At 33.6% G+C, this 72,089-nt stretch overlaps 3 protein-coding genes and 1 pseudogene across 3 annotated transcripts; 2 read left to right on the forward strand and 2 right to left on the reverse strand.

Moving 5' to 3' along the window:
• Positions 1-30,205: 30,205 nt before the first annotated feature.
• Positions 30,206-31,105, forward strand: LOC130939985 (uncharacterized). Its single transcript, XM_057868046.1, has one exon. It carries the CDS (start codon positions 30,206-30,208, stop codon positions 31,103-31,105), a length of 900 nt encoding a protein of 299 aa, XP_057724029.1.
• Positions 31,106-36,832: 5,727 nt separating this feature from the next.
• LOC130941516 (transcription factor MYB58) lies at positions 36,833-42,195 on the forward strand. The gene is made up of 3 exons (XM_057870051.1): positions 36,833-37,096; positions 39,103-39,232; positions 41,040-42,195. The coding sequence occupies exons 1-3, from the start codon at positions 36,958-36,960 to the stop codon at positions 41,917-41,919; spliced, it is 1,149 nt and encodes a 382-aa protein (XP_057726034.1). The 5' UTR covers positions 36,833-36,957; the 3' UTR covers positions 41,920-42,195.
• Positions 42,196-44,616: 2,421 nt separating this feature from the next.
• LOC130939986 (uncharacterized) lies at positions 44,617-45,615 on the reverse strand (annotated as a pseudogene).
• An 18,164-nt stretch (positions 45,616-63,779) lies between these two features.
• On the reverse strand, positions 63,780-66,323 carry LOC130939987 (putative Peroxidase 48). Its single transcript, XM_057868047.1, has 4 exons — positions 65,961-66,323; positions 65,271-65,468; positions 64,547-64,712; positions 63,780-64,438 (listed from the first exon to the last, which is right to left on the reverse strand). The coding sequence occupies exons 1-4, from the start codon at positions 66,321-66,323 to the stop codon at positions 63,948-63,950; spliced, it is 1,218 nt and encodes a 405-aa protein (XP_057724030.1). The 3' UTR covers positions 63,780-63,947.
• Between the last annotated feature and the right edge of the window lie 5,766 nt (positions 66,324-72,089).

A 72,089-nucleotide genomic window follows, 5' to 3' on the forward strand; every position in this document is an offset into this window, starting at 1 on the left:
GTTGCAAATAACCAATTCATGTACACTTCTGAGAGGAATTCCGTGAATAATGGGACGCCTCAGAGGAAGGGAGTTCTTAAAATTGATGCTCTGAATGCCATATTGGCTCAGAACAAAGTGTTGACTCAGCAAGTCAACATGATTTCTCAAAGTCTGAATGGATGGCAAAATGCATCTAACAGTACTAAAGAGGCAGCTTCTGAAGAAGCTTACGATCCTGAGAACCCTGCAATAGCAGAGGTAAATTACATGGGTGAACCTTATGGAAACACCTATAATTTATCATGGAGAAATCATCCAAATTTCTCATGGAAGGATCAACAAAAGCTTCAACAAGGCTTTAATAATGGTGGAAGAAACAGGCTAAGCAATAACAAGCCTTTTCCATCATCTTCTCAGCAACAGACAGAGAATTCTGAGCAGAGCCCCTCTAATTTAGCAAATTTAGTCTCTGATCTGTCTAAGGCCACTTTAAGTTTCATGAGTGAAACAAGGTCCTCTATCAGAAATTTGGAGGCACAAGTGGGCCAGCTGAGTAAGAAAGTCACTGAAACTCCTCCCAGTATTCTCCCAAGCAATACAGAAGAAAATCCAAAAGGAGAGTGCAAGGCCATTGATGTAATCAATATGGCCGAATGCATAAGGGAGGAAAAGGACGAAAATTCTAGTGAGAAAGACCTCCTGGGACGTCTCTCAAACAAGAAGGAGTTCCCTATTGAGGACCTAAAGGAATCTGAGGCTCATATAGAGACCATAGAGATTCCACTAAATCTCCTTCTGCCATTCATGAGCTCTGAAAACTATTCTTCCTCAGAAGAGGATGAAGATGTGACTGGAGAGTAAGTTGCTCAATATCTAGTAGCCATCATGAAGTTGAATACCAAGTTGTTTGGTAATGAGACTTGGGAAGGTAAACCTCCCTTGCTCATTAGTGAACTAGATACATGGGTTCAGAAAACTTTATCTCAAAAGAGACAAGATCCTGGCAAATTCTTAATACCTTGTACCATAGGCACCATGACCTTTGAAAAAGCTCTTTGTGCCCTAGGGTCAGGCATAAATCTTATGCCACTCTCTATAATGGAGAAGCTGGGGATCATTGAGGTACAGCCTGCCTTATTCTCATTATAATTGGCAGACAAGTCATTAAGACAAGCTTATGGATTAGTAGAGGACGTGTTAGTAAAGGTTGAAGGCCTTTACATCCCTGCTGATTTCATAATCTTAGACACTAGGAAAGAGAAGGATGAATGCATCATCCTTGGAAGACCTTTCCTAGCCACAGCAGAAGCTGTGATAGATGTTAACAGAGGAGAATTAGTCCTTCAATTGAATAGGGACTACCTTATGTTTAAGGCACACGGCTATCCTTCTGTAACAAGGGAGAGTAAGCATGCAGAGCTTCTCTCAGTACAGAGTCAAACAGAGCTCCCACAATCAAACTCTAAGTTTGGTGTTGGGAGGCCACAACCAAACTCTAAGTTTGGTGTTGAACCCCTATATCCAAACTCTAAGTTTGGTGTTGGAAGTCCACAACATTGACCTGATCACCTTTGTGGCTCCAAGAGAGCCCACTGTCAAGCTAGTGACACTAAAAGAGTGCTTGTTGGGAGGCAATCCAGTTTTTATTTATCTAATTTTATTTTATTTTCATTGTTCTTTTATGTTTTATTAGGCTCATGATCATGTGGAGTCACGAAAAAAATATTAAAATTAAAAACAGAATCAAAAACAGCAGAAGAAAAATCACACCCTGGAGGAATGACTTACTGGCGTTTAAACGCCAGTAAGGAGCATCTGGCTGGCGTTCAACGCCAAAACAGAGCATGGATCTGGCGTTGAACGCCAGAAACAAGCAACATCCCGGCGTTCAAACGCTAGGAATGCACCCTAAGGAGAGCTGGCGCTAAACGCCAGAAACAAGCATGGACTTGGCGTTCAACGCCAGAAACATGCTGCACATGGGTGTTGAACGCCCAGAATGAGCATCACTTCGGCGTTTAAACGCCAGAATTGCTTGCAAAGGCATTTTACATGCCTAATTGGTGCAGGGATGTAAATCCTTGACACCTCAGGATCTGTGGACCCCACAGGATCATCTCAGGATCTGTGGACCCCACAGGATCCCCACCTACCATATTCTCCCCTCTTCTCAACATTCATCCTCTCTTCCCCATAAACACTCTTTCTCAATTACCCCCTTCACCACTCACATCCATCCACTCTTCTCCATAAACCCCACCTACCTTCGAATTCAAATTTCTTTCCCATCCAAACCTACCCTAAATAGCCGAACCCACTCCCTCTCCCCTCCCTATATAAACCCCTCCATTCTCCTTCCTTTTCACACAACACAACCCTCTCTTCTCCTTCTTGGCCGAATACACCTCTCCCCCCTCCTCCATATTTTCTTCTTCTTATTCTTCTTTTCTTTCTTCTCTTGCTCGAGGGCGAGCAATATTTTAAGTTTAGTGTGGTAAAAGCATAAGCTTTTTGTTTTTCCATTACCATTGATGGCACCTAAGGCCGGAGAATCCTCTAGAAAAGGGAAAGGGAAGACAAAAGCTTTCACCTCCGAGTCATGGGAGATGGAAAGATTCATCTCCAAATCCCATCAAAACCACTTCTATGATGTTGTGGCCAAGAAGAAGGTGATCCCCGAGGTCCCTTTCAAGCTCAAAAAAATGAGTACCCGGAGATCCGACATGAGATCCAAAGAAGAGGTTGGGAAGTTCTAACCAATCCCATCCAACAAGTCAGAATCTTAATGGTTCAAGAGTTCTATGCCAATGCATGGATCACTAGGAACCATGATCAAAGTAAGAACCCAAACCCAAAGAATTATCTTACAATGGTTCGGGGGAAATACTTAGATTTTAGTCCGGAAAATGTGAGGTTGGCGTTCAACTTACCCATGATGCAAGGAGATGCACGCCCCTACACTAGAAGGGTCAACTTTAATCAAAGGTTGGACCAAGTTCTTATGGACATATGTATGGAAGGAGCTCAATGGAAAAGAGACTCCAAAGACAAGCCGGTTCAACTAAGAAGACTGGACCTCAAGCCTGTGGCTAGAGGATGGTTGGAGTTCATTCAATGCTCCATCATCCCCACTAGCAACCGATCTGAAGTTACTGTGGATCGGGCCATCATGATTCATAGCATCATGATTGGAGAGGAAGTAGAAGTTCATGAAGTCATCTCCCATGAATTCTACAAAATAGCCGATAAGTCCACTACTTTGGCAAGGCTAGCTTTTCCTCATCTTATTTGCCATCTATGTTACTCAGCTGGAGTTATCATAGAAGGAGACATCCTCATTGAGGAGGACAAGTCCATCACTAAGAAAAGGATGGAGCAAACAAGAGAGCCCACTCATGGAATCCAAGAGACGCATGAGGAAGCTCATTACCAAGAAATCCCGGAGATGCCTCAAGGGATGCACTTTCCTCCTAACAACTATTGGGAACAACTCAACACTTCCTTAGAAGATTTGAGTTACAATGTGGATCAATTAAGGGTGGAACATCAAGAGCACTCCATCATTCTCCATGAAATTAGAGAAGATCAAAGAGCAATGAGGGAGGAGCAACAAAGGCAAGGAAGGGACATAGAAGAGCTTAAGGACATCATTGGTCCTTCAAGAAGAAGACGCCACTAAGGTGGATTCATTCCTTGTTCTTAATTTTTCTATTTTTATTTTTTATCTATGTTTTGTGTCTCTACTTCATGATCATTAGTATGTAGTAACTATGTCTTAAAGCTATGAATAAATTCCATAAATCCTTCACCTCTCTTAAATGAAAAATGTTTTTAATTCAAAAGAACAAAAAGTACATGAATTTCAAAAATTGTCCTTGAAATTAGTTTAATTATATTGATGTGGTGACAATACTTTTTTGTTTTCTGAATGAATGCTTAAACAGTGCATAATTTTGATCTTGTTGTTTATGAATGTTAAAGTTGTTGGCTCTTGAAAGAATGATGAACAAAGAGAAATGTTATTGATGATCTGAAAAATCATGAAATTGATTCTTGAAGCAAGAAAAAGCAGTGAAAAAGCAAAAGCTTGCGAAAAAAAATTTGGTGAAAAAAAATAGAAAGAAAAAGAAAAAGCAAGCAAAAAAAGCCAATAGCCCTTAAAACTAAAAGGCAAGGGTAAAAAGGATCCAAGGCTTTGAGCATCAATGGATAGGAGGGCCCAAGGAAATAAAATCCAGGCCTAAGCGGCTAAATCAAGCTGTCCCTAACCATGTGCTTGTGGCATGCAGGTCCAAGTGAAAAGCTTGAGACTGAGTGGTTAAAGTCGTGATCCAAAGCAAAAAGAGTGTGCTTAAGAGCTTTAGACACCTCTAACTGGGGACTTTAGCAAAGCTGAGTCACAATCTGAAAAGGTTCACCCAGTCATGTGTTTGTGGCATTTATGTATCCGGTGGTAATACTGGAAAACAAAATGCTTAGGGCCACGGCCAAGACTCATAAAAGTAGCTGTGTTCAAGAATCAAAAAACTTAACTAGGAGAATCAATAACACTATCTGAAATTCTAAGTTCCTATAGATGCCAATCATTCTAAACTTCAAAGGAAAAAGTAAGATGCCAAAACTGTTCAGAGGCAAAAAGCTACAAGTCCCGCTCATCTAATTAGGACTAATATTCATTGATATTCTGGAATTTATAGTATATTCTCTTCTTTTTATCCTAATTAATTTTCAGTTGCTTGGGGACAAGCAACAATTTAAGTTTGGTGTTGTGATGAGCGGATAATTTATACGCTTTTTGGCATTGTTTTTAGGTAGTTTTTAGTATGATCTAGTTATTTTTAGGGATGTTTTCATTAGTTTTTATGCTAAATTCACATTTCTGGACTTTACTATGAGTTTGTGTGTTTTTCTGTGATTTCAGATATTTTCTGGCTGAAATTGAGGGACCTGAGCAAAACTCTGATAAAAGGCTGACAAAGGACTGCTGATGCTGTTGGAATCTGACCTCCCTCGAAATGGATTTTCTGGAGCTACAAAACTCCAATTGGCGCGCTCTTAACGACGTTAGAAAGTAGACATTCAGAGCTTTCCAGCAATATATAATAGTCCATACTTTATTCGAGATTTGACGACGTAAACTGCCGCTCAACGCCAGTTCCATGCTGCATTCTGGAGTCAAACGCCAGAAACACGTCACGAACCAGAGTTGAACGCCCAAAACACGTTACAACTTGGCGTTCAACTCCAAGAGAAGCCTCAGCTCGTGGATAGATCAAGCTCAGCCCAAACACACACCAATTGGGCCCCGGAAGTGGATTTATGCATCAATTACTTACTTCTGTAAACCCTAGTAACTAGTTTAGTATAAATAGAACTTTTTACTAGTGTACTAGTCGTCTTTTGACCACATCCTGGATCCTGGATTGTATTTTGGATCCTGTGATCACGTTTTGGGGGCTGGCCATTCGGCCATGCCTGGACCTTTTACTTATGTATTTTCAACGGTGGAGTTTCTACACACCATAGATTAAGGGTGTGGAGCTCTGCTGTACCTCAAGTTTCAATGCAATTACTACTATTTTCTATTCAATTCGATTTATTCCTGTTCTAAGATATTCGTTGCACTTCAACTTGATGAATGTGATGATCCGTAACACTCATCATCATTCTCACCTATGAACGCGCGTGACTGACAACCACTTCCATTCTACTTTAGACCGGGCACATATCTCTTGGATTCCTTGATCAGAATCTTCATGGTATAAGCTAGAATTGATGGCAGCATTCATGGGAATCCGGAAAGTCTAACCTTGTCTGTGGTATTCCGAGTAGGATTCCGGGATTGGATGACTATGACGAGCTTCAAACTCTTGAAGGCTGGGCGTTAGTGACAGATGCAAAAGAATCACGGGATTCTATTCCAACCTGATTGAGAACCGACAGATGATTAGCCGTGTTATGACAGAGCATTTGGACCATTTTCACTGAGAGGATGGGATGTAGCCATTGACAACGGTGATGCCCTACATACAGCTTACCATTGAAAGGAGTAAGAATGATTGGATGAAAGTAGTAGGAAAGCAGAGATTCAGATGGAACAAGCATCTCTATACGCTTACCTGAAATTCTCACCATTAATTTACATAAGTATTTCTATCCTATTTTATTTATCTTTTAATTATCTAATCCAATCACATTTGAATCAGCCTGACTGAGATCTACAAGATGACCATAGCTTGCTTCATACCAACAATCTCTGTGGGATCGACCCTTACTCACGTAAGGTATTACTTGGACGACCCAGTACACTTGCTGGTTAGTTGTGGGGAGTTGTGACTAAGTGTAATTCATGTTTAAGAGCACCAAGTCTTTGGAGCCATTGTTAATGATCACAATTTCGTCCACCATTGTGCTTCTTCTTCCTTAGTCTCTATCTCTTGATCAACCTCTTCCAAGTCTTCAACCATGACATGCCTTGGAGGTTGTACACCCTCCTCAACATTAATTTCAAGCATCTTGGAAGGAGGCTTTATGAATTGAATTTCCAATGGAGGCTCAACATCTTCTAAGTCTTTGACCACTTCTTTTTCTTCAATGATTTCGGCTTCCTCCACTTGTTCCAGTACAAAGTCACGCTCCTTATTGTCCACTGGAGTTTCTAGTATCTCCTTCATGCTACGTTCTTCATTAGATTCTCCACATGAGGCCATGGGGGTTCCTTGAGTGTCCGAACGTCGGGAGCTAATTGATTTATCGCTTGATTCAATTGATGAAGGGTTGCGTGAAATTGATCCACTGTTTCCTTGAGACGATATGTTGATTCTTGTTGTGCTCGGCTATCATAAGTAGGATCATAGTGCTCTTGGATTGATGGATATGGAGATGGTGTATATTGAGGTGGTGGTTCTTGGGAGTAATTGGAGTGGAATTGGAGTGATTCTATGTATGGTTCATACGGTTCATAGGGTGGTTGGTATGGTGGATATGTGTTAGGGTCATATGGAGGTGAATGGCGGAAAGGGGCTTGTGAGTATGGTGGTCCAAAGTTATATTGAGGAGGAGGGGGTTCATAGGCATATGGTGGGTCTTGTTGGTAACTACAAGGGGGTCCACTATATCTATCATCTTGGTATGCATTGTAGAATGGTCTTTGTCCATGATATCCTGGAAGGTGTTGTTGCCTAAAGGGTTGATCAGATCCTCTTGGCTCCATCCATCTTTGGTTGCTTTGACCTTGATGCATGTACTCATTGTAATCTTCTCTTCCTGCAACATAATTGTAACCAGACTCATAGCCAAAGGGGTGAGAGTTCATAGTAGTAGGAGAAAATAAAAACAAAAACTAACAAAAAGAAAATATTTTTGAAAAAGATATAATTTTTGAAAAAAAAGATAAGATAAAATTTTCAAAAAAAAATATTTTTTTTGAAAAAGATTTGAAAATTGAAATTTGATTTTGAAATAAGATAAGATAAGATAAAAATTTTAAAATAAAAATCTGAAATTTTTTTTGAAAAATATTTACAATAACCAATAATAAGGCACACGTTTGCAATTTCCCAGCAACGGCGCCATTTTGACGTTAGGATTTTTGCTAGTAAAGAATTTTATAAAAATATAGTCGCGTTGTAAGTATAGATTCTAAACCAATAGAAAATCCCTTCGTACAAACGTTTTGGTTGTCACAAGTAACAAACCCCTAAATAAATTGATAACCGAAGTATTCAAACCTCAGGTCGTCTTCTCAAGGAATTACAGGGAGGTGTTCTTATTATTATTTATGAGTCTTGTAATTTGGGGTTTTGAAAGTAAGGAAGAAGTATGTTAAATGAAAAAAAAATTAAAATAGTAATAATAAAATAAACTTTTGGCAAGCTATTAGAACTGGAAGTCCTATCCTTATCAATTGTAATGCGAATTGGATTTTAATCCCACTTAGTTAACCTTTACAAAAGCAAGGGAAAGTCAAGTGGAATAATTAGTTTGATCCTCAAGTCCTAGTCAATCCCTGTGGGAAGACTAGCTTTAGAGCGATCTGCCAATTTCAACCACTGCTTTATTTGATAACTCAAGCGTCACCAATTACTTAACCAGAGCCAAAAGGGAAAATTCTAAATTAAATTGAAGACATCATAAATAGAATAAAGCAAGCATAAATCTGAAATACCTCAATTGCATTAATAAAAGCAGTCAAATCTAACATGGAAAAGTTCATAAGCCAATTGGGCAACATAAGTCAAATACAAATAAAAGCATTAAAGTATCTCAAAGTAGAAGAGAAGTCAAAATAAAGGAATATTGAACCTGGAGCTCAAAAGAATTGTAAGTTGAAATAATAATAAATCCTAAATTCTTTAAGAGGAATCCTAATCCTAAATCCTGAGAGAGAGGAGAGAGCCTCTCTCTCTCTCTGAAACTACATCTAAATTATGAAAAGTGAATTGTGAGTTATGATTCAATGATTCATTCTGCTCCACTCCCAGCCTCTAATCTGTGTTTTCTGGGCCGAGAACTGGGTCAAAAACATCCCAGAAATCACTCTCAGCGCTTTCTGGTCCGTACAGGTCGCGGCAAAGTGACGCGGAAGCGTCATCTACGCGTTTGCGTGGAATGAGATTCGCAGATGCAACGCGTCCGCGTGGAGCGCGCTTTGCGTTGCCTATCTGTACGGCCACTATGGCAAATTATATATCAAATCGAAGCCCCAGACGTTAGCTTTCCAACGCAACTAGAACCGCGTTATTTGGACCTCTGTAGCTCAAGTTATGATCGTTTTAGTGTGAGAGGGTCAGGCTGACAGCTTTTCAGTTCCTTCAACTTCTTGTATTCCTTCCACTTTTGCATGCTTCCTTTCCATCCTCTGAGCCATTCCTGCCCTGTAATCTCTGAAATCACTTAACACACATATCAAGGCATCTAATGGTAATAAGAGATGATTAATATTAGCAAATATAAGGCCAAAGAAGTATGTTTTCAATCATAGCACAAAATCAGGAAGAAGAATATAAAACCATGCAAATTATATGAATAAGTGGGCAAGGACTTGATAAAAACCACTCAATTGTGCACAAGATAAACCATGAAATAGGGGTTTATCAGGGAACCCGTGACGGGTGGTAAACTCTAATTTTTAGGAGAGGTGCTGTCAAAATTTTCCAAGAATTTGAAAGAGTGTTGGTTATAGTTTCGAGAATGACCTTTGATTTGAATAACTTTTACAAAAGAGATGTGTTTCAAATGCTTTTGTAGATTATTAAAGGAAGCCGGATTCTTATGATTTTGTTAGCTTTTTATTCCAAACTTATTTGATTTCTAGAAATGAAAGGGGTTTTTGATTGATGTGTTAGAGACTTTATAACAGCAAGTCATATAGAAATTCGAGGGTTTGAGAATAAGAGAGTAAGTTTGGAGGTTATGCTTGGAGTTAAACTGTGATTAGAGGAATTGGCTTGGCGGAGAGAGAGAATAGTGATGGAGTATGATTAAGGTGTGGGGATGATCTTTGAGTGATTATAGTGATGTGGGATGATGGCTATGATTAATAATGATGGCAATATTATTGATGACATGATTTTAGATTTAATAGGGTGAGAGTTGATGAGACGATAAAAGTAAGGAACGAGGCTATTGGTCGGTGTTGAACGAATGACTGAGACCCTCGAAGATAGAGAAATCAGAGTGCGGAAACAGAAGCGCACAGAGTAGAAGGACCTTGGAACTGTTATGCATTGGATATAAAGGCAGACTACGCTAGTGTACTCGCAGTGATGGATGGAATTTTTTAGGGCAAAAATTTCTGTTAGGGGGTAGAATGTAATTTCCGGTCTAACCAAAATTAATTAAATAATAAGTTAAATAGGAGCGAATATGGTTGGAAGATTTGGCAATTGAAATTTGATGATTTAAATATGATATTTGGATTCAGTGAATCTTTCCGAGTCGGAAAACATAGTTTTCTGCGTAAAAGCGCGCAGTAAAATTTTGACCGACAGTACCAGCTGAGATCTGTCTGGTACTGCAGCTGAAAAATTGATTATGAGTAAATATGACTAAGAAATGAGAAATTATAATTAGGGGAGGTAGAAATATTTAAAGTGCGGTTTAGAGCGCTAATCTTAAAGGGTTTTGGCCCAAAAATTGGGCCAACGGACAAAATAAGTGAACCGGGCTTAAGTGGGCCTAAGACTCAACATATATAAATATCAGTTATGAGCATTTCAGCTCATTTTACCCTAAAAATAAGAAGAGGGGTGCTGAATTGAGAAGAGAGAAGAGAAGAGAGGAAACATAACTCTCTTTGATCATCAAACCACCATAACTTGAGCTACGGAGCTCCGATTAACGAGCCGTTTGCAACCACGCATCGCTCTTCTCATCCTCTACAATTCTATCTAATTCTTGTGGTGAGTATTCTATTCATCTCTGTCCAGTTTTTGAAATTTCCTACTATTACATATTTTTGGGTAGTTAGTGTTGAAATCTTGTGATTTTGGGTGTTTAGGGATGCTCCAACATGGATTCTAAGCGGGTTCTATCCCTACTTCATATGGGCTGAGGTAAGAAGTGCTCAAACCCTTGTGATTTGTCATTTTTATGAGCCCTAGGTTGATGTATGTATGTGAAATTGGTTATGTTAGTGTATTTGGTGATTTTGATGCACAATTGGGAGGTTGGTGCTACTTGTGGAGCTTTGGTGAGGCTTGGAGCTAAGGGTTGGTGGAGACTTCCATAGAAGAGGCTCAATTAGTTTGGCTACAAGAGGTACAGTTTAAGTTTTATTTAAGTACCGTATGGTGTGATGAGAATTCCTAGGCTAGATGCCCCTAGGATTAAGTTTGGATTGTGTAAATGATTGGTGCTAATATGCATAGTTGGTATGTAATGTGAATTAATGATTGGGTTTAGAATTGTGTGGCCTTCTATGCTTGGTGTGTTGAGAAATTGATGTATTGGGTAATGAGTATTGATTTGTGGTGTATGCATTTAAATTGTGAAATTGGGCTAGAGGCTGTGAATCTTGGGCCGGAGGCCAGAAAGAGGTAAGGAAGGTAAGTTGATGTGTGTAGGGGTGGCAAGCGGAGAAGCCCGCCCCGCCCCGTCCCGCCCCGCCAGAAGTCCGCCTTTTGGCGGGCTAGCCCGCCCCGCCCCGCCTAGTGAGGCGGTCCTAGAATCCCACCCCGCGCTGCCTAACAGCGGGCTGGCGGGTTGGCAGGCTAAGCCCGCCTAAGCTCCTCTTTTTTTTTTACTATTAACTACTAAACAATATATATAATTTCACAACCATATTAATAAATTTATAATTTCTAAAAGTATAAAAAATTATTTTTTTTATTCATAAACATTAAAATCTTTGTAATTATAAATATCTAATAAACATAATTATAAACTAAGTTTTCATTCAAAATATAAGTATAAATATTCTCTCTAAAACAAAATAAACATAATTTAAATCATAATTATAAATATTATCTTCAAAGTAACATAAACATAATCCAAACCACTCAATTTTTATCTTCATACTCTTGTATGTTAGGTTGGAGGAAGTTAGGTTTTGGCCAAAAAATTGTAAAAATACCCCCTCATTAAAAAAACACTAAGCCCGGCGGGGAAGCCCGCCCCGCCCCGCCAAAGCCCGCCAAAACCCGCGGTTTAAGCGGTGCGGGTTAGGCGAGTTTTTGCTATTTGGCGGTCCTAATTTTCCAGCCCAGCCCACCTTTTTTGGCGGGTTACGCGGGCTGGCCCGGTGGGTTGAGGCCCGTTTGCCACCCCTAGATGTGTGCATTGTATGATGACACAAGTGATTCGATGGATTTCAGATAATGAATATATGAATGATTGGATTGGTTATGGAATAATAAGGTTTGAGGAGTTGAAGTGTGGAATTTGATAATTTTGGGTGAAATTATATAGATGAGGTATGTTTGGTTTTGGTTGAGATATATTATGTGGTCATATAGGTGATTATGATTATTGATGCCTTGATGGTATGATGATGCATGAGAGATATGTATGTTGTGATATATACTTGAGGAATGATTAAGGTTGATTTGTGGGTGAAACCATGTGATAGTGAGTATGATATTGATTATGTATAATGATGCTTGATTGGAAATAGTATTGTTAGAAATTGGGATGAGAAAGGATGTATGACATGTTAATGTGTTTGTAATTTAGTCATTTATTTGAGATGGGTAAAAATGGTTATACGGCAATTTTGTGAATTATGGTAAGGTGTTAATGCATGAGTTGAGGAGGCTTGATGTTGATTTTGGTATATTTTGATTGATTTCAAAAAGGATTGAAATTGGCATGCTTTGGTTGATTTTAAAAAGGGTTGAAAATGGCTTGTTTTGAAAATGGCACTTTGTGATTTTGTATGAAAATATAGTTTTTGGGCATACTTTGACGGAACATAACTTGGACTCCGGACCCTCGTTTTGTGCCAAACTTGTTTAGAAATAAAAATTTGATCCGGGGTGTCCATGCCGTTCGAAGAACAGGCGAAAAATGATTTAAAACGAGGAAGTTATGTCCATTGAAAGATTGGGGGTTTAATTTGTGAATTCTACAGCTTTTAACTTAGAAAATTTTTTAGCAGAATGCCCCCCACGCGTAGGCGTGTTTGACGCGTACGCGTAGGTGTGCTTTGTAAGACCCGGTTAATTAACGGCTAATTAACCCATAAATGAGAATTTATTCTAGAAAGCCTAAAATGTGATTTTTATGGCTAAATGTGATAGAGGAGACTGAGACGAGAATTTTGGTACCAATTTTATAGAATTCGGACAAAGATTGGACCGAACGGGCCAAACCGGGCCAACCGGACCCAAAGTGGGCCCTTGGCCCAACATAACTTAACCAAAACCCTAGTTTTCAGCACTCTCTCTCCTCATTTGTTACACATTCACGCTGAAATGGTGGAGAGGAAGGGAAGAACATTCTCTCAACTTCTCTCTCTCACTTGATCTTCAAACCACCATAACTTTTGATCTAGAGCTCCGATTGCCGCTCCGTTTGCGGCCACGCATTCACCGCGGAGAGCTCTACAAAACCCATACAATAAATCTTGAGGTAAGCCACGTGTTTCTGTTCGAAATTCCAGCCCTTATTTTCGAGTTTTGTGGGTAAAATGTTGAGATTTTGGGTTCTTTGATGTTATAGGACCCAACTCTCTTGAAGGAGAAGGTTAATCTTGTCTCCTTGGACCTTGGGTGTGGTAAGACTCTCAACCCTAGTGTAATTTGTGGTTTTATGATGTTTGGGTATTGAGATGTTGTGTATGGGTATGATGGTTGTGGCTTAGGTTGTGTATGTGTGGATATTGGAGCTTGATTGGTGACTTTGAAAAGCTTGGAAAGGGTTTGGTGGTGAAAAATCTGTTCTTGGAGGTTTTGAGGCCTTGAGAGCTTGTGGATAAGTGGTTTGGAAGTGCTCCGGGGGAGCTTGGGAAAATCGGCTAAGGTATGGTTTCGATTTCCCGTATCTAATATGTAATGTGGTAGGAAATACTTAGCCTAGAGGCCCTAAGATAGGCATTGAATTGTTGATGTTGTTGAATGATTGAGATATATGATGTGGTCATATATGTGATGATGATTATTGATGCCTTGGTGGTATGATGTATGAGAAATATGCATGTTGTGATATATCCTTGATGATTGGTTATGGTTGAATTGTGGGTTGAACCATGTTGATGGTGAGTATGATGTTGATTGTGTACAATAATGATTTATTGGAATTGGTGTTGGTGAGAATTGGCATGAGGAATAGTATATGATATGTCAATGTGTTTGAGTTTGAGCCACTTGGGTGAAGTGGGGTAAAATGATGAGATAGTGATTTTGGTAAATTGTGGTAAAGTGTCAATGTGTGAGTTGAGGAGGCTTGATGTTGAATTTGATATATTTTGATTGATTTCAAAGAAAAGGGATGAAATTGGCATGTTTTGATTGATTTTGAAAAGAGTTGAAAAAATGGCTTGTTTTGAAAATGGCACTTGGTGGTTTTGTATGAAAATATGGTTTTTGGGCATATTTTGACGGGACATAACTTGGACTACGGATCTCCGTTTTGTACCAAATCTGTTAAAAAATGAAATTGGATCCGGGATGTCCATGTCGTTCGAAGAACGGGTGAAAAACGATTTAAAATGAGGAAGTTATGTCCGTTGGAAGATTGGGGTTTATATCTGTGAATTCTGCAGCTTTTAACTTAGAAAATTTTTAGCAGAATGACCCCTTGCGCGTGGGCGCACCTGGCGCGTACGTGCCGATCTTCCAGAAAGCGCCATCCACGCGTGCGCGTGATGTGCGCGGGCGCGCCGATTGTGCTGCACCCAATGCCCAGCCATTTTCCAGAGAGTTATGCCAGAACTGTGCCAGTGTTGTGCCTGGGGCACGAGAACACCCGCGCGTACGCGTGGTTGGCGCGTGCGCGTCGATTGGCAAATCTTTAATCCACGCGTTAGCGTGCATGACGCTTGCGCGTCGATGAGTTTTTGAGGCCATCCACGCGTGCGCGTGGAGTGCGCGTACGCGTGGCCCTGTTTTCATCCCAAAGTTGATTTTTGAGTTTTAAAAGCCAAATCTCATACTTCTAAGCCTCCGATCTCACCATTTATGTCTTAAATTATTATGACATGCCTAGCTGTTAAAAAGGGGCTAGTGAATGAGGAGACTTGCGAGTGAAGCAAGGGAAAAATGAATGATCCATGAGGATCAAGATGATTATGTGAGATGCGGAGGATGGTGGTGGAAGTGCTTGTTATGCCATGGGCCGAAAGGCTATAATTGTTAATGAAACGGCTGGTTATGGATTTAACCGTGAGCCGGATGGCTGGTTATGGATTTAACCGTGAGTCGGAAAGGCTGTGTATGGTATGAATATTGGCTGGTTCTGGACTGAACCGTGAGCCGGATGGCTGATATGGATGTTGATCCATGGATGAGAATTCATGCATGTTTATGCTGAATTATTGATAATTGTGATTTGCACTTCCACTATCAGAGGCACGAGATCCCTGGGAGGAAGCAGTGGCTAGCCACCACGTGCTCTAGGTGGAGGCTCGAGACTCTGTTGACCCTATGTCGTAAGTGTGGCCGGGCACTGTGAAAGACCCGGATGAGCTCGCCCCCGAAATATTCACCAGTGAGGGTGATGGATATGGATCATGTTTATGATCAAGTTTATAACGAGTATAACTCGAGTTGGGGATGCGCGACAGAGGGACAGTCCAATGGTTAGCGACCAGGACTTGTCGGGTTGGCTCTATAACCGACAAGATGATATCATCGGCCACTAGGGATAGGCATTCATCATATGCATACTATGTGAATTGTTTGAGATTGCCTATTTGACTGCATATAACTTGCTAATTGTCTAAATGTCTTAACTGCTCCTATTTGTATATTCTCTGTCTGATATAACTGTGTTTGCTATAATATACTCCTGCTGGTGGTTGGGAGGTTTGAAGGAATTGGAAAGGGAAGTATTAGTTAGACTGAAGAATCTTTAGTCAGATGCCCTTATATGGTTTAGCTTGTTTATAAGCTTTGATATTATCTGGAGGAAGTTCTAGGATTGCCTTTGGCTTTCCTCTATTATTATGTATTATATATGTGGAAGCTGTTACCATGCTGGGGACCTCTGGTTCTCACCCATGCGGATTTTGTGATTTTCAGATGCAGGACGTGAGGTTTCCCGCTGAGGCATGCTGGAGACTTCTAGATTTGCGAAGATCCTTGTTCTCGGGATTAAGTTTTGGTTTATATGTTTTGCTTAGATACTTTTATCTCCATTAAATAATACAACTGTGATGACTCCTCTTATGGGAGATTTTGGAGAATAGGTTTTATGTATTTATGTCCCTTTGGGTTTCCTTTGGGGTTTTCCTTATTTTATCATATGTATATATTGCTATGCTCGGACCGGTTATCTTCGCAGCCGGATCTTGAGTCTTGATATCCCTGTTTTTGACACTCCTTTGTATATATATAATCTCGCGTTGGTTTATCCTTGTTCGTTACGTTAACGATCGGAGTGTTGCGCTTTTGAGTTGCGATTTTTCTTGTTTACCCCTTTTTCTACAAAGGCTCCTAGTTATAATCAATCATTCATACTACTATACGTACTAAATTTTTATTTTAGAGGTCGTAATACCTTGCCATCTCTGAATTATGACTTAAGCATAATACTCTGTATGGTAGGGTGTTACATTATGGTATCAGAGCAGTTCGTTCCTGTAGAGCCTGAGGGATGGACTGACTATGCTTCTGTGCATTCTCTGTGTGTGTGTTATGTGCTATTAGTATATCTGCTTGATATAATTGGCATAAACGTTCATGAGCATGCGTTTGGGACTTTGAAGTACTAGACTTCCGATATTGAGACTGATCAACTTAATATCGATTGTTTGGTATGTATAGGAACCAGATGGCGCCTCGTGGACGCGGTAGAGGTAGTGCGAGAGGTCGTACGAATGCTCGTGCACCGGAGAATAACCCTAATGACCCGGTGAACTTTATGGCTGCGTTGGAGAACATGGCTGCTGCTATGCAAGCCACTGCTGAGGCTCTTGGTCAACAGATGAACAACCATGGTAATGATGGAGGTGGAGTTCAAGGCCCGATGACACTGGCAAACTTTTTGAAGGTTAATCCGCCTAACAATCTTGTCCATAAACATTAGCTAAATATTTTCCTTTGTGAAGTGGTCTATTTTCCTTAATGGTCAAAGACTATTCAAGCGATTGAACACATGTGCCTTTCATAGTCCAACTTTGACATTATTCATGATATACATGTTTTGGTCTTCTTCCATCTCCCCCATTCTTTGTAGACTTCTGTCATTGCGTGTGGCCTTTCCTGTCTTGCCTACCGGAATCCTATTTTGAACCTGTCTGCAATTAGTTTGAGTGGCTGAAACAAATTTATCCCACACACCTAGCCCTTGGCAAACGGTTTGGCTGCCTGGATTCCATGGAACACGAAGCTAAGCTCGCACCACAACGACGGATGAAATTGCTTGGTCATAAGAGGCGCCGGCTTAGCCCATCTGCCCCGAGAATGGTTTCTTAGTCGTTCAGCCCTGCATAGTTTGCCGCATGCTTGGCGTCAATTTTTCGTTAAACTTCTTATTTTTCATCATTATCCATACTTTCCCCTGATAGGGGACATTTCATTTTTTGCTGGCAATCTTGCGTGCTCTTAACCTTGCTGCTCTTCTAGTCTGATTATGCATTATTTGTAAACTTTCATCTACGCTTTCCTGTTGTTGCAGTTAATCCTAATAGACAGGTGTCTGAGTCCCTCTAACAGGATATCGGCCTGCTTCAAAAATCACCCACCAATGTTGTTACTCGCCAAGGTTAGCTCTAACTTTTCAATATAAGTTGGGTCTCTTTGCCAATTTATTATTTGCTTATTGACTATCCATGGAACGGAATGATAATCCCCCATGTGCAATACTCATCACTGGTATTGGTTAGTTGTTGGGATCACTTGTGCTGCTCCATTTCATTTTTTACATTCTGATCCTTTTTTAAATGGTGCACCGCACCACGGGATTGCATCCGCCCTCCGCAGATAACACCCTTTTTTCCCTTGCATGTTATACATACACACACACATACATATATATATATATATATATATATTATAGAATAGTATATTATAAAAAAGCATACACTGATTATAAAGAATAGAGAACATGACATGTGTAACAACCCCGATTTTCGAGTACGCGGATCTTTCTACAGGCACGAATTTCTCCGGAAGATCAGTAAAGAGAACACCTCTGCTGTATCATCAAGCATCTCAATCCTCATTGTCATTATGACATCTTTAATCCAAAACCTCTTTTGAGGCAAGCTCGACAACGCGGCCACGGAGAACCTAGTTTTTGAACCGTATCGGTTAGGAGTTTTGATTCTAGTTTTCGTAAATAGGCTCAGTTTGACGAACCGGACTCGATTCATGAGAGAATAAAGATAATAGTATAATATTATCATTACATTAGTATTAGAAGTTGCTTGAAAGATATTATAAGGTTACCTGGTCTGTTTTAGTTAAAAACAGGAAATCGGTTTAACCAGGTTTACGGTTTACTGGTGCAGCTTAGCACCAGCACTCTCTGATGACTTTAGCAATGCTAAGGGCTCATCATACATATTTTATTCTCATAATAAATATGTTACTAGTGTCATTTATGCTAGTAGCTCAGAAAATAATTTTTAGAGATATTTTTACAAGTGTTCCGATACACCTAGTTTTAGTTGTTATACACCTGAGATATTTTAATATTATTTTAATCCACCCCCAAGCCAACCAATCACAACTCACCTTACACCCCCAAGACCCCCAAGGCTGCCCCATTTGCTCATTGTGGCCGAAAATCACCAAGAGAAAAAGGAGAGAAAGTTCTTGGTTCATAAATCTTCAAAGCTTGATTTCTTCTGAACTAAAACTCAAATCAAAACTCCGATTTCACCAAAATGATCCTCTCTTCTTTCTCTACATAACCATATAACATATCAAGGCTGGAAATAAGGTGAGATGGCTGTCTCCCTCCCTCTTCAATTTGGTTTTCAAGGAAAACCATGTAAACATGTGTTTTCTTGATGTTTTTCCTTAGGAATCATGCTTAACTTGACTTGAGGGCCAAGAAACGTGAATTTCCAGCAAGTCTAAGGTGAGATATCTCTTCCTAACATACTGAGTGAGATTTGGTCAGTTGAGAGTTTTTGGATTTAAAGTTGTTCTTGATGTGATTTAGGAGGAAAAAGTGCTTAAGGACCACCTGAAAGTTTGATTGAATTAGGAGCAGCAAAACCAGGTAGGGTGTCACGAAATTAATCTTGATTATTTGTGTTTGAGATGTGTGAATGTTGTATTATTTGGTTGTGCTAAAAATTGGTTGCATATATGAATTGATTATGAATGATTATGTTTTAAATCCAAACGTTTTCAAAAAAATATACCTCGCAATTTAACTACGCTTTTAACAACGAATCAGGCTCATATGATAAATAATAGATAATAATTAGGAGGACAAATTGGTAGCGCTCAGTTTCTGGTGTGTCCTAGGCGTACTGAAAATTGGGTCGTTACAATTTGATATCAGAGCAGTTCGTTCCCAGTAGAGCCTGGGGAGTGGACTGACTATGCTTCATTGCATACTCTGTTGTGTGTCTCATGCGTATAGGATATCCCAGTGATATATGTTGCATGATTGTTTCTGTGTTTTCATTCTAGGAATGTTCACACTTGACTTGAAGTGTTAAGACTGATCACCTTAATAATGATTGTTTGGTGTGAACGGGACCACGATGGGTTCACAGAGACAAGGCGTACGGGAAGGAATTCCTAATGTTAACTACGAGAGAGAACAGGAAACGTTTATAGCTACCATGAACAACGTAGCTGAAGTAGTGCGTGAAGCTGCTATAGCAGCGGCTAGGGCTGTTGGACGTCTTGGAGTGAGAAATGGGAATGATGAGAATAATTTAGGGCATCCTGAAAGACCTATGACCCTTGCAACCTTTCTGAAGGTTAATCCGCCTAAGTTCAAGGGTACACTCATTGCGACTGACGCTGATAACTGGTTTCGAGGTATTGAACGATCACTGAGAGCGCAGCATGTTCCGGAAGGACAACACGTGGAGTTTGCTACTTATATGCTCGAGGGAGAAGCTGAGTACTGGTGGCAGGGGATACAGCGACTGCTATAACAGAATGAAAATGACATTCCTTAGGATATCTTTAGGGACGAATTTTATAAAAAGTATTTTTCGGGAGCAACACGAGATGCTAAGGAGATGGAGCTTATGCAGTTGAAACAAGGGGATATGACTATTGCAGAATATGCCCGTGAGTTTGATGACTTGTGCCGTTTCTCCAAGATTTGTCAAGGGAATCCTGCTGACTTTGAAGAATGGAAGTGTTTGAAGTTCGAAGGGGGCCTTCGTGAGGATCTGATGAGTTCAGTAGTTCCATTAGAGATACAAAATTTTGCTGAACTGGTGAATAAAAGTAAACTAGTGGAAGAATGTTCGAAAAAGGTGGCGATAGCTCGAGCAGATCGTAGGGAAGCCTTAGGAAGAGACTTTATTCAATATCTAGCCCCTCAAGGTCGTAACTTTAAGTTCAATGGTCAGTTCGATCGCCAAAATAGGAGTCAACGAAATGGTAACTTTCTCGCTCGTAACAATGGCAACTACGACAACAATAATCTGGGAGAGGAAGAAGGAGGTCAATCTCAGCAAACTCAGGATATTTCAGTATGCTCAAGGTGTGGGAAGGATCATGGTAATAGAGCTTGTAGATATGGGACACACACTTGTTTCTCTTGCGGAGAGTATGGACATATATCGAGGAATTGCCCAAAAAGGTTTGTTCGAAATCCAGCTAGGCCACAACAACAAGGAAGGGTTTTTACCGTAACTGCTGGCAACACTAATGCATATAATTCTTCCACTCGAGGTGAGTACCACACTATGGTTTTGTTTGTGAAACTTCTTATGCGCATGTTAAATTTTGAGGGCAAAATTTTCTTTAAGGAGGGTAGAATGTAACAACCCCGATTTTCGAGTACGCGGATCTTTCTACAGGCACGAATTTCTCCGGAAGATCAGTAAAGGGAACACATCTGCTGTATCATCAAGCATCTCAATCCTCATTGTCATTATGACATCTTTAATCCAAAACCTCTTTTGAGGCAAGCTCGACAACGCGGCCACGGAGAACCTAGTTTTTGAACCGTATCGGTTAGGAGTTTTGATTCTAGTTTTCGTAAATAGGCTCAGTTTGACGAACCGGACTCGATTCATGAGAGAAGAAAGATAATAGTATAATATTATCATTACATTAGTATTAGAAGTTGCTTGAAAGATATTATAAGGTTACCTGGTCTGTTTTAGTTAAAAACAGGAAATCGGTTTAACCAGGTTTACGGTTTACTGGTGCAGCTTAGCACCAGCACTCTCTGATGACTTTAGCAATGCTAAGGGCTCATCATACATATTTTATTCTCATAATAAATATGTTACTAGTGTCATTTATGTTAGTAGCTCAGAAAATAATTTTTAGAGATATTTTTACAAGTGTTCCGATACACCTAGTTTTAGTTGTTATACACCTGAGATATTTTAATATTATTTTAATCCACCTCCAAGCCAACCAATCACAACTCACCTTACACCCCCAAGACCCCCAAGGCTGCCTCATTTGCTCATTGTGGCCGAAAATCACCAAGAGAAAAAGGAGAGAAAGTTCTTGGTTCATAAATCTTCAAAGCTTGATTTCTTCTTAACTAAAACTCAAATCAAAACTCCGATTTCACCAAAATGATCCTCTCTTCTTTCTGTACATAACCATATAACATATCAAGGCTGGAAATAAGGTGAGATGGCTGTCTCTCTCCCTCTTCAATTTGGTTTTCAAGGAAAACCATGTAAACATGTGTTTTCTTGATGTGTTTCCTTAGGAATCATGCTTAACTTGACTTGAGGGCCAAGAAACGTGAATTTCCAGCAAGTCTAAGGTGAGATATCTCTTTCTAACATACTGAGTGAGATTTGGTCAGTTGAGAGTTTTTGGATTTAAAGTTGTTCTTGATGTGATTTAGGAGGAAAAAGTGCTTAAGGACCACCTGAAAGTTTGATTGAATTAGGAGCAGCAAAACCAGGTAGGGTGTCACGAAATTAATCTTGATTATTTGTGTTTGATATGTGTGAATGTTGTATTATTTGGTTGTGCTAAAAATTGGTTGCATATATGAATTGATTATGAATGATTATGTTTTAAATCCAAACATTTTAAAAAAAATATACCTCGCAATTTAACTACGCTTTTAACAACGAATCAGGCTCATGTGATAAATAATAGATAATAATTAGGAGGACAAATTGGTAGCGCTCAGTTTCCGGTGTGTCCTAGTTGTACTGAAAATTGGGTCGTTACAACATGTATGATATATTCAATATTATATTATTTATATATTATATTATTTATATATTATATTATGGTCATTATCATGATTATTAATCATTGTATTACATGCTAAATATTGTTAACTTTTTAGATTTAGTTATTTTTCATGTGACCTTCTTCTAACTTTGAAAACATTATTTCTGATTTAAAATTATTTTATCCGGAATTCATCATTTCTTTTTAGAATCGCACATAAAGCAAGAATTAGGCAAGCATAGTCAATCATGAGAACTGAATTAGTTCCTGGTTAACAAAAAATTGACTTATAATAATAAGGACTTGTTTGGGTGAGCTTTTAAGAAAAGATCTTTTTTCGAGTTATCTTTTTTTAAAAGATCTTATAGAGAAGTAAAAGTAATTTTATGTTTGGATATCTCATGTAAAAAGGTCTTTTTATCTATCAATTATGTTTGGGTATAACAATATAAAAGTACTTTTTTGTTTATTTATTACATGAAAAACATCTTTTTTTAAGAAAAAAATATCTTTTAAAAAAAGATGTAAATTACAGCTTCTCAAAAAGATCTTTTTTTTTATTTTACTAGTGCTTTTATTTTTACTACTAGAAATTTGCCAAACACGTTAAAAAATTAAAAAAGATCTTTTTCATTGAGAAAAGATCTTTTTTTAACAAAATAATGGCGCCCAAACATGCACTAAATATGGCATTACTATATTATATTTTATTTAAGAATATTAAAATAGTTAATTTTAACTTTTAATATAATATAATAATAGTATCTCTCACGTTTAAAACACTTACAACAACTATTTTTTTTATTCTTTATTTTTGGGATCACCTGTGCTGCTCTGTTTTGTTTTTTACACCCTGTTCCTTTTTATAATTCTGCACCGCACCACGGTATTGCATCCTCCCTCCATGGATAACACCTCTTTTTTCCTTGCAGGTTCCTCACCATGCAATGTAGATACGTCCTGTGACAAACACCAGCATTATGTAACACCTACCACGTGAGTAATGCCTGAAAGTGCCATTTCACTTGAAACTCTGGAACCGGGGATTATGCTGGAATTAAATACTTAAGCAATTTTCTCGTATAAGTTGGTGTGGTGTTTTTCCTCCTTAGCATGGTACCTTTTTGTCGAGCCTCACCAGTTGCCACCGTTGAACATGGGTCTTTACCAGAATGTTCCTCCCCTTTAATCACAATCCTCTAAATTTTTTCAACTTATATTTGACATTTGATAACTTGTTCTCATCAAATATGCAGTCCGGTTGGCTATTTGCCAAATATCTTATCTTTTCTTCCCCAATCCTAATTTCTTCTATCTTTTCTTCTTTCTTCTTTCTTTCTTACTTTACTTTTTTCCCTTCTCATTCTTCTTATCTTTTATTTTATTTTACTTAATTTATTTACATATCTCATTCATCGCATCTTAATTTTGTGCATATTGTTTTTATTTTTCTGAATTTTTTTTGTTTTTCCATTGGTGTTAAAAAAAAATTTTATTCTACTGTTGCATCTTTTCTTGAATTTATTTTGGTAACTTGTTTTACACTGTGGGATGATATTAATTATCTGCCAATGCCAATCTTTTATGATACTTGCACTCCATTTGCATTGGCATGAACTTGTATTGATACTTCCATTACCCACTCTCCTCCCCTATGTTACAAATTTTATACTACTGGAATGCCATGGCTTCTATTATTTTCTCACGTACATGTTGAAGCTTCCATGTAAATGAGACCCTTATCATTTGGCATTAACCCACCCATACTTTATTTATTTTCTTATCTTTATTTCTGGGTTACTTTTCTTCCCTTTTTCTTTCAGGATGGCCACCCGGAAGGGAACCGGAAGACGTTTACATGGGGAGACTAACAAGTCCATCTGCACAATCCTTGAAGAAAGGCATCAGTTGGAACAACCCGTCCACCTGCACATCTCAGCATGCACCGAGGACGGTGCAATCTTTAAGTGTGGGGAGGTCGATACCGATCTCCATGGGTTAGTACTTTCTTGTCTCAAACACCAATGTTTAAATTTTCTTTGTAGATTAGTTATTGTATTTGCATACTTGTTTGATTTTTGCATATTTTACCACTTGGTTAAAGTAATATTTTCTTTTTCAAGAAACCTTTTAGAGCATTTCACTAATTTGAATAAAATTTAATGTTACACTTGTTTGAAGAAATATTATTTTGGAACATGGTTTAGAGTTCGGACACACAAAACCAGTGAGATTTTGAGCCTATTTGATTGGTTGCATTTTATCAACCAAAATTTTGTTTTAGTGTGTATTTTTCTCTCTAAAATTGTGATCTTTGTCTTGTTTGATTCTATATTTCCATTGTTTAATGTATGCATACACTTATATGATTGAGGCCTTGTTTCACTGATCTTACATACCCATATGGCCTTACCTTTCATTATCCCTTGCAAACCAATGTTGAGCCTATTATACCCCTTTATTCTTTACTATAGCACATCATTAACTCTAAGCGAAAAACAATAATGTCCTTAATTTGAATCCTTGGTTAGCTTAGACTAGTGAGAATGCTTATGAATTAAGTGTGGGGAAGAGTGGGTTTGGAAACATCTGGTTTGAGAATTGAGTATGTTAGAATTTTCTGAAAATGTGAAAGAAATGTTTAGGACATGTTCATGCATTCAATAAATTAATCATATGCATTGAGAAAAACAAAAGAAAAAATATATAAAAAAAAGAGCAAAATAAGTGAAAGGGGACAAAATGCCCCAAAGTAAGTGGTGAAAGCAATGCATATGAGTTGTACTTGAAATTAGAATGCATGAATATGTGAAAAACATAGTTAATGGAAAGTCAGATTTTATATTATGATTACATGGATTGTCCTAAGTTAGGTGGAATAGTTTATGTTAATTAAGGATTCAAATTTTAGTCCACTTGGCCAAATACAATCCTACCTTGACCCTAACCCCATTACAACCCTTAAAAGACCTCTTGATTTGTGTATTGGTGCATTAAATTTTTGTTGATTGTTAGATGAAGAGCAACCTATAGAAAGCAAGATTAGTAGAGAATTGAGAGAATTAACCCTAGACACTTGAGAGTTAGAATGATATACACTACCAGTAAGAGTTCAGTGCTCAAGTCTATGTTCCCTGCTTTCATGAGCTATCTTCTTCTTGCAAGTTATTTGTATTGTATTTTGTTATTTGAATTAGTGAAATCCAGTTCATATTTGTCTTGAAGAACTTATTTATTTTTAACCAAGTAGGTAGAAACATTTTGCATTTAGTTGCATTCATAGGTTGCATCTCATACATTCTATCATTCCTCTTCATTCCTTTATAACTTCTCTTGAGCTTAGCATGAGGACATGCTAATGTTTAAGTGTGGGGAGGTTGATAAACCCATATTTCATGGTTTATCTTGTGCTCAATTGAGTGATTTTTATCAACTCTTTACCCACTTATTCATACTATTTGCATGGTTTTACATTTGCCTTCCTAATTATGTGCTTTGATTGAAAACATGTTTCTTTGGACTTATATTTGCTTATTATTAATCCTCTCTTATTACCATTAGATGTCTTGATATGTGTGTTAAGTGTTTTCAGATATTATAAGGCAGGAATGGCTTGGAGGATGGGAAGGAAGCATGCAAAAGTGGAAGGAATACAATAAGTTGGAGAAATTGCTAAGTTGTCCAGCCTGACCTCTTCGCACTCAAATGGCTATAACTTTAACTATAGAAGTCCAAACGACGCGGTTCCAGTTGCGTTGGAAAGCTAACGTCCGGGGCTTCGATTTGATATATAATTTGTCATAGCTGCCCCGACGCCAGGCGACGCGAACGTGTGAGTCATGCGAACGCATGACCTGACAGGAATGCAACCCGCGCGGCCGCGTGAGCCATGCGGCCGCGTCACTTTTCCGCGACCTGTACGGACCAGAAAGCGCTGGAAGTGACTTCTGGACTGTTTCTGACCCAGTTTTCGGCCCAAAGAACACAGATTAGAGGCTATAAAGTGGGGGAATGCATCCATTCATTATCATGCTCTCATAATTCACTTTTCATATTTTTAGATGTAGTTTTTAGTGAGAGAGGTTCTCTCCTCTCTCTTAGGATTAGGATTTAGGACTTCTCTTAGTTTTAGGAGTGACTCTCAATCCCAAGTTCTTTATTTTTAATTATTTTCCCAATTTAATTTACGAACTCTGCCATGTTACAGATTACTCTTTTACATTAATGTTATTTGAGGTATTTCAGTTTATGATTATTTCTTTTTATTATTCCTAATCTGAGGATATTGTTACTCTAGTAGATTTAGTTTTTCCCCTTTTGGCCTTGGTTAAATAATTGGTAACTTTTGATTTATCAAACTCATTGTTGATTGAAAATTGGAATTAATTTATCCACTTAACTTACCTTCATAGTTAGAGGTTAACAAAGTGGGAGAAAAATCCAATTCTTATCACAATTGATAAGGATAACTAGGATAGGACTTCCAATTCCCATACCTTGCCAAGAGTTTATTTTATACTTATTTATTTATTCTTCTTATTATTTTTTTGTGCAACATACTGCCCCCTTACTTCCAAAACCCCAATTTTACCTTTTTCATAGCCAATAATAAGAACATACCTCCCTGCAATTCCTTGAGAAGACGACCCGAGGTTTAAATACTCGGTTATCAATTTTAAAGGGGTTTGTTACTTGTGACAACCAAAACGTTTGTACGAAGGAATTTCTGTCGGTTTAGAGACTATATCTACAACGCGATTGTTTTTATGAAATTCTTCACTGGCAAAAATCCTAAGGTCACCCCCCCATGTTTGTTATAAGTGGCCAAAATTACCATTCAATTGGAAGTTTGATGCCACAGCAGTCTAGCAAGCCCAAGTTTGCTCAGCTCTACTTTTATGATATAGAAAGTGAAGTCTAGAACCGGATTGATGCAATTGGGTAAGTATGTGGTACTTATGGTATGTTGATATTTTACTGTCTGTGTTATATGATTCTTGTGTGACCTGGATTTATGTTAATTTATTTTATTTTTGGGTTAATGTAGCCTGTCTAATCAACACCAAGCTATAGATCATACCATTGTAGCCGACCTAACCAGCATGCTTGATTCCCACAATTCTCTTGCTAAGTGCTTCTGATATGCTAGGCAAAGGTTCACTGAAGATTCAACGACTCTGCTGCAGTTTCGTCTTATCAAGAAGAGGAATACTGATGGTAGAAGATATAATCTACCATTAGCGTCTGAAGTTGCTGCTCTTATTGTAGGTGATTTTGATATCGACAACCTTTCGAGGGACGTTGTAATTCAGACGCATTCGAACCTTCTGAAATGGATTGATGTTAATCATCCGCAGTACCTTGCACTACAGTACCCCTTGCTTTTTTCGTACGGAGAAGATGGTTTTCGGAGTGATATCTTAATATCCAATGAAAGATCTAAGCAACAGTTACATAAGCAAGAAACAATTAGCATGAGGGAGTTTCTGTCTTTTCGAATCCAAATGAGATCGCATGAGTCGCAAGTGCTTCTCAAATCAAGACGTTTGTTCTAACAATTCTTGGTTGATAGTTACACTATGGTAGAAGCGGAAAGATTACAATATCACAGGTTCCACCCGAGCAAGTTTCGTTCCCATCAATTACAAGGCCTACACGAGTGTCTAATTCAGGGTAAAACACAGGCTGCAAGAACTGAAAAATGAGTTATCTTGCCATCTTCATTTATCGGTGGTCCCCGATACATGTACAACAATTGCAAAGATGCATTTGCTATTTGCAGGTATGCCGGATGCCCTAGCTATTTCATTACTATCACATGTAACCCAGATTGGACCGAGATTAAAGATTGCGTTGCGGACTATTCATTAAAGCCAAGTGACAGGCCTGATATCATATCAAGGGTTTTCAAGATCAAGTTAGATATCTTGCTGAAAGACTTAAAGGATGGGTCCATATTCGGAAAGCCTAAAGGAAGTAAGTTTTTTCATTCACTGTCTTCAACGTCACGCTAACACATTTGTTATTTTTCCATCAATGTCTACTTGTCCCCTAACATATTCTTTTGCTTTTTCCCATTTTCTTTGTTCCAGTTGTGTACACAGTTGAATTATAAAAGCGTGGTCTTCCCCACTGTCATATTTTATTATTTGTTCAACCACTGAGAAGCCTCGATCATCCGATGAAATTGACCATCATATATCGGCTAAGATACCCGACGAACACACCCAACCTAAGCTGTACAGCTTAGTCCAAAAATTCATGATTCACGGACCATGTGGGGTTTTGAACATGAGTAGTCCGTGTATGGTTAATGGGAGGTGTTCCAAGTTTTATCAAGTGCCTTTCAGTGAGAAAACATCCATAGACAGTGCAGGTTTTCCCAAGTATAAACGGTCGGATAATGGTCGTTCAACAACCAAGAGGAATGTTAATCTCGACAATAGGTTTATTGTCCCATACAATGCAACATTGCTCCTTAAGTATGGCTGCCACATAAATGTTGAGTATACTTGCCAGACATCTGCTATTAAGTATTTGTTCAAGTACGTTCACAAAGGTAATGATCGTGTCACAGCTTCGTTCTTCCGATCACATGATTCAGCTGATTCTGATGTCACTGTAGATGAAATCCAAAACTACTATGATTGTCGGTATATATCAGCTTGTGAGGCATCCTGGCAGCTATTCGGGTTTGAGATTTAGTACAAAGAGCCTAACGTCATCCGCCTTCCATTCCATCTTCCAAATGAACTGAATGTTTTGTACGAAGATCACCAACTTATTGAGAATGTTATCGACGCTACGATCTCAAAGGATAGTATGTTTATTGGCTGGTTTAAGGCTAACAAGAATTTTGATCTGGCTGGTACACTGACTTACGTGGAGATGCTGTCATTTTTTTGTTTGGGACAAGCAGGGGTATATGTGGAGGCCACGGAAGCAAGGGAATGTGATAGGTCGTCTCACACATATTCCTCACTCGCATGGAGAGGAGTACTACCTTCGTTTGTTATTGAATTATCAAAAAGGGTGCCAGACATTTGCTGATGTCCGTTCCGTTGGTGGCATTGTGTATGATACATTCAAAGAGGCCTGTTATGCGCTAGGGTTACTGCAGGATGATAGGGAATTTATTGATGCACTTAATGAATCCAGTGCGTGGGCATCACCGAATTATATCAGGAGGTTGTTTGCAATGCTTTTGATGTCGAACAACATTGTGCGTCCTGACATGGTGTGGGAGAAATGTTGGCAACATTGTGTAGACAACTCGATGCTTTCTGGAAAACATAACTTGGGTAAACTTTTTGGATTGTTTTTTCTATCCGGTTACTGTTTGGCCATAAATTCATACCACTCCACTCAAAAACTTCCGGTCTTCTCCACCTCTTGCAGTGTGTTATGCATTTATTTTATTTTCCCTTCGTCACCATGTCCAATTTGTTTCTAAAGTAACTATGTTGCATTTTTTGCTTTTAGGTTTCCACCGTTCTATTCATGAGATTAAGTCCATCACGCTTGCCGAAATTGAAAAACTCTTGCAGCCAAATGGTAGGAGCCTAAAAGAATTTACTGACATGTCGTTTCCTAATTATGCTGGTTTACCTGAACCTTCCGACACAGTCTTTTCTGATGAGCTCAATTTCGACAGGACATAATTGGCAAGTATCTCCATGGATTTGGTTTCCCGGTTGAATCGAGACCAGCACATTGCGTTCGACACAATAGCAAATGCAGTTCGTCATGACGCTGGTGGTTTTTTCTTTGTCTGTGGATATGGTGGAACTGGTAAGACCTTTCTATGGAATGCACTGTCTACTTCAATAAGGTCGAAGGGTGATATTGTCCTCAACGTTGCATCCAGTGGCATTGCAGCTCTGTTGTTGCCTAATGGGCGAACTGCTCATTCACGCTTTAAGGTTCCGCTCAGTGTTAACCAGGACTCTATTTGTAATATAAGGCAAGGCACACCCCTCGCGCGTCTTATTTCATCTGCAAAATTAGTTATATGGGATGAGGCACCTATGTTAAATAAATTTTGCTTCGAAGCGCTCGACAAATACCTTAAGGATGTTCTTCGTTTTGATCGTGGATATAATCCTCATGCTCTATTTGGTGGGAAAATTGTTGTTCTGGGAGGTGATTTTCGTCAGATATTGCCTGTGATTCCTCGTGGTTCCCGGAAAGAGATCGTTCATTCATGAATTAATGCTTCGAACCTGTGGCAATCTTGCCAAGTGTTGCAGTTAACTGAAAACATGAGGCTGTCCCATGGTTCACGAGATATCCACGGTGTACAATTGAAGGAATTTGCTACATGGTTGCTTCAAATTGGTGACGAGTTAATCGGAGACAGCACCGATGGCGAATCAGTAATTAGAATACCCGACAACTTGCTGCTGAATATTGAGTCTCCATGTCTGCATGATTTAGTGTTGTTCGTTTATCCTGACATCTTACTCTATTCTTCTAGCGTGGATTATTTTAAGGGTAGGAGTATATTAGCACCAACACTTGATGTTGTAACTGAAGTAAACAATCATGTGATGTCTTTGATCCCTGGCAACGAGAGGGTTTACTTGAGCTCTGATACACTAATTAATGAAGATGGTCACCTGGAATCTGAATTATACACAATGAGCACCGAGTCATTGAATGCGTTAAATTGTTCAGGAATTCCCCAACACCGGTTAGTTCTTAAAATCGGTGTTCCTGTGATGCTTCTTCGCAATATTGACCAATCCAATGGACTATGCAATAGTACGCGAATACAGGTTAGACGTCTTGGTGACCACATCATTGAATGCGTCATCTTAGCAGGTCGTAATACTGGTGAAGTTGTCTTTATTCCCAGGATGAACATGTCACCTAATAATGATACATTACCAATCAGGTTTACTCGACGCCAATTTCTGGTTGCTCTTTGCTTTGCGATGACCATAAAAAAGTCCCAAGGTCAAACGCTGTCAATAGTTGGCATCTATCTTCCGAGGCCTATTTTTACTCATGGTCAGCTTTATGTTGCGCTTTCTCGGGTCAGCATGCATTCTGGATTGAAGATTTTATATGTTGATTCTAACGACAAAGTTTCAGATCATACAATTAATGTTGTCTATAGAGAAGTTTTTACTGGGTTGCTACCTAACATTCTCCCTTGATCGGTTTACCTCTCATGTGCTCCTTTTGTAATCTTTTCGATACACAACTCTTTTAACTCTTAAAGAATAAATAAAAAAATTAACTCTTAATAAATTACATATTAAATATTATTATTTATATAATATATATCTATATAAACAATTATTTTTAAAGAAAAAGTCTAGGGAGCCAGCAACTTTATTGAATTTTGGCCAGCATATAACCAGTAGAGAACGATGAGTCATTGGATGAAATCTCACACCAATCTCCCACCATTAAATTATCATTGATGACTATTTGATGCTGCCAATCACAAACGTTGCTGGCCGCAAGCATTGTTCATTTTAAAATAATTTAATTCGTATTCTTATTGAATAATATTTATTTAAAATTATAATTTTAATGCCCGTGCTTGGCACAGGGATAAAACTAGTAAAATATAATATGGAGGTTTTAATAACTCCCACGAAAAAATTCCACAAACAAACAAGAATTTTGTAGTGTGGGGCTGGGTTTGGAGGCTGTATATGGATATCAAACATCAAAATTTATTGCAAGCATTGTGGAATAATATATATATATATATATATATATATATATAAAAGAAAATAATTACAACAGAAAATATTTAATATATATGATTTAAATATTTTTATGTATAATTAATACATATATGTTTGTATAAATAAAAAAATATTTAGAATTATTTAACAAAATTAATATATACGTATACATAAATAAAAAAATTATTGTAATTTATGAAGATTACACAAAAAAACTTTTTCTTTCAAATGAATTTATTCTAATTATATTATAATTAGCTCATGAATAATGTATAATTATATTATTTTAAGAAAATATCTTTATAATAATTATATTAAATCAATATTTAATGCATTATTAAACTAATTATCAATCATCAATATTTTTATTCATTCTAATTATATTAATTGATATAGTTTTAATTCTCATTCATGTGCAATAATTTTATTAGTAAATAGTTGTATCTACAATAAATAATTCTATCCACAATTTTATTAGTAGATAGTTGTATTCATAATAATTCATGCTATAATTCTCATCCATCCTAATAATGGTTCGTTAATTATATGGTTCTTTATCTTCTGCTTTAATTAGTGGATAATAATAATAATAATAATAATAATAATAATAATAATAATAATAATAATGATGTATGAACACAAGATTAATTAGTTAATAAATTGAATTTTAGTTATTATGTTTTATTTTCTACTCATATTTTTATTCATTAGTTATTTTACTTTTTATATTTACAGTAAATTTAAATGTAAAAAAGAAAAAAATATTGATTGTTATCTATTTTATTATTTAGATTTATAATAAAATTTGATATAATTGTAGCAAGTATCTATAATTAAGAGTAACATGATACTATAATTTTAAGTTGTATAATATGATAAAAAAGAACGTAGCAATTTATATTTGCTTCCTATATAGCAATAATATTATATATATTTATATATCTCTTTTTTTAACTCTTTCCTAAAAATATTGGCACATAATTAATATAGATACATAATATATATACTGAGCAATTATCTCCATTAAATTAATTATAAAGATTAATAAAAGATAATAACATAATTTTTACTTAATTGTAGCAAGTATCTCAATTAAAAATTAAAATTGCTTTATTAAAAAAATTGTATATAGTTTGCACATGAATGGGGCTGGGTTTGGAGACTATATATCGATATCCAACATAAAAACTTATTACACGCATTATGGAATATATATATATATATACATAAAAACTTATTACACGCATTATGATATATATATATATATAAAAGAAAATAAATTATAACAAAAAATATTTAATATATGTGATTTAAATATTTTTATGTATAATTAATATATATGTATGTATAAATAAAAAATATTTAGAATTATTTAACAAAATTAATACATATGTATACATAAATAAAGAAATTACTGTAATTTACGAAGATTATACATAATTTTTTTAAATAAATTTATTTTAATTATATTACAATTAGCTCATGAATAATGTATAATTATATTATTTTACGAAAATATCTTTATTATAATTATATCAAATCAATATTCAATGTATTATTAAACTAATTATCAATCATCGATATTTTTATTCATTCTAATTATATTACTTGATATAGTTCCGATTCTCATTCATGTGCAATAATTTTATTAGTAGATAGTTGTATTTACAATAATTTGTATCCACAATTTTATTAGTAAATAGTTATATCCACAATAATTCATGCTATAATTTTCACTCATTCTAATAATTGTTCATTAATTATATAATTCTTTATCTTCTGCTTTAATTAGTGGATAATAATAATAATAATAATAATAATAATAATAATAATAATAATAATAATAATAATGTATGAATATAAAATTAATTAGTTAATAAATTAAATTTTAATTAGTATGTTTTATTTTTTACTCATATTTTTATTCGTTAGTTATTTTTTTATATTTACAGTGAATATTGAATATAAAAAGAAAAAAATATTATTGATTGTTATTAGAGTAATAATTAAATTTGATATAATTGTAACAAATATCTATAATTAATAATAACATGATACTATAACTTTAAGTTGTATAATATAATAAAAAAGAACGTAGCAATTTATATCTGCTTCTTATAGAGCAACAATATTATATATATTTATATATCTCTTCTTTTAGTTCTTTCATAAAAATATTGACACATAATTAATGTAGATAACAAATATACTGAGCAAGTATTTTCATTGAATTAACCATAAAGGTTAATAAAAGATAATGGCATAATTTTTATCTAATTGTAGCAAGTATTTCATTAAAAATATTGGCTAATTATTACCGTGTACAATGAATATTTGTGTGTGTGTGTGTATATATAAAGAGTAATAGTGAATTGTGACAATTATTTATCATCTAGAAAATTCGTACCTCAGACATAATTTTTTTTTTTAATACCTACCTAATGGCCTACGTTTCTATCAACAGTATTACCTATGGTAGATTATGTAATGAAAAAATTTGAAAAATAAAGGCAAGATTATCGAGTAAAGATGGTATGCGAATGCTGTTGCAAAATCACAGACACTTGGAAGATAACTGCATGATGAATGTGGTATATAAAAAAGTTTTTGAGAGCTTATAATGAAAAGGTAATAACGAAATCTCTTAATTAAATTTATTAATTTATTAAAATTTATTACTATCAATTTAAAAAATTTACAAATTCTAGGTGCTAATGGGTAATGCATTCTTATTGTATATTTATAGTTTGAGAATATTAGAATTATCATAAAAATCCGTATTATTTTATTCTCTTGATAAATAATTTTATAATTACGTTAATCATATAATTTTGTATACTAACATTAATATAATATTATTGTTTCAGGTATATATTTTGCAGGCATCAAAGGATAGTATTGAGCTGTTATTTAGTGGGTTTAAATTATTTATTGTTTATCGGAGAACTTAATGCCTTACAATTCTCTAATAATTTGTTGTTTATTTTCAGCTGATTTTGATATGTTCTTACACATATAACAATTTGTTGATAAATTTAGATATTACTAAATTATTTATAGTCACATTCAATATATATATCTGATTTATTAAAAAAAGTAGATTATTAAAATTGGTGGTTAATGACTATTTTAGAATTAATATAATTAACACTAAATTAAAAAAAAATCAAATAATGTATAATTTATTATTTTTATGAATTAAATTATTGTAATTTAAATTAATTTTAATAAAATAATTTAAAATTATAACTTTAATTTTATCACGTGTATAATATAGGTAATTACATTTATTGTTAACAGAAAGCGAGTCAAAAAACTAATATAAATCATGTTTATCAATCTCAAAAATACATTTGATACCATTTAAATTTCAAATATTATTTTAAAGTACGATACCAATTTCATTAATCACGAGAGTTTTAGTCAGTAAATAAATGTAAGAACATAAAATTGCCCATAAATAAATACTATATTGCGTAATTAATGCTTATCTGACCATCACAATTAAAATATATATAAGCCTATTTTGAGGAGAGGAAAAAAAAGTCATGGATATTATTGCTTGGACATTAATAATAATGAATAGATATTGTAAATCTTCACTCTTCGGATGGGTCTGTTAAAGTTTATTAGAGAGATGTATTTGTGTTTTTTATTTTTTATTAGATAAAAAAAATTATGTGATTGTAGTTTTAGTTAGTAAAAGTTAACTAGGATTATTTTTTTAAAATATTTATATAAATAATTTCAAATTAGCATATGCTTTTTAAAAAATTTAATATGACCTTATATGCTAATAAATATTTAACTTTGTTATTATATTTATATATATTTATTAAAATTTTTATAAGTTCTAAAAGTAATTATAGCAAACATTATTATTATTACAATTTATACTTATTAAAAATTATTTTATTTTATTTTATCAAATATAAATGCTATAATATTTAAAAGTAAAAGTAAATAAATAAATAAGTAATTTTTAAAAAGCATAGTTATCCTATATATATGAAGTTTCCTATATATTTTATATTTAAATATTGTAACTGATTAGCAACTAATACTAATTTTACACAAAACTAATATTAAAAAAAAAAGAAATAGAATTCTTCAAAGACTATAAAATATGAATATTGATATGAATATGATATATGTAAACACACAAATTTCAATTTTTTTTATAACATACAGAAATACAATTAGAAAATATAAAATTTTTTTACATAAATTATAATAATATTTTAATATTTTATTATTATTAAAAAATAAATTATTATTTTAACTATTTTAAAAAAATTTAATTAAATAAAATATTTAAAATAATTTTTATTTTAATAAATAATAATATATATTTTTTAAAATTTATTTTAAAAATACAAATTAAAAATAAATAAATACGTTGATACCTTATGGTAATATATCTGAGAAAATATTTTTTATTTTTTTATAAAAACACAATTAAATACACAAAATATATATCAAACGAATGTAAAATGAATATTGTCCGTAAAATATATCTAATACAAAAATACAATAACTCAAAGATGTGTCTGTATTTCATAATTGAAAGATCAACCACATTATAATTGAGAGGATGTTGACATCACAAAGAATGGAAACTGACATCACGTTTCAGAAACAGCATGTATACAGTAACAGTCCCACTTGTACCGTGCGTATTGTAAAATACCACCAAAAAAAATATTAATATAATTTAATATTAATATATTATTATAATAAAAAAATTATACTAACATTTAATTATATAATTATATTATTAAAAATAATTATTTTTTATATTTATTACATAAATAATTATTTAAAAAAAATAACTAAATAATTATGTATAAAATTTTATATTATTAATATATTAAAATTAAACTCAAATAATAACAAATCTAATGTGGCGGACACCTTTTAAGGTAAGTTATATTAGATGAAAAAGTTTTCATTAGAATTTTAGAAATGGAAACTTATTTTACAATATATGCATGGTAGAGATAATAGTAATAATCCTAGATATTATTCTATTTATTATTATATTTGCATTTAATTTGTATCATTGTATCACTCAATCTCAGCATACTAATTTGTGGCATGACTCTTGTTGGTCCATTGCCTATATAAATAGCTTTCTCCCTCATCTTAGTATCATGGTATATATATATATATAGGTAGAGGGAGACACCAATATATGAGTGAGGCACATTAAATTTGAACTAATCCATAAAACATATCATATATATTCATATAAATATATAAGAGTGTTGGTGGAGGTGTGATAAGAGAGATATATCTTGAGAACAAAAATGGGGAAAGGAAGAGCACCATGCTGTGATAAGTCTCAAGTGAAGAAGGGACCTTGGAGTCCTGCTGAGGATCTTAAGCTTATAGCTTTCATTCAGAAACATGGCCATGAAAACTGGCGTGCCCTTCCCAAACAAGCAGGTATGTGCTTACGAGTCACTCTGCTCTAGTTTTTGCTACTCGAATTTTCCATATTCAGTCTTTTTCTTTCTCTCTTTTGTACTTAATGTTTAGAACTAGGAAAACTCTAATGTTTTCTATCAGCCTCCATCAGTTTTAGGTCATTGGAATTTTCCTTTTTCGGTTTGGAATCCTCAGCTTTGATGTTGAAAGTCACACGCATTTAAGTTTCTGCATTTGCATTATTGCTTCACCCTGAAATTCTGTTTTTCCTATGTTTAATTTCATTGACAATTTTTCGGTACCTTACTTCTGTTGTGCATTATCATATTTTCTTTCCTCTCATCTATTAGTTAATTTGTTAATTAAAGAATTAAGTGATAAATAAAAAACAAAATATCCTATGAATACAAAACATAGCCATCAACTCTGCTATTGCAAATTTGGATATATTTATATGTTTTACTTTAAATATTTTTAATAAAATAATTAACTATTATAATAATTAAAATTGTATAATAATTAAATTTGTTATAATAAAATAATTAATTTTCCTATGATGTGACAATCAAAATTTTCATAAATATTTGCTATATCCTTTCATATGATAGCTAATTAGAAATTAAATTTTTTATATTTATATAATTACAACTAAAATTAAAAATGTATAGAGTAAAAACAAAGCAGAGTTTGGCAGAAATCGGTGGCTGTTTCTACCTTCCCTCAAACATTGTCGCAAATCCCGACTGTGGGACCCTCTTTCTACCTATAACTATGAGTCTATGACACATGTATTCCTCTCGTTTACCTTCTTTTTTTTTTTTTTTTTTTGTTTAAAGTTTAAACCGCACCAACCATGTGTGGCCTTATTAGTTATTAGTGTGGCTGAGAAAATAGAGGTTTTATATAAATTGAAAGAATAAATTAAATGAAATATGAAAATTATAACAAAATTCAAATTGTAAAATTGTTCTATTTAGTAGATATTTTATAGAATTGACTTATTTATTTAAAATTATAATATTAAATGATTTTAAAAATTAAATCAAAATTCTAATTACCATAAAATCCTTGTCCTTATATGGGAATGCCTTTATTGTATTAGCAGAAAATCTTTAATTTCAATTGATACATCCGTTTCAAAGATGAGGTTTAATATTATGGATATCTATTGATTATTAATTTCTTGTGATGTTCTTCCCTAGAAACTAGCCAGGTAGCAGTTTTCATTTTTTACCATAATTAATATTATATATCTTCTTAGTATCCTAATTTTATATAAAATGAAAAATTTTTGATGTTTTTTTTATCTCTTTAAAATTTATAAATTCATTTGATTAATAAGAGGTATAATAATATTACTCATTGCCGCCAATGAATTATAGCCCAAATGGTATAATCTTTTTATATTTACTCAGAGATTACGGGTTAGAGTCTCTTTATCTTTGGTAGTAATAATAATAATAATAATAATAATAATAATAATAATACTCGTTTAATTACACACTATAAGAAAATAAGCTTTTTGCCATGTTTTTAAAACGTACCAAAAAATATAAAAAAACGTCTCGATAACTTTTCGCAATGTTTTTTGAGTTATCAACACGCTTTTGAAAGGGTCACATCTACCAGCGTGCCGGTTAATCTATCGGTACGATTTTCTTGATCTATTGATACGTTTTACTTTTTGCCACGCTTTTATCTATTGGCACGCATAAAAACATAGCTGTATGTATAACATTAAAGTGAGTGTGTAATTGGGACACTTAATAAAGAAATCTTTTAAAGAGGGGATTACACTTGCAATAATAAAATACTTGGTGTCAACATGCAAAAGAATGAATGATATAGATGTTTTAAAAAACAATTTTCTAAGTATCTTTAGATATAAAGGAACATGCAATCTCCATGCCTTCCATACCAGTCTGCCACAAATTAAATTTGAACAATAATATATTTAATTTCAAACTCTGTAAATTGTTAAAAAATTAGTAGTTGCTCACACTCAGTATTTGCATGTTCTTAAGGGCTCATGCGATGTGGGAAAAGTTGCCGTTTGAGATGGATCAATTATTTGAGGCCAGATGTTAAGAGAGGCAATTTTACAGCAGAGGAAGAGGAAACCATAATAAAGCTTCATAAAGCCATGGGGAACAAGTGAGTAGTGTTCTTCTTCTTGTGTTTCCAATTTTCAGTTTTAAATAAATATTTTATTCGTAAAATATTCTCTCTCTTTTTACAACAATAATTTAAATTGTAAATTTTCGTTTTCTTCTTAATTAATTTACTAAATACTAATATGATGGATAATATACTGACATAATATATATTTCACTACGTTAAAGCTTTAACTAGTCACATTAATATTTAACAAAATTTTATTGATTTAAAATAAAATAATAAATTAAATTTATATGAAGAAAAACCAAAAGACATGCATACAATTTATAGAAATTAAAACTTATTTAATCCAACATATTTTACTTATTTTTGTCATTCCAATATTTAGGAGACTGTTGTTGTCTTTTCTAATAAAAATTAACCTTTTACAATTATTTATGGAATAAGTATTTTTTATTTTTAAAACTTGAGATTAAAATTAAAATCTTCTTTAATTTTTTTTTATTATTCAAAATGGTTTATATTTAGCATCAAAGCAGTATTTATTTCTATTTCTTAAAGCTCAAATTTAATGCTATTAGAAAAGTGGCGAGTTTTAATTTGTCGTAACTAAAACCAAAAGAAAAAACAAAACCAGCCACCTGCCGCTTGATTTCTCATAGCAATTTTTTTTTTGTTGGTACGGCACATTAGCCAAGATGTTTAGAAACGTGATTTCAAAAATATTTGCTTATCCATTAAAGAACATTAATTCTTAATATAATAATATATATGTAACTATATAATGGAATTATTTTTTTCAAAAATATTTCTATTTATATAATATTACCTTTGAATTATATATAACTCATAAGAAAATGTATTATTTCAAACAAAACTTAATTATTATGTATTTATGAATATTTATACATAATATTTTGTATTTTTCTAACAGTTTAATCAATTATTAAAAATAATCAAATCTTAAATAAATGTATAACCAAATTCACTATAATAGGACAATCAAATTTTTTTAGTGAAATATAATCAAACATTTTTATAAGCATTACGTAATGATTAATTTTTGGTATTAATGTAACATGTATCTAAGTTTGTTATCATATCGCAAATGGTAGTCGATACCTAGTCAATATATACTCTCACTTTGCATTGTATTTTGGTTTATTTTCTTAATTTTAGGGACATCACAGAATGTAAGTGATTATATGAGTAATGCTAGCTAATTAATTATGGCAGATAATTTTAGCTAATACTATAATAAATTAATTTAATTATTTTATTAATTTTTATAATTTTACTAAATTTTTAATTAGATTTTTTTATTTTTTATTTTTTTCAATTGGATCGATCGAGTCTCTACACTGCTTTTAATTTTATAATTAGGTCATTTTTTATGCAAAAAAAATATTAGAATTAACTGAATATTTCTTTACAAATTGAAGGTATTCATAATTAAAAACCTAATTAGATGTTTAACCAATGTATTTTGGAAGAAATATTCTGTTAATTTTAACGTTTTTTATATGAAAATGACTTAATTAGAAAATTAAAAATAGTATAAGAACCTAATTGAAAAGAAAAAATATAAGAACCTAATTGAAAATTTAGTGAAACTATAGGAACCAAAAGAGTAATTAAACCTAATAAGTTGTCAAACAAATGTAATATGAAACCTATTCAAAAATGAATTTTTATTGGGTTTTTATTTGGATGTGTTTTTTTAGTAGAAATTAGGAGATTTTTTTTTGAGTTTTTAATGGTTTTTGCTTTATCTTAAATGTTGGTCGTGTCATGTTGATTTTTAAGACTTGCTATGATTATATATGTATCTCGTTTTGTTCAGATGGTCTAAGATTGCATCCCGTTTGCCCGGTCGAACAGACAACGAGATAAAAAATGTGTGGAACACCCACTTGAAGAAGAGATTAACTGCTGCAAAATCTTCAGATTCAAGGGCAGATAATGCAAATGATGGATCTAAGATTGAATCATCAGTGACTTCACCCTCTTCATCTTCATCTGAATCATTTTTCTCAAATGAAACACCAAAAACTAACAACAACAATCCTTGCAATGAAACCAATGACCATATTTCCCAAACTGATGATGATGATCAAGATTCAGGTAGAAAGTTATTACAAGAAGTAGTTGGTATCACTGAAGAGACAAAAGGGTCATCAAATTCATCATCATCAACATCATTATCATCTTGTGTTGAAAACAAGAAGCATGATGAAGATCAACAACAATTGGTGTCTCCAACATTATTGAACTGTGTTGGACCCTATGATATTGATGTTACATTGGAAGAGGTTGATAAGCCAAACAACAATAATTTGGAGACAAAAGAAGATTGTGATTTTTGGAAGATGTTAGATAATATTGAATCATTTCTATCATCAAATGAGGCATCTCCTCCTCCTCCTCCTCCTCATCAAAGCCAAACATCACCAACAAATCTTGTTCATCAAGATGATGATGAAGCCATGATGATGATGATGTGGTCCCATGAATTTGAGAATGAGCTTGGAGGAGTGGTAGGTGAAGCAACAACAAAAGGGTCAAACAACAAGGCTCAACAAGAAATAATAATGGACCCATCAAATGATGTATTTGATTTAGATCTTGTGACAAGGCCACCAGAACCCGATCAATTAGAATCAGAATTAGACTTGGGATATATTCAATTGTGGCCCTCTTTGCCACCAAATACTATTCTCTAAGATTAGTATACAATGAAAATTCCTAGCTATTTTGAAAGAAAAAAAAAAGAAAAAAAAAACAAGTTCATCTATATGAATCACAAATTTGTGATTTACTTATCAGTAGGTACTCTGACTATGGGAAATTAATCCAAATTTAGCTTTATTCGATGTAGATTTTTTTAGTAGAGTTGAGTTATGTGTACATATTATAATGTTAAATACTACATATCAACTCATACCTTATTTATTATGGATTAGAGGTGGATCTAATTTAAGTAGGAATCACATCTTTATTTACTGTCAAAAAATTCGTGATTATTGACTACTAGTCGACGATCATGACGAAAATAAATGTCTGTCAATTATAGTTTCACATCTAATTTTCAACCCATATTTTATTGACACTTCTTGGCTATCAGTTAAATAATTTTGTAAAATTAAAAAATTATTTTTATCATTAATGACAACATTGACATTCGTAATAATTAAAAATACAAATTTAATGTTTGAATTTAACTAACGGCCAAGTTATCGATAACATTGAATTTATTGTTTTCCAAATTTAAAGAGTGAACACCTATATTGGTCCATTAATAATTCAAATTAGACATTTTGATTTCTAACAAATTTTTATTTACTAGAAGTCCGCACTAATTACTTTCGTTAGACAAATTAGTTACTCTTTCGCTTTCAATAAAATTTTAAATATGTGTATTGAATAAATAAGTCCCTATTAAATTTTATTATGAGACAATTAAGTTTTTAAAAATATCACTAAAGCAAATTAGTCCCCTTTCAAATGATAAGGGACCAATCTATCTAATGATAATAATTTTTAATAATTTCTAAAAATAAAAAATTTGTTTGAGACTAAAACGTCTGATCTGAAATTTTTTAGTGACCAATTTAAAAGTTTTTCAAATTTTAATCTGCTATATTAAGACACTACAAGAAGATTGGAGATTAGCGGCGATTTTTTCTATGGTTTGCGACAGTTTTAAACCACCGCAAAAACTAATTTCGGCGGTTGAGTGAACCGCCCTGGTTAGTGGCGCAGGCAATTGTTTTCGCGGTGGTTTTCAGCAACCGCTGGTATAACCGTCGCTAATTGGATCATACAACCACTGCTATTTCCTTTATTGGTTTTTTAAAAAATGGAGGTGGTTTAGAACCGCCGCAATTCTAATGGGTGCCTTAAAAAAATACAGTGGTTTTCAATGATCATACCTACAGCAAATGGCAATTTTGTAAGTGCCAATATAATTCAATTTAGAATAATTTCCATAGTAAGGGCAATAGACTAAATGGAAAACCATATCATCCGTTAGATTTTGAGCTTTTAGTATTTTAATTAATTTCTTGTCAATTGAAAAAAAATAAAAAATAAAACTAAAATCAGCTTCAGAAATATCCTTTTCTTTTCTTCCAATTCTCATGTGTCATTGATTTTAGACCCAACAGCAATTAATAACTTACTAATAATCTATGTTGAGGTACTTAATTCATTCAAATTTTGTAGAACATAAGCTAACCCTTTTCCATGGTGCTTCTTGTTCAAAGGAAACAGAACAACAAAAAACAACTAAAGAAAAAGTTTAGCAACTTTATGCTTCTGCTGATTTAATTTCTAGACCTAGTTCTAGCATTAAATCTTCGTTCATTCTTTGCACATATCTCCAATCAAACTTTATATAGCATCTTGTTAGGGACTTGGGTATTATGGGGTGCTCAAAGTCCCACATCGGATAGTATGGGATACTTGTGTTGTATATAAGGAGCGTGATTTTTCTTCTTTATCAGCTAGCTTTTAAGGTGTGGTTTTTCACTTTCCTTAGATACTTAACAATGGTATTAGAGCGTGGTTACCGGCGCCATGAAAAGGGCTACCTATAGGCTGACTTAAGGTGAATACCGAATACTGATAGCCGGTAGCAAAGTGGCTACCGTTGGGTCAGTGTCGATAGAGTGAAGCCGCCGTGGACGTCGGCTCTCCAGGGGGTGTATTGTTAGGAACTTGGGTATTATGAGGTGCTCAAAGTCCTACATCAGGTAGTATGGCATGCTTGATGTTGTATATAAAGAGAGTATTTCTTCTCCCTTATTAGCTAGCTTTTAAGGTGTAGTTTCCTACTTTCCTTAGATACTTAACACATCTTCATCAAAGTTAGTATTATAATTTGTTATTGGCTTTCTTATGAATCAAATGATACAATTTTTAATCTAAGATTATATTAAGCAAGGTAAGTGGCACATAGCATTCATTCCAAACCTATAAAATTAAACCAAAGAAATAAGCAAAGTATGTAGTAGGAAGCTAGAATAACGCAAAATATAATGGTTGAAAGTGATGCTTACCTCTAATAAATGCTATGGAAAGAAACCTCAACAAAAGCATATGTGTCTTAACAAGAATGTTCTATTTTAGAAAACTTAAATCGTTTTAATATATTTTTATATTCATATATAAGCTAACATTCTTTATTATTGTGCATGTGTCACAGATTACTTACAGCATACCCTTTGCTCCAGCATTTATATTCTCTAGCTCCACAGGGGCAAGACAAGGTAAAAGACTTAGCAATTTCCAATTTTACTCTAATTTTACTATTACATGCATAGTTACAATCTCTTCTTGAAACTATACTCTAATTTTTACTGTTACATGCATAGTTATAATCTCTTCTTGAAACTATACTCTAATTTTAGCTTTCAAGTTCATACATGTGCCTCTAACTCAGCAATTCTTTGTAGAGATGCCTGTTTAATGCAAGCTCGTCGCTTACATTCTTCTTCAAGCAAATTTGTAAGTTGGTACCGTAACTCAGCCATTTCCTGAGTTAAGTCCTTTGCTTCCTTTTTGGCCCTCAACTTTTTCACTTGCAATTCTTCCTAGTAAACAAAGTCAAGATACCACATAAATTCCCAATCTCAAAATTCAAAAGGTGATATGTTGCATAATGGCACAAGTGTTGTTTCTTGCTTTTGTACTGATCAAATTTACATAGATTGCTTCATTGATTGGACTTTATCATATACCTTAAGTTTATTCACAAGACATTCATATTCCTGGATTTGATGTGACATCTCTATCTTTTCTTTTAAATCTGCAGCTAGATTTAAGATCCTTGTCAATCTTTCAAAGAGTGGACCTAATACTCCTTCATAACTGCTGAAGAAATATTGGGAGAATGTAATTTAGTGAACGAACAATTTAAATTATAAAGATTTTTTTATAATTGAAAAAGGAAAGAAAGAAAAAGATTACAGTATTACAAATACAACTAAAAATAAGTCAATAAGGCACCTATTCTATACTATCCACAGTGATTAGTGAAAGAAAGATCACATAATCAAATATTTTTCTTTAGCATAATTATCCAATTAGAAGTGTCTACTTCCTTTCATCATTTATTAGTATTATGTAATCAACTAAAAAAATTGTAACTAGTCACATACTCACATATCTAGTTTCATACTCTCTATTTCAAGTTGAGACTCTAATGCCAGTGATAAAATTGATTCCTCAAGTTTCTCTATGAACAAATATGACTTCTCTAATTTCACTTATTTAGTCTCTAATTTGTGTATCAGTGATGCTTACTTTGAATTGGAATTTTGCAACTTCTCCCTTAAGCCGAAAACCTCTTCTTATAAATATTTCATCTCCTCCAATTTCATTTCAAAGGCAAGAACACGAGCTTCTTGGTCATTCATCTCTGTGTTCTTTGAACTGAGTTGATCTTAAAGAAAATCTGTATAAAGTATTGACAAATAAAGCCAATAAGAGTAACATCAAATCTTTAGTTCATGAGTCATGATTCAACCAATAAATGCTTTCCATCGATATTCAACAAATATTGTAAATTAATTTTCCAATTAAAAAGATGTGTAAGGAAGAAAACACTAATATTCAATGGCAATCACCTCTGATAAAATATGAAGTTTGTGTGCACAATATATAATTATTTGCACTGCTGGATGAATGACATAAAAATCAAAATTGAGAAACTTCTCTTCAAAGGGAAAAAAGACATTGTTGATTTATGAAAAAAGTTTTATCACTTTCACATGGAAGGAACTAAAGCAAGGAAACCAACCAATTTCTTTAGAACAATTAAGCAGCTCGCAACACAGAGGCGTACAGTGGAGCAGATATTAGGGATTTCGCGCACTGTGGAGGAGGAAGCAGGGGTTTCACGCACTGTGGAGGAGAGGCAAAAGGTTAACGCTTGGGAGAGAAGGATGGATGGCAGTCACGCAACTCCACAACCACACAGAGGCACAAGGTGGAGCCAAGATTAAGGATTTCGTGCACAGTGAAAGAGGGAGTAGGGGTTTCTGTAGCTGTGGAGGGAATTATTGGTTATAAGATAAACAAGAGATTGAAAAAGTGGATTATGATAAAGGTCCTAATTAGCGGCACACATGAATGTCAATCGTTGGTACTTCTGAAATTTGCGGCAGTTAAATAAACGATTGGCAATTTTTGGCCGCTAAGCTCTGTTTGTGCTGTAGTAAGATAACAATAATATAACGTCCAAAATTTATAAAAAAAAACATTACCCCCAAATAACAAAAATAATATACTAAACACAAATATAAAATAACCTAACAATGTTAACAAATTAAAAATAAACTACCATATCAATCATAGTCCTCATAAATGAAGTTGTCTTCATTGTCTACAAGAGTGGCTCACAGTGAGTGGGCAATCTGGTAGAGGTAGATGATAAATCATCAAGTGTAATAAAGGAAGATGGAGGAGGTAATTGGACACCGTTGGATGAGTTATTTTGCATAAACTACATGGAGCTCCATATTTGGCCGAATGAGCTTCAAATCTTGGTCATGGTAAATTCATGAGTTGAGACGATATGCTAGAAGAGGATGATCTCTTGCTACTGTTTTTAGTGAGTCTACCTCTACTTATCGCACTCTCGGGGTGGTAGTCCGCTTCTCACTACAAGAAAAAAGGTCTATCGTCACGTTTTTTTTGCTACACTTTAAAAGCGTGGCAAAAAATGGTGAATAGCCACGTTTTTTTTAGGGTGGAGATTGAATAGAGATTCGGCCACCGTGACCAGCACCGCCCTCGCTGCGCCGTTAGCCTCCCCTCTGCCTCGTCTCCTTATCGCCATCACCAGCATCCATACCATCAGCGTCAGCGTCAACGTCATTGACATCTTACCGTCTCCTCGTCGTCTCCTCGTCATTTACGCCATTAGCCTTTCCTTTGCATCGTCATCTCCATTACGCGCTAGCGTCATTATTTTGCCTTCCTTGTTATCACCTTCCTTGTCGTTTTGCCGCTCTCTAGCCATCTTTTTGTTCTTGCTGTTGATGATGATCGAACATGTCTTATAGTTTTGAAGATTTTTTTCCAAAAATGTCATTTTCAAGGTTCACCTCCAAATTGATTTTGGTAGTGAATTTTTTTTCCTTTGTTATAGCTAGGTTTTTATGATAAGTGACTATATTATTTAGAATTTGTAATTTCAATTATTTCACCGTATCTGATTTTTATGTGTATTTTGCTTGTTGTTTACATGAATTTTTTTTGTATTATTTGATCTAAAATAGAAAATTATGCTAGAAACTAATTAACAAAGTAATATTATTCTACTTTGTATTTTGTAGTAACAACCACTAACAGTGCATTAATAGCACTGAACCATGAAGACATACAACTCACGAAACAAATATAAAGAAAATCAGGCACCTGACGGAGTAAAAGAAAACCAGTGGTGGCAGAAGGGTTTCTTTCGACTAACGGAAGGGAGCGGCGGCTGAATGGGTCATGGGTTTGCAGCGACGGAGGGAGAATCCATGGGGTGTTTGCGAGGGAAATTAGAGTCACTACCAAGAAGAGGGTTTATGGTGGGAGCAACGATGGTGGGAGTGTCGACGGAGGCATTGTGAGCGTCGGCAATATTCTTCGTTCTTAGGCGTTATTAGGGATTCGCTGTGAGTGAAGGGGTTGCGAGTGATGGAGGCATTATGAGTTTAGGATTCTTAGGCGCTTCAGGGGTTATTGGGTTTGAGAGAGTCTCGAAGCGTGTTTATCCATTTAAGGTTATTAATTAGGATTTTTTTTTAAGAAACCTTTTGGCCACGCTTTTAAAGTGTGCCAAAAGAGTAACAGAAAATGGCCACGCTTTAAAAGTGCTCCTGTAATGAAACCCTGTCACCACGCTTTAAAAGCGTGGGTGTTTCTCTCTATGGCTATGCTTTAAAAGTGTGTTTAGGGTTATTAGGATTTTTTTAAAAAACCTTTTGGCCATGCTTTAAAAAAGTGCCAAAAGACAGGAAACGGCCACGCTTTAAAAACGCTCTTGTAATGAAACCCTATCGCCACGCTTTAAAAGTGTTCCTATTTCTCTCTGTGGATACGCTTTTTAAGCGTGGCAAAAAAATCACGGTCAAATCTCAAATCAATTGCCACCCTCATAAAAGTGTGGCTATAGACCCCTTTCACCATGCTTTTTAAGCATAGCAAGAAAAAACGTGGTCAAATCTCTAATCAATCACCACCCTCATAAAAGCGTAGCCATTGACCATTTTTTGCCATGCTTTTAAAGCGTAGCAAGAAAAAAGCGTGGCTATAGGCCTTTTTTCTTGTAGTGTAAACTTGTTATTTTATTAAATTAGTAGTATCTTTTAATTCTTTAGTTCTAGTTAGTATGATTTTATTTCATTAATTTAAAGAAGTTGATTTGCTGGTATTTTTCTATTTTGTAGGTGCTTGACTCCCACTTAGAGACACTTGGGAGCATGCCCTTCACTCTCGTTCCTTGATTTGAATAAAATGCTACATCAATTATTTGCTTTCACTCGAGAATGATGATTATTCGAAATCCATCACCACCACTGTTCCTTGATGTTAGAGGTTAAGCAAACATTCTAAGTTTGGTGCGAAAGCTATGTAACCATAGCCTAGAAGGATAAAAAGAGGGCAACTCTGTTTTGAGCTTTAACTTGATATATGTATGCTTTTGTCCTTAGTTAATAATCATGATTAATTTTTTTTATGTTACTTTACTCTTGAAATTGCTTGAACCCAATATCTTTATGTATGCAATAAAGAATGTTTTCTTTTGAAAGGAAAAAAGTTGAAGAAGATTTTAAAATTTGGGGCAAGCAAAAGATTAAGAGAAGTGGAGGTTCCAAGTGTGTGATTGTGTAATGAGGCTTCATGCCTGTGAATTCTTGCATAGGAGCTCTAAGACATGGAATGTAGTTTAAAAAAGTATTATGGAGGTTCTCAAAAATCTATATAACCCAGAAGTATTGATGGATGGAAATTTATCGTCGATCTAGATTTTCACAAAATAGAATTCCATCGTTGAAAGTATAGTCTAGACCAATAATTAATTCCCACATCAAATATTTTAAATTCAAATTATAATAACCGAGATCGAGAGTAATTCAACCTCGAGTCGTTCTCCCTAGGAGTTGCAATTAAGTGTACATCATTGGCTATGGAAGAGAGCATGGGGAATTGGGATTGTAAGAGAGGCAAGTAATGTAAATGACAAGAAATTAAATGATCATGCAAAGAAATTAAAAGAGAAAGCAAGTAAAGGCAATGAAAATGGAAATTAAGTGCTAAAAGCGGTCTTGGTGAGAATTGGGGAATTTGAGATTCCTATCCTAGTTATGGACCACAAACATGGCAGTTGTGTGGAATCAATCCAAATTAGTCAATCCCCCTTGAGAATTATTCAAAATGGCATAATTGGTCTCAATCCATAAGTCCTAGTCAACTCACTAATTACTTAGTGAAAGACTAGCGTAAATGGAAACCAAACCAATTAGCCATTCCCATACTATGCAGAATGGACATCCACAACGCAATTCCACCCAAACAACCAATTTCTCAACCAAGAGTGTGAAAACTAAACATGCAAGAAATTAACTATCAAAGCAATAAAAGTCAAAGCAACCAAATGCAAGGAAAGGAAACTTCAAATGTAAGCAAACCATCTTGGCAAGTAATTGAGAGCTAAGGTTACCTATCCTAGACATTGACCACAAACACATGATGATTATAAAGAGTTAATCCTACTTAGCCAATCTTACATCGAAGATAAGTCAAATAGGCATAGTTAATTTTAATCCATAAGTCCTATGTCAACACTAAGGGTCACATAGAGTTAATGGAGACCAAATCAACTAACTACTCTAATGTATCAAACAAGAATGGACATTAATGACTCAAGGATCACCAAAGTAATCAATTTCAAGCCAAGAGTGTAGAAAACTAAGTGAAAACTAAGTCAAGCATTTATCAAACATTTAGTGTGCATGAAAATAAAATAATATTAAATTGTATTAAAAATAAATTCTAACTACTAAATGCAAGAAAATCATAACAATAACTAAAGAAAGCAATAAATGAACATAAAACATAAATTACATTAAATGTAAATTAAAATAATAAAGTGTCATAAACATAAAAGAACAAGAGAAATAAAATAACAAATAGAAGGAAAGAACAAAGATGCAATAACAATAAATGACAAGGAAAAGTAAATGAAAACAAGAATTAAAAGTAGAAATTTCAAGAAATTAAACTAAGAAACCCTAATTCTAGAGAGAATGGGGAGCTTCTCTCTCTAGAAAACTAAGCTAAAACATGTAAAAATTTAAACCTAAGTGCTCCCCATTCTCCAAGCTTCAATTTGGCTTGAAATAGCTTCAGAAATGAGTTGGATTGGATTTTGGAGGCCCAGAAATCGCTGCCAGTGAGTTGCAATTAATGAGGTCACGTGCAGGGACCTGTGCGGACGCACAGATGTGTGCGTCCGCACACATGCTGAATCCTGACTTGTGCGTACACACAAGTACCTATGCGTACACACACTTAGACTTATGTCCACTATAGCAAATTGCATATCATTTTGAAGCCCCGGATGTTAGCTTCCCAATGCCGCTAGAACCGCCTCATTTGGACTTCTGTAGCTCAAGTTATGACCAATTTAGTACAAAGAGATCAAGCTTGACAGCTTTCCAAATCCTTCATTTCTTGAATTCTTTCACTTTGTATGCTTTCCTTCCATTTTCTCAAGCCATTCTTGCCTTCAAAACCTTGAATCACTCAAAAAAACATATCAAAGCATCGAATGGTAGAAAAGTGAATTAAAATTAGCAATTTAAGCATGAAAAGCATATTTTTCACAATTAAGCACAATTAAGAAAGAATTCACAAAAGCATGCTATTTCAATAGATAAGTACAAGAAAAGTCAATGAAATCCACCCAAATAGAGCAAATAAATATCATAAAATGTGGATTCATCAAGTAGCAACAAAAGAAAGATAGAAAACCAAAGAAAAAGAAAAAGAAAAACAAAGAACAAGACCCAAGGCTCTGAGTATCAATTACTAAGAAGATTAAGAAAGAAACAAGAACTCAAAGAGTTGTTGTTCTAATTAAATGCTTGTGGTGTAATTGTGTCAAAGAGAGAAGCTGAAGAAAGTAAATCCTAAGAGGTGCTTCAACACCTAATGCCTTAAACCAATTGGTTTGGGAGTATTGATTGAAAGCTTATCTTAAAGAGATGCTTTGAGATAGAACATTTAGAGTCGAGGTCAACATGCAAAAAGAAGTGAGAAAAGAAAACAACGATGCAAGAAAATGAATGCTGCCAAAATAGTGGTAATGATTTAGTGTTTTTATTAGGAATTTCATGCTTTTAATCCATGTTCTTAATATTTCTTTCTTTAAATTTAAGATAAAAACTTACCTTGCTTTAATTGAAACTTTTGGTGTCTTGATCAATGCTCTTTGGAGTTGTTTTGTGCTATGATAAGCATAGGAAATGCTTTTAATCCAGGTAATACTTGAGGTGAGTCAGGGTCGATCCAACAAGGATTGTTGTTTTGACGCAAGCTATGGACACCTTGTAAATCTTAGTCAGGTGATTAGAAAATATAGTTTGTCGAGATAAATGCATAAAACATAAATAGGAATGACATTACTTAATTTAAGTGAAACTAGTGATAAGAGAACGATTGAGGCTTCGGAGATGCTTCATTTTTCTGGATCAACCTTTCCTACTGTCTTTCTCTAATTGTGAGTGATTCCTTCCATGGTAGGTTGTAAGTGATCAATGCCGTACGGTCGTGGCCACTGAATCTTCCTCTCTCAGGCCGAACACTAGGTTTAGTGTGCGCCCAATCCAAAGGAGGGTGAAGCTCCTGTAGTTCATCTCCTTGATAATCCTACTCAAAAAGTCACAGACAAGGTCGAATCTTCCGGATTAGAGAATGTTGCGTCTTTGGTTCTAACCTCTACCATGAAGACCCTAATCTCCCCATACCTCGGCTAAACTGGTGTCTCAAGAAGTCCCCAAAGAAGTCGTGGATTAGTCGTCTAAGAGATGTATAATTAAGCTAGTGCTTCAGTGATCTTGGGTTAGGACTCACACTGAACCCATGTAGAACGAAGATGATTGTCACGGATCATCCCATTCATAAGGTTGAAGAACGAAGATACATCTTAGAATAGAGTCACACACGAATTAAATAGAACAGTAGTACTTTTATTAATTTATGAAAATTAGCAGAGCTCCTAACGTTAACCTAGGAGGTTTAGTGACTCATGCTGATAGAAAAATACAATGGTAAATGTGAAAGTGAGCAAGAGTCCCTAACAAGGATGAACTCTTGTCTATATATACTAATCTAATGACTAAGGATTACAGAAATATGATAAACTAAGTTGATAGTATGAAAATCTATTTCTGGGGTCCACTTGGTGAGTGTTTGAGCTGAGTTTGAGTGTCTCCCATGTGCTAATGTCCCTTAGGGGCATTGAACACTGGCTAGGGACCCCCTTTTGGGCGTTGGACGCTGGCCACCCCCTCTTGGGCATTGGATACCAGGAATGGGGCTGGTAGCTGGCGTTGAATGCCAGGTTTGGGCCTTTATTTCCAAAACAATGTATGGACTATTATATATTTCTGGAAAGCCCTAGATGTTAGCTTTCTATAGCCGTTGAGAGTGCATCATTTGGACTTCTGTACCTCTAGAAAAACTCTTTTGGGTGAACAAAGGTCAGATCCTGACAGCATCTACAGTCCTTTTTCTGCTTCTGAATCAGACTTCTACTCAACCTCCTCAATTTCAGCCAAAAAATATTTGAAATTGCATGAAAAAAACACACAAACTCAAAGTAGAATCCAAAAATGTTAATTTTACACTAAAACCCATGAAAACTTAATAAAACTTAAATAAAACATAATAAAAACTATATGAAAATAATGCCGAAAAGCGTATAAAATATCCACTCATCACTTTTTGCATCATATAACTAATTTTGGGCCAAATATGATTGAAGAATTCTTAGGCATCCCATGCGATTTACCAGCATTCCACGCTTGTGTTTCATACTTATACATTTGGGCTTATTTCCTTTAATGCTTTTCAAGTGCCACCCCAAGCACCTTGCCGTCTCACACTAGTTGCCTCATCCATCAACTTTTGAGAAAATTCAAGGAAAGAAAGCAATTGGTATAGCACGATAGAGGCATAATTTGGGACAAAAAGTGTGACTTTGCAGTGTATTCTACAAACCTCCAGTCTTCAATCTCCTTATTCATTCCTCAATTTTCCAAGGATCAAAAGAGTAGATCAAGCTCAAGCGTTCAATTTCAATTTAATCTTGAATTTAATATAATTTGAATTTCATTTTTGAAATAGGTTATAAATAGAAGATGAAGGGAAACTTTGGAGGCATCTAGCTAGCTCTCTGAGCTCTCTTCTTCCACTATTCTCCTCTTTTTATTTCTTTTTACATCTTGTAAACTATGAGTGGCTAATTCCCTTTTCATTAGGGGAAATGAGCTCTATTTAATTTAATGGATCAATTGTGATTTACTCTTCATCTTCAATTCATCTTTCATTTGCTTCTTTAGAAATAATCTTCGTTCTTCATTCCAAAGATTCAAAATCTATTGAGAGATAGTCTGAATCTCGCTTGAATTCTATGAAAACTTGAGAGAGGGATCATAGAATTGAGCCTGAAGATCTTTCTCCCAATTTAGTGAATTTCGGTTCGGGATTGATATGTGACATATAATCAATTCATAACTTGATTCATGAAATTATGTGGCTCTAAATCAGAGACCAATCTCATCTCTTCTCATGAATAATTAGATCAAGACATTGGCAATTGATCAAGTTAAGAGAGATTGAATTACCAAGACATTGGAATTTAATCACTTATGATTTGCCAAGAAATCAATGAATTGCATGATTGAAGAGGAGATGAAAAGCTATTTGATCCAGAGAATTCAATATCTTTATACCCTAATGATCTTCCCTTATTCTCTTAATCCCATTCTTGTACTTGACATTCTTGCAATTTACTTTTCTAGTATTTACATTCTTGTCATTTATTTTTTTGCTATTTTATTGCTTTCATTTAATTCAAGTCATCATTTAAGTTCCCGTTTAAATTTCTTGTTTGCTCCTCATCCCAATATGAATTGCTTGACTAGAATACTTAATCAACCATTGCTTGCTTAATTCTTTAATCCTCGTGGGATTAACACTCACTCACCCTGAGTTTATTACTTGGTACGATCCGGTGCACTTGCCGGTAGTTATATGAGATTGTGAAATCCCATATCAACGATTGACATAACCTCAAACTGTATCAGGCCGCCAAATACTACAACCGAACTTCGGTAGAAAATTTTGCTCATCCTCTTTAAAATATCACTCTCTATACTCTAACAGAGTTCGTACTGTAGTTCTGCGAACGTTATAGTGCACAGAACTACAAATAAAATTAAATATTGATGGAGAATTATTAGTTGGTTTGGAACTATGATTACAACGAAGTTCTTTTTCTATAAGAGAAATTCTAGACCAACGATAATTCTTACATCAACTTTATTTCTATAATTTTTTAAATTTGAGTTTGAAAAGATACAAAATTTCTATTTTTCTATCTTTGTATTTTTAATTTTTTTAAAATATTTTTTACCCATGATGAATACACATTCATTCTTAAATATATGATTAATTAATGTCTTACTAACTTACAAACATCTAAAATATATTTGTATCTTTCTCCCTCGAAACAAAAAAGAAATCAATAAACATTGTTGAGGGTTGCTGTCAACACCTCAGTCTTGACAACAATAACCCTTCTTTTCTCTCTCCTCTTCTCTTTTTTCTCTCTTTCTCTACTTTCTATCTCCTTTCTCTGTTCACCACATCACTCACCCAAGGTTGTTCCTTCCACTGCCACTTTTACTGCTCTTTTACCTCTGCTCATTTGCCCGCCAGCCTTAGTTCCCACTATCGTCACCTCTTGCTACTTCTCTTACTGTCTTACCTACCGAATCACATTCATCTCTTCCAACCCTTCTCTTTGTTCCGCCACTATCTTAGAGCTGCCTCTTTCCACCCTTTTTTCTTTTTCCTGTTTATGTTGTTTTTGGTTTGTTTGTGTTTTATGTTTTATTAAGTTTTAATAATTTTTTTAGTGGTGTATTTTTTTAGTAGTATTTTGTTGTCCTCTTTATAGATGGTATAGTTTCAGTCCAAATTTTAAAAGATATATTGAGAATAGTTTTTTATCCATTAAAATATTTACAGATTTAAAAAATTTTTAAATTTATTTGAAAAAAAAAAGGTATCTCATCATATTGCAACACTTTTTATGTAGAACCAAAAATAAAACAAGTTGGAGTTTTCTATTTGTCTATATGTTAAAATTCATTATAAACGAATATTGGACTCACATTTCGACTTTAATTCAACATAAAAATTATTTAATTTTTTTAGATTTAAATTTAAATATTTTTTGTTATTTATAAGTGTTAGATAATTATTTTATAAATAATTTTTTCTATAAAATAATAGATATTATACTTTTGACATTCAATTAGAAACAACCAGAACTTACCTTATTTAATTTTTATTATTAAATAAAACAAGTTCTGATTGATTTTGATTAAATTTTTTTTATTACTAAATATTATTTCCGATTAAAAAATAACGAATTTTTTCATGCTGTACTGTTCATATTCCTTCCTCTACAACTAAATCTGGCCTATCAATAATATGTACACATGACATTTTTAATTTCATGTATTCTCTCAAAAATCATAATAGAAGAGATTGAAGATTGAAGCCAAACAGAAAAAGGATTATTATTATTATTATTATTATTATTATTATTATTATTATATGTAGCTTATTATCCATGATTTCAACATGAAATGTATTTTGAATAGATTGTTGGTGAACTACAACTATCACACCCATCGCTAGTGGGTAGGTGAAATTCTCTACTTACTACCACTTCTGAGTGACATATTTTCTACATGTCCCCACACCTTTGAAAGAAAGACATGAAAGTACAATCCCAATCTCACAAGATTGTAGAATCATCAAATCAAAAGTATGTGTATAACAAGCTAACTCAGCTAATGAACTCATCATTGACCGTATGAGCAGAGTATGAGGTGCGTTTTCTACCACAGTCAATACTCAATACTCAATATATGAAATTATAACATTCAGCGAAGAGAAAAATATTTCTCACCATTAAATAAATGAAGAAAAATGAAAAGCAAATTAGTGGTTACCATGCAATTGGACTCGGTAATGATTGCCAAATCTCACCAAACTAGCTATAGAGGCTGTGGCTAAATTTTGTCCTAGTTTAAAGCAAATATAATACTTATCTAAAAAATAAAATAAAAATTCACAACCGCTTATATAATTTATAATCTTAAAAGTAAATTTTGAGAATGACCAATTATATAAGGTGATCAGTTGTTCTTTATTTTCAAAATAGTGGTTTTATAACATTTTTATATAAATAAAATTAGGAGGTTAGAAGCTGAATTTTTTATTTTTTATAATTTATATAAGTATGTGAAAATAATGATTATAAAAAAAGAACAACTAAAACAAATGGACGCTTTTTTATTTTTTATACGATAATGCTAATGGTGATAAACATGAGAATGGCCATACAATAGTGATATACAAAATTATCGGTATGATGTGTTTTGAAAAAATTATTTGTAATGATTTTTTTAGTATATTTTTTAAATATTTTAAAAATAGAAATTGTAGTCATTGATTCCTCTTTTATATAATTTTTATTCTAAAATAGTAATTATCCATAACGATTTTTTTATAAAAAGTTTAAATTTAAAAACTAAAATCGCGTTCGAGATTTTGTGTTTTCGCTTTAAAAAAAATACAAATCGTCATCAGCGATTTCACTTTCATGTTATTTTTATAAAAAAAGAATAGAAATCACTACTAACAATTACTCTTTATTAAAAAAAAAATAGAAATGTTTGTTAAATACATATTTGGTTGCAAGAGTATGAAAATGTTTCCTGTCATTTTCTGATTTTAAATTGAGTTAATGAGAATTCGTCCAAGAAAGAATTACGCAAGTAGATTTTAGGTTGAGTACTTTGCTGAAATCAAAAAGGGTGAGAAGTGGACTTCATTATAAGTTTGTAACAGTGAGCTTGTTTGATTTTTTTTGCCTTTTAACAAATCTTAGAAGTAAAGCGTTGATCTGATTTGATCAAAGACTAGCTAGGTAGACTAATTTCGTTATTACGCATCATTTATAACATATGTTTGAGTTATTACTTACTACCAGTTTCAACCGACTCAATTGCTTTATTCTCCGAAGTTGGTAGAGACAGAATTGAAAAACTTGGTTACTGCATTCTCAACTCCACCAAAAATATAATGACAATATTTTAACTTTTCTTAAGCATGCTTTTTATATAAATGTCTCTCATGGTGTCTAAAAAAATTGTCTAATTAATAAAATAAGTTAAATAATTAATTTTAAATTTTAAAATATAAAAATTAAAAAAATTTAAATATTTTAAAATTATTATAAAAAATAATTTAGACAAAAATTATATATCAATAAAAAGCATCATAGAATTGACTCTTTATATGTTCATCCTTATATTTTTTTGGACAGAAAAAACTTTGTTTATTTAGAGGATCCTATCATCAACATACATCGAAATAGAATTCCATATTTAGCAATAAAGTATAAAGATACATTCACAGACCAAATAAAGATACTGTTGGAAAATCTAGTATTAATGGTTTTAATTTTTTTTTTTTTGGTGACTATCTAGTATTAAAGGTTTGATTGTAAATTGGAGGAGAGGGAGAAAATTAATTAGATTTCATTCTACATTTTAACCATTACCCTTAAATTTTTCATTGGGTTTTTTTTTCAAAATTAAAATTTACAAATGCTTGCTAAAAAAAATTAGGGTTAAATACAATTTTAACCTCTAAAATATAAGTCAAAAAATTTTTTGTTTTTAATCTTTTTTTTATATACAAAATTCTCTCTAAGGTTTAACTTGATTTTAAAATCGTCTTTTTTACTTAAATTTTAAAATTTTAGACCAAATTATCTCTAATAAAAAATTATAAAATAAAAAAAAGAGAGAAAGAGAATGGACATTGAGAGAGAGAAATATAACCATGGGAAAGGGAAGAAGAAGAAGGGAGAAAAGAAGAGGAAGAAGAAGGAGGAAGAAGATGAAGGTGGCGACAATGTCAGCGAGAGAGGACGGACGTTGCACGCCGCGTTGCCTTTCTTGGCCTTACGCCATTGTTGATGTCGACGCTAACATATCTTCTCCATTTAATCGGTACAGATCTAAACGAACAAACTTCTGGATACCACTTTATTGGGAAAAACTCAGCAAATGTTCAAACAAGAACCTACCTAACAGTGAAAGCACCAAAAATAATTTTTCCACAACCTGTGCGATTAAATAGACAATACCAAAGATACTCCAAGCAACAAATATAATGGCAGAAATTAAATAATCAGACAGAATTTTAACGTGGGAAAATTCCCAAAAGAGGGACAAAAAAATCCACGGGACACAGTCTAGTAAAATCTTCCACTATTAGAATAATGGGTACTCAAACAGTCTTTCTAATGACACTAGAGTATCTCAACAATCAACAAAATACATCATCCAAATTGATAGAATTAACATAAATATTTCACATAGTGAATATCTCAAAATAAACACAAAAAAAACAATACAACTAGCAAATTATATCCTAATATTCATTTCTACACTAAAAATAATATACTACAGTTTCATAAAAAATAAAACGAATTTAGCAGATCAATGTAATCAAAATAACAATATTTTTTTCTCTCACTCTTTCATTTTGTTTCAAAATGAGGGCTTCAAAATCTCACTCTCTTTCTCTCCTTACCATGGCTTATTAGCCATTCTTCTTTTTTTACTTTTTTTTTTTAGTTTTAATACTGTGGACTTCACTTAGTTGGAGACTCACTAATAATAACAATAAATGTCACAAATAATTAAATTATCTTAATTATTTGTTGATTGATAATTGTGATAAAATTTTTATGCTAATCTGCTATTCAAGGACTTAATAATACATAAATACTTATATTTTGTAAAGGATTAACTACTAAAAATGTTTCCGTATTTTTCATACGCTGACAAAAATGTACTCAAATTTTATTATTGACAAAAATACCTTTAAATAATTTAAAAACATAACAACAATACCCAACAGTAAATATATATTTTCAAAAAATGCCTTAGAGATTGAATTTTGATGTGATTTTTTACAATCATAATTAAAAAATGAGATATTATTATTCTTAAAATTTGGTAATTTTTTTCTAAATATATATTTTTTTGTGACTTTTTAAAAGTATTATTAGTTGTTAACAAAAAAATTACAAAAAACTATATACTCAACGAAAAATTACCAAATTTTAAGGAGAATAATATCTTATTTTTTTAATTATTCTTGAAAAAAAATTGTATCAAAATTCAATCTCTAGTGTATTTTTTGAAAAATACATATTTAATGTTAGATAATCTTGCAAAAAAACTAACATTAAATATGTATTTTTTAAAAAATATATTAGAGATTGAATTTTGATGTAATTTTTTGCAAACATGATTATAAAAATGAGATATTATTATTCTTAAAATTTGGTGATTTTTTGTTATGTATATATTGTTTTGTGATTTTTTAAAAGTATTATTGGTTGTTAACAAAAAAAATTATAAAAAAATATATACTTACCGAAAAATTACCAATATTTATGTATAATAATATTTTATTTTTATAATCATTCTTGCAAAAAATTACATTAAAATTCAATCTCTAAGGTATTTTTTGAAAATATATATTTACTGTTAGGTATTGTTGTTGTGTTTTTAAACTATTTGAAGACATTTTTGTCGATAGTAAAATTCAAGTGCATTTTTGTCGGCGTTTGAATAATTCGGGAACATTTTTGGTGGTTAACCATTTTGTAAAAAAATATTTTGTTTAATTCAGATTTATTATAAAAAAGTTTCATATTTCATTTTTATTTTTCTATCGTGTTTATAGAATATTGCTGTAAAAACCATATAAATTATATTATTATGTTTAAAATTAGTAATATGAAATTAAAAATCCTTACTCCATTTAAAACATTATTCTTCAGATTTTCTACTATTCAACTTGCTGGTTATTACATTGTGTTTGTATCTATATGAAAATATAAATAAATATGCTTCATAAGAAAAGTTAAAAAGTGAAAAACATTAAATGCAATAAAATATTTTCAAAGCAAAAAAACATAGACTAGCATCTGTATTTATACTTCTTCTATACTTAATGGGAATACAAACACAATTGGTGTCCAACTTCTTTTTTCCTAAAATACCCTTTGTTATATATAATTCCTAAAAAGGTTTTTTTCTAAGATTTGAACACCAGATATTTTAATTAAACTATGAATCACTTGTTGTCTCAATTAATTCAATCTTATTATTTTTATACATATTTGATAAATAAAAAAATAATGAATAGACACGTTATGCCTATTACTACACTAATATGAATAAAAGTAGAACGATAAATAGTAGTAATTTTGTGGATAAAATTATGGGACGCAAAAAAAATAATAATAAAATTATGAGTGTGAAAATATTAATACTTTTTCAATTAATATAGTTTTTATATAAAATTTAATTAAAATAATAATTTTAATAACTTTAAATAATTTTGTAACGACACGCGTATTTTGGAAGAGATAATTATTAGAATATAGTCAATACATAGGGTGCCAGAGCCACAATAGATTAAATGGTTTGGCAATAAACTTTCTCTCTTAGATAAATAAACATATTAAAACTTTGGATCTTTTAAATTTTAAATTTTTACTTTAAAAAATAAAGTGTAATTTTTTACTTTTAAATAATTTTTTTTCATATTTTCTCTTGATCTTACCTATAAAATAAGAGGCCTGCTACATTTACAAATTTTTTTGACTTCTAAGTCTTACAAGTTGCTACACATACGAGCCTTTTAATGCGTTATTCAACCGTTTTCTGTTTTAAAAGCGCTACACTCACCATGTATTATGAACGACTCTTCCTCTTCCTCTTCTCGATTTTCATGGTTTCTGAAATCAAGCTTTGAAATCGTTTTGAAAATAATGGAACTTCAGAAATACACCAAAACGATCACAGAAATACACTAAAAGGATTACAGAAATACACCCAAATAGTTACAGAAATTCACCCAAACGATTATAGAAATACACCTAAAAGATTACAGAAATACACCCAAAGGATTACAAAACTGCACCCAAAGAATTTAAGAAATACACCCAAAATTCGTTGAGATATACCTTATGCATAATTTAGAACTCTTTCTCTTTCTCCTCTTAATCTTCTGCTGCTTCTTCTTCTTCAAAAACGATTTCAGAGCTTGATGTCAAAAAACAATGGAGATCGAAAATAACGAAGAAAGGAAACAGAGAGAAAAGTACGTAAATGAAGAAGAAGAGAAAGATGAGGAAGAAGAACGTGCAGCAAGAAGAAGAAGGAGAAAGAGAAGGCAAGAAACGAAAAAAAAGGAGAAGAAGAAGAGTAAGAGGAAGAAGAACGTGCAAGAAGAAGAAGAAGAAGGAGAAAGAGAAGGCAAGAAACGAAAGAAAAGAAGAAGAAGAAGACGAAGAGGAAGAAGAACGGTTCAAAGCGCGTTTTGAGCGTTTGTTTTAATTGGACTTGTAAGGCTTACAAGCCTTAATCACTTGTATGCGAAGAATTTCTAATAAAATAAATAGTAAGGACTTACATTTTATTCTCTAAAATAAAACTTAAAATTTAGAGGATCCAAATCTTATATAATTTATAATTATTCAGTTATTATAATCAAATTTAAAAAATTATCAAAAAATAACTAATATATTAATATTGAATCATAATATTTTTGTTTTTTGACATATATGTTGAAATTGTTCGAGTACATTATTCACTTCCACCTCACAATAATGTTATTTATCTTTTTTTGTATATATCAACTGTATCAGAGAATTATGTGAGATCAGGATTAAGTGTTAGATTAAATTGGTTTATTTAATAAAAAAAATTTTTAATAAAATACTTTTATTTAATTTAAAATTTAATTGGATATGTCTTTTAAAAAAAATATTTTTACTAAGATAAACAAATTATTTTTTTTAAAATTAGCAATACCATACTTTAAAAAAAAATTATTTTTAATACTTAATTTTTTTTGAAAAGTCAATTTAAATATAAAATAATTTTTATTGATTAAAAAAATGATCTTTTTTAAAAGGATAAAAAAAATAAATATTTTTTTTCAAAATCAATCCAAACTGATCCTGGTGTGATTGCTAGAAGAGAGATTAACTTAAGATAGTTAATTCAAGTGTAGCTCATTTAACCATTTATATCTAGCTACTTTAAATCAATTTGGATTAGTTTCGTAGTTAGTTCATTAGGCTATTTAATCAAGTGTTTGAGTTCGAATCTCAGTTTGTGCATAATAATCTATGGGTCAATGATAAACTCTTTAATAGAGCTCTGCGATGGATTAGTTCTTGGTACGTGAAGGTGCGGTTTCACCTCTATTTCCTATTTCTTACTTTTTGGTTCTCTCTGTCGCACGAGCTGAACACCACTACTCACCACAAACTCTGCAACCAGAACAGTTTTTCTTCATGATGTGCTCATCGTGTCATTACCAGAAACTTCATTTTCAGTGGCTAACAGGAATGAATGGAATGGCAATGCACAAACCACCATCATTATCCATAGGATCCAACATGAATATTTGGCCATTCGAATATTTTTCTCAAGTATTAGTCGTTCGAGTCAATACAAATGGCGCCTACTACGTTTATATTGGCATGTTGAGTAGTTTAGGTGATACATTCTCATGAAAATTAGTGATCGTTAAATTGTTTACTTCTGAATGATCCCACTAGATTAAAACTCGTACTTTCTTATTAGTAAGAATATAAACGTTCCCGAAATTTATACAATTATTATTTCGTTTCCTACTACTGATAACATATGATTAATCATAAATCTGTACATAGTAAATATAAAACTGATGTGTTAACAGTAACTTCCTATAAGAACTATTCCTTGTTTGGCAATTGCAAGAGTTTAATGTGAAGCTGACAAATATAACAGACTTAAAGTCACTTAACAGTCCTAATTCCCAAAGAGTAGAGTCCTATACAAAGGCACCCGAAATCTGAATTGGGTTATGCAAGAATTCAGTTCAATAAAACATGTTGGTTCAAGTGCTTACCCATATTCCTAAACCTATATTTGTTGGCAAAGTTGCAATTTTATTTTAGCACAAGGGGTTGCAAGCGCTATAAGTACCATGTGATGGGATGTTAAGTCATCTAATCCTAAGAGTAATGCGAGTTAAATAAAACCAACAAAACAAAGGGAATTCTTTGGTTGAAAATGCTGAAAAAGAAAATGGTACTATTTTGAGAGTTCTATACAACAATTGATCATATATCAGGAAGAGAATTCCAAAATGTACAAGTTTGTTAACCGGTTCCACTTTCAATCATCCAAACCTAACCCAAAATGTGTGCCAAAATTTTGACTGTGGAATCAAAGATAAGGGCATCCATATACCACAATTACATAGAGAAGAAACATTTGAGCTGCAAGAGAGGGAACATGCTCTCTTAAGAACTTACACCTTGCGAGCAATTAAGGCGAACCTGACCCTGAAGTCCAGTTAGAACATCAAGATTAGACATTTTCAACATAACCCTGGCGAAATCCATGCGAAAGGTTGATCCGTCATCCGAAGCATAAGCAGAGACCAATCTTGCAGTCTTCACATGAGACATCAGCTGCTGATCGGCATAGAGCAGCCCCCTTCCCTTCAACAAACTTTGAAAATAGTGAGTGTCGAATGCTCCTCCAGATGACATCGAAGATGACAATGCCTGCATGTATGACATCCCTGCTTCTGAATGACTATTTTCCTTCTGCGATACTTCGAATGCAGAAACCTCATTGGTGCTGCTGGTATTGTTGTTTTCTGGGCAGTTTAGCCTCATCTGACCAAGGAAATCGACAGGTATAGTGGGGTCTGGTTGGCCGGTGCCTTGGAAGTTGTAGAGTCTTTGCTGAATGAATTCGCAGCCGATTTTTCCTATGTTGTGCCCCCCTTAAGATGGCAAAATTGGACCCCATTAGTTAGTCAGATTCTGTTCATGGATGGCGTTGAAAACTAACAGAAGAAGGAAGGAGAGAGGGCAGGCTGAAAAAAAATTACCAAGAAGGCTGACTGTTTCTCTTTCATTAAATCCTCGGAGACTGAACAGCCGCAGCGTGCGATTAACGTTATCGTCAGGTCTGGGAATCTGATCATTTGCTTCATCATAAAATGATTGATTGCTATCCCTCCGTCCTGTTAGAACTGGATAGAATGGCCCACCAGCCTGCCATGGACAATTTATAAAAATCATATATCAGGATATCAACATAAGAATCAAGGAATAAAATATTGCACTGCCTAACTTATGAAGGATATTCATAGAAAGACAATTTGCACCATTAAGTGTCTCTACATCAAATAGTCGCAGATTAAACAAACACAAAGGTAACCAAAAGGTGAAACAAATGCTGTCAAAGGAGTTTAGGATAGACTACTATGAAGATACATAATTTCTCATAGTCAAAGCCAAGCATACAAAAAATTAATAAGCAATTGCTGAAAGAGGATCATCAGAAAAATTAAATTTAGGTGAACTATTGAAGAAGTGATAATCTGGGTGAGCAAATATTTCCATAACATCGTTACTGTTTTAGTAAATTGCTTCTATAACTTCCAGAACAGAGAAACTGGATCAAATGCATTAAACCTTTAACAGTCAAACTCTCTAACTGTTCCCATTAGTACAATAAGAACAGGAAACCCTAAAAGAAATCAAAATATTTGAAAGTAAAGGGATATCTAGTAGTGCTTGAAATTGCTTAGACAGGAGAAGGGAACAAACCAAAAGAACAAAATCTCTAGCCGCGACAGCAAGTATATCAGCACAAGACACAACTCCAGGACAAGCTTGTTCCACCTCCTCCTTGATCAAGTCGATTTTGTCGAAACCTCTCAAGGTTTGATTCGGAATAGCCTGCTTCTCAATGGAATGGTTTTTGTTGCCATTGCTATCATCCAACAGCACTGAAGCATCGCAACCCTGATTTAGTAACAGCGCAATAGCAGTCAGAGAGCAAATCAAAACCACAATGAAAACAACAAGAATTTAGAATACATAATAGAAAATAAGCAGAGAACCAAGACCAACAAGAAAGAGGAAAATTACAAATAGTCCAAAACTGAGCCACTAAATTTACACTCTAAAACATTGTGATAACAAGCTAAATCTAAGTAAGTAGAGGCAAATAGAACCAACAAATGAAAACCTCTAACAAATGAGAGGGAAAATTTTGAAATCTCGGTCCCGAAAATCCCAAATAAAAAGCACAATTAGGGTAACCCGAAGCAAACAAAAGCCCACTTGAATTTATCTTATAAAAAAGGACAAAACTCCCAACTCTGCAGAACCAATCAGGGTAAAATCAGCAACAATTAAATTCAGATAATAAAGATACAATACTAACAGTCTTGGAAGAACAAAAAAGAACCACCAAAATTTCTACATAATAATCAAAAGGAAAAGCGCAAGAACCTGAATGAAGCAATCATGGAAGAATAGGCGGAGGATGGCGGGGGCGGAATCCCTGTGGTCGAAGAAGATGCGAGTGACGGCGGAGCGGATAGTGTCCTCGGCCTGAGGACACGTATCCCTGTAGAAATCGTAGTCCAAGTTGGAGCCATCTCTGATCCTCTCGTTGAAGAACAAATTGGAAGAAGAAGAAATTAAAGAAGGTGGAAGGTGAAGGGTTTGTGTCTGGGTCTGTTTCTGAGAATGAGGTTTGGGATGGGTTTGCGTTTGGGTTTGGGTTTGGGATTCGCCGCGTGGATTCGTGAGGGAGAGAAGCACCGGTACCAACAGCGCCACCATTATCCACACGTTCAACCAGCTCACCATATTTGATTCTTCTTCTTCTTCTTTGCTCGAAGATCCTTGTTTCTGAGAGAGAGAGAGAGAGAGAGAGAGAGAGAGAGAGAGAGAGAGTGTGCTAAGTGGACTGAAGAAGAAGAAGTGGCGGGAAGAAACGGTTGGGGGCACTGAGTTTGGTTCCTTTTTTTCGTAACTGTCTTGGACCACGAAGTGAAAGTGAGAGTGAAAGTGAGAGAGAAAATAAAGCACCTCTTTTATTTTTTTCTTTCTTTTTAAGAAAATCAAGTTTTCTTCTAGTTAGTTTATTTATTCAAAATAAATGTTTGATATTAATTATAGATAATATAGATTAAATATGAGTATTTTATGTATAAATTTTCTGAATCACTTGCTACCAATACAAAAAAAATTTAAATTTTTAATGATATTAAACATATATAGTATCTTTACTTTCATCTATCTAATATGAGTAGTTATCCAAATTAATTTTTAAGTAAATAGACAAAGACTGAGAGATAAAAATTGAAATAACTCTAGTATTGTGTTTGGTGTAAAATAGGAGACAGAGAGTGAAATAAGAATGAAGTTCTAATTTATTTGCAGAGAGTAAAAATTAGAATTAATTAATTGAAATGAGGATATTTTAGGTATAAAATGTTATTAAAGTTTTAGTCTCTGTCCTAAAAATTTTCAATCCCCTGTATCCTTACATTTTGGAGGTACTGAAATACTAAAATTTTAGAGACAAAGATTGAAATTTTAGTACCTGTCTTTGATCTAACAAATATGATACTGAGTATCGGTCTTCTGGTCTCCGTCCCAATACATCAAAACAAAGGCTACCTTAGGGATTTTAAAAGTGGACATTCTAGTTCTTAAGAAAAATTAATACACAAAACTATCATTAAGGTTTTATTCTGGTAGATAAATCAGTCTCAGTATATTTTTTAGCGGAGTAATTACCCAAATCAATCTCAAAGGATTTTAAAATCAGACATTTTAGTCTCCAAAAAAATTAATACACAGATTAATTTTCAACAATTTTCTCCGTCAAACATAATAGTCCCCTATCTATTTTTCGACATAACTCACTAAATTCTTCAAGTATTTAATAGAAAAAAAATATTAGTAGATATTATAATCAAATTAACTTTTAAGGTTATGTTAAACCTCATGCCATCCGCTACATCCTTCAAGCTTTCTCATGTTACGTGCAATCATGTATACATCCATACATACCATGTAGATTGAACATCCATTTTTCATTTCTAAATACGTTGCTTGTTTTGGAGTTTCTTTCTAGTTTCTATAGATTTCTTGCTTTGGAACTTCATTTTGTTCAGTTATACACGGAATCAATCTTCCAGATTTTTGACCATTCTCTGTCACCAATAAAAAAATCAATAATTGATCCACCTCTAACTAACTATTGTCTCTGATATGCTCAGATATTCATGGATGCTCTTTGATTAACTAAATTGCTCGATGTTAGATTTGTTTCATCGATTCAACTAATTAAATTTCTATCATATTTTTTAAATCAATACTATTTATTATGTTGATTCTTTCGAAGATTACCTAAAGTCAATAGGATTTGGGCCTAGATGTAAGGTCTATACTCTTTCTTGTGGGACTCTAATGTCTTTCCCAGTATAGTAAAATCATCATATCTAAGATTTTCGTGTGAGAATGAGAGATGGTACATACAAGGAACTATGATACTTAAGTTAGCAAATATTTTAGACAAGTTTTTTATGAGTTAGAGTTGAGAAATACCTATGTGGTATGGGATATTTATACAGTTGGAGTGATGGCCTAACGATCACTCTGTAACTCTTCCACCTATAATGATGGGTGGTTATTCTCTTTTGTTTAGGAAAGTTGTTGGGATCTTATATTTAAAGTAGTGGATAAACTTGTAGGTATGTACGTTGGTGCAGTTGAGATTCTTTCGTTGCTCAAGTCGAGTCGGGCCAGAGGGTCCGTGCTCTATTAATGTCGAGTATCTTCACGAAGTGGATCCTCCAGGCTCCTTTGAGTGCATTTAGATTAGGCTTCATTCATTTTGCGCATAGTTTCAGTTATGGATCAGAGTATGAACATTGATATTCCATCATAGTTACCCTGTCTTGTAATGTCCTATGTTTTTATAATAAAAAGATGTTTTTCAAAATTTTGATTTTTTCGTGATTAGTTTCAGTTCGACGAACGAGTATCAAATCTTGAAAATAAAATAAATAATATTATTATGTTATTATTTTATTTTATCCGTTGTAATTAAAATAGAGATTTGATGATGATATTATTATTAAGTTAATATCTGCCGATATAAGTAAATATTAGTACTTTTTGGTAGACTTAGTTTCGCTAATGCTTCACCATAGATTTTATATCCTTTTTGGTGTAAACCTTTAAAGTTTATTGAGAGTGATCTATTTTTTTGAAAGTAACCCCTACTAACAGAATAGGTCGAGCTCTTAGAACTAAGAAACTTAACCCTCAATATGTAGGACCTTTCTAGATATTTAAAAGAGTCGGTTCAATAGCTTATCAAGTAGTCGTTCCCCCATTCTTTATCAAATCTCCATGATGTCTTTCATATTTCGCAACTTAAGAAATATAATCCTGAAGAGAGCCATGGTTTACAATCGGAGACCGTGCAATTACGAAATGACTTGACATATCCAGTAGTACTAGACAGAATTGTAGAGAAGAGCGACAAACAAATGCAAAGCAAAACGGTTTCTCTGGTTAAAGTGGCTTAGGGAGGAGAAATAGAACACACCAGGGAACTAGAAATCAAGATGAAGGTAGACTACCTACACATGTCTACAAGTAATGGAAATTTTGAGGAAAAATTTTTCTTTAAGGAGGGTAGAATGTAACGCTCTAAATTTTTATAATAAAACAATGCTTTTCGATATTTTGATTTTTTTTCGAGATTAGTTTGAGTTTGACAAACCGATCTCGAATCTCGAAAATAAAATAAATAATAATATAATTATTATATCAAAAGTAATATTTTCAACAAAGATATTATTGAACTCTTTGACAAGCTCAGTGTTCGACAAGTTTAGACTTTGATCATTGCCAAATGTCAAAAATGTTGCATTGTCGATCAACTTACAAGTGCAGATTGGAACCTCTTTGGAAGCGGTTAAGTACTCAGCTATGTACTCTATGAAAACTGTTACTCGACATAATTTGGGTCGAAGTCATTTTGTGAAGACATCGACAAGAAAGGTTCGATCAAAGATAGAGATGTGTCAATGTCATTTGATGTCGATGTCGACGAGAAAGATTTAATCAAAGACAGATGTGAAGCGTCAAAGAGCTTGAAGTAGATTTCGGTATCAAGGCATCAAATTGATAAGAAGCAAGAAAAACACCCATTCAGGTACACTTGAAAAGTATAGTCAAAAGTGAAAAAAATGATGCCTTAGGCTACGGCTACGCTTTTTGGGCTACGGCTACACTTTTTGGGGTGATTTCTATTCGGCCGTTGCCTATTCTCAAAGGCTACGCTTTTTTGCACCAAGGGCTACGTTTTTGGCGTTTGGGAATAGGCTACGCTTTTCAAGTGATGCTATCCAGGACCAAAGGCTACGCTTTTCAGCTTTCATTTTTTCAGAATAGGCTACGCTTTTCAACGCTACTGCATCACTTGTAAAGCATAGCCACATTGTATACCATAGCTACTTTTTATAAGCGTAGCCTTAGGTCCCTCTTTTTTTTTTGTATACTATAGCTACTGTAAATAAGTGTAGCCTTAGGTCTTATTTTTTTTAATTTATATATATATATATATATATATATATATATATATATATAAACAAAAATTTCTAATAATTTTTTTATCTAAAATCTAATATTTGAGAATATAATTATATATATAATCCTGTATTTTTAATTAAATTAGTTAATTATTATAAAATAAAAATATACATATATAATAATACCATACAATAATTTTTAAATAATAAAAATTATCCTGAAACAAAATATAATTATATAATGAACCAAAAATATTGGGATAATCATAATTTTGAGTATTCATATATCTCAAACTAGAATAAGCATACTCATATAATGTACTTAGAGTTTACTACTAATAAACTAGGAATGACCAAAATAGTATATCATATAAATGTATCTTCTAATAAAAGACATCATCATCAACCATACATCTTTCAATTTCGAACACTCTATCTTTGCCAATAAACTATCATGATAAATATCTCAATCTTCATTCACATCTCCAGAATTATCCTACATAATTATATAGAAAAATGATTATCATTTGAAAAAAATGCAACAAGAAAAAAATAATTAACATATTAATCTTCTCACTACAAGAAAATCACTCATTCAACTACAGTTGAAAAGTCAAATTGCAACTTTAAAAATAACAAAACAAGCAAAGTGAATTTACACATGAATTCTGCACTCTAACAATCAGAATTTTCGGCATCATCATCATTCAATTAGTCATAACCTCAATTCTAGCATCCTAATTCTTACCTCTTTTTGTCCATTTTCAACAAAATTCTGACAACACTTTAATCAAATTTACATGATCCACCATTGCAACAGAGACTTTGTTAATAATAACAAAGAACAACATCTAGAAGATTATAACATGTCAATAGATATTTAGATCAAGCAAATGGATCAATATTCAAATCATCTTAAACTTTAACATCATTAAAAGTTTTCAGGTATTTTGAATGCATATCACTTACTTATAAAGGCAATGACGAAGACTGGGCGAGCAGAGAGCAGAGCAGCATTGGCGGTGTTTCCAGTTCCAAATGGAGACTTAATCTGAATCATTGGCAGTTACCATTCATGGAATGCATCAGATGCAACTGGATCTTAATGCTCAATTTGTAGCAAATCAACAATTCATCATCATAATAAATAACTTCAAACAAATTCACTACCAAATCGAGAATCATAGATTGCTGTTGGAATCACAAGCCTTGGAAATGAAAGGGACATGCTACAACCCTTTATCAACAACTCCAATGAATCTTCTAGGTCCTCACTTCTTATACCAAGCTGCTATTTTCTTCTCATCCACATAGAGAAGCACCTACTTGAAAAGAAATCACATTCACTATAGAAAATTAAATAAATGCAAATCAAACCTGAAAATGACTCCAATCTCATAACTCACAGCAGCCTCCACATCATAAAGCAACAATAAAAATCATTGAGAGATTCAAAGTTACAATAAATCCTGCCACAAAGTATACTAGTAAAAAGGTTTCCTTTTAGTCACAATTTAATATACCCTTCCCAATTCCCAAAGACGCCCTTCCTATAAGAAATATACTAGCAAATTCAAAGTTAAAAAGTTACTCAATAATTCTTGAAGATAACTCTAAAATTGGAACCAAAACTCCAACTCTGTTTGGCACTAAGGAATCAACTTGCTTTACTTGTAATCAAGCATTTCTTATAGCTGTCTTGTGCAAAAAAGTTAAATTAAAATAAGGTAGGTACATAGCTTAAAGGATTCCAAACCAGCTAACATGCTCGATAAGCTTATCAGCAAAGAACATAAAATTAAATGCAAGATAGCACGATGAACCTAAACAGTATTAAGATCATTACTGGTTTATATCAATCCTCAGAGAAAGTAAGCAGCAGGCTGATCTTATGCTACCTGACCAAGACTAGCAGCAGCTATTGCCCAATCTTCGAACTCCCTAAACAGTAAGCTAATGGAAGCTCCCAATTCACTCTCAATGAAGCTTTTTGCTTTCTTTGGAGAGAAGGCAGGGACCT

This window comes from Arachis stenosperma, chromosome 7, assembly GCF_014773155.1.
Source record: "Arachis stenosperma cultivar V10309 chromosome 7, arast.V10309.gnm1.PFL2, whole genome shotgun sequence".
Taxonomy (NCBI): Eukaryota; Viridiplantae; Streptophyta; class Magnoliopsida; order Fabales; family Fabaceae; genus Arachis; species Arachis stenosperma.

Excerpts from the sequence above, each read along its gene's own strand:
- LOC130939985 (XM_057868046.1), top strand. The coding sequence starts at position 30,206 with ATGAGGCTGTCCCATGGTTCACGAGATATCCACGGTGTACAATTGAAG.
- LOC130941516 (XM_057870051.1), top strand. The coding sequence starts at position 36,958 with ATGGGGAAAGGAAGAGCACCATGCTGTGATAAGTCTCAAGTGAAGAAG. Across the intron at positions 37,097-39,102 it reads TGCCCTTCCCAAACAAGCAG|GGCTCATGCGATGTGGGAAA; the intron begins GTATGTGCTTAC and ends CATGTTCTTAAG. Across the intron at positions 39,233-41,039 it reads CATAAAGCCATGGGGAACAA|ATGGTCTAAGATTGCATCCC; the intron begins GTGAGTAGTGTT and ends CGTTTTGTTCAG.
- LOC130939987 (XM_057868047.1), bottom strand. The coding sequence starts at position 66,323 with ATGGTGAGCTGGTTGAACGTGTGGATAATGGTGGCGCTGTTGGTACCG. Across the intron at positions 64,713-65,270 it reads CTAGAGATTTTGTTCTTTTG|GCTGGTGGGCCATTCTATCC; the intron begins GTTTGTTCCCTT and ends TGTCCATGGCAG. Across the intron at positions 64,439-64,546 it reads AGAAACAGTCAGCCTTCTTG|GGGGGCACAACATAGGAAAA; the intron begins GTAATTTTTTTT and ends TGCCATCTTAAG.